This window comes from Microcaecilia unicolor, chromosome 8 (assembly GCF_901765095.1).
Source record: "Microcaecilia unicolor chromosome 8, aMicUni1.1, whole genome shotgun sequence".
Taxonomy (NCBI): domain Eukaryota; kingdom Metazoa; phylum Chordata; class Amphibia; order Gymnophiona; family Siphonopidae; genus Microcaecilia; species Microcaecilia unicolor.
Window position 1 is genome coordinate 8,604,822 of NC_044038.1, and position 72,089 is coordinate 8,676,910.

General features: G+C 44.1%; 2 protein-coding genes across 2 annotated transcripts in view; both read right to left on the bottom strand.

The window, feature by feature from the left end:
- Positions 1 to 26,174: 26,174 nt before the first annotated feature.
- DRG2 (developmentally regulated GTP binding protein 2) lies at positions 26,175 to 53,517 on the bottom strand. The gene is made up of 13 exons (XM_030212248.1): positions 53,332 to 53,517; positions 51,066 to 51,226; positions 42,793 to 42,882; positions 42,139 to 42,199; positions 40,713 to 40,803; positions 38,644 to 38,716; positions 35,666 to 35,756; positions 34,015 to 34,112; positions 32,844 to 32,920; positions 32,603 to 32,691; positions 29,809 to 29,867; positions 27,990 to 28,043; positions 26,175 to 26,885 (listed from the first exon to the last, which is right to left on the bottom strand). The coding sequence occupies exons 1-13, from the start codon at positions 53,393 to 53,395 to the stop codon at positions 26,799 to 26,801; spliced, it is 1,095 nt and encodes a 364-aa protein (XP_030068108.1). The 5' UTR covers positions 53,396 to 53,517; the 3' UTR covers positions 26,175 to 26,798.
- A 13,883-nt stretch (positions 53,518 to 67,400) lies between these two features.
- The window catches only part of GID4 (GID complex subunit 4 homolog), a 34,476-nt gene continuing 29,787 nt past the window's right edge, over positions 67,401 to 72,089 (bottom strand). The window contains exons 5-6 of the mRNA XM_030212568.1: positions 69,662 to 69,792; positions 67,401 to 69,154 (exon numbers count right to left, since the gene is read on the bottom strand). Of these exons, the coding sequence (XP_030068428.1) occupies positions 69,091 to 69,154; positions 69,662 to 69,792 (195 nt within the window). The 3' untranslated portion in view covers positions 67,401 to 69,090. The remainder of the gene's footprint in view (positions 69,155 to 69,661; positions 69,793 to 72,089) is intronic.

Genomic DNA, 72,089 nt, shown 5'->3' on the forward strand with positions numbered 1-72,089 from the left:
CCAAGTTTGATAGCACCGTTAGTTTAACCTATAGAGACAAAGGAATAGGTTTTGGGGGGTGTGGAAGGTGACGTCAGTGACCATAGAGCAGGATTTCATTCTGAAATTTATGCAGGTGGTCAGCCATGAGCAGCCCTGAATTTTCAAAAGGAAACTACTCCCCTGGGCTTGCAAAATGTCCACAGGGTTTCAAAGCTGCCTCATGTGTGTGTGTGTACATATATACATACACATATATTATATATATACACACACGCACATATCCCTACCTATGTGTATACATAAACAAACAACAGTTCCAAGGTCCAATATAAACAATTTCACGTGCTCTTTTCTACAGTGTTAGAATGATTCTCACTTCTCTTTTCTCAGAATGAAACAGCATCCCAGAAATTCCAGACAAGGTAAAGAGCACAGGATAACTCCGTGAAAGATAAAGGGGTGAAAGGTCTTCTCTTATGAGGGAAAGGCTCTTAAGCCTGGAGAAGAAATGGCAGAGAGGAGATTTATTTATTTATTTATTTATGAACATTTATACCCCACTTTTTTCCACATTAAGCAGACTCAAAGTGGCTTACAATGTACAGGAATCAAATATAATTACATTAGATAGGGTAAAAGGAACAGGGTAGGAAGTAAAAGGGAAAGAGGGTCTAAAATGGACTGTGGAAGACCAGATGCTGAGACGGATCAGAGTGGCTTGAACAGCACTCGGCAAGATAACATAGTAACATAGTAACATAGTAGATGACGGCAGAAAAAGACCTACACGGTCCATCCAGTCTGCCCAAGATAAACTCATATGTGTATACCTTACCTTGATTTGTACCTGCCTTTTTCAGGGCACAGACCTTATAAGTCTGCCCAGCAGTATTTCCCGCCTCCCAACCACCAGTCCCGCCTCCCATCACCGGCTCTGGCACAGACCGTATAAGTCTGCCCTCCACTATCCTCGCCTCCCAACCACCAACTTCTCTTCCCCCACCTGCTCCGCCACCCAATTTTGGCTAAGCTTCCGAGGATCCATTCCTTCTGCACAGGATTCCTTTATGCATATCCCACGCATGTTTGAATTCCGTTACCGTTTTCATCTCCATAGATAATCCATAATTAGGAACTGTAGTAATATCCAGGAAGGAACAAACCATAGGAATCTTGATAGAAGTCTATAAAATTCAGAGTGTAGTGGAACAGGTAAAGAATTGATTGTTTACTTTTTCAATAGAAATTAAAACAAAATAAAACATGGAAAAGAAAATAAGATGATACCTTTTTTATTGGACATAACTTAATATAATAAAAAAGGTATCATCTTATTTTCTTTTCCATGTTTTATTTTGTTTTATTTCTCTTGATTACCTTTAAAAGTGGACTAACACGGCTACCACACCTCTTTGCTTTTTCAAAAAGTAAAAAAGACTAGCGGACATGCCATGAAGTTGCATAGCGCATTTGAAGGAAATCAAAGAAAATATTTTTTCACTCAATGCATTGTTAAGATCTGGAACTCATTGCCGCAGCAAGTGATAAAAGCAGTTAATGTAGCTGCATTAAAAAAAAAAAGGTTTGGACAAGTTCCTGGAGGAAAAATCCATAAACTTTTATTAAGGTAGGCCTGGGGAAAGCCACTGCTTGTCCCTGGGATCGGTAGTATGGAATCTTGCCACTCTTTGGGATTCCGGAATGTTGATACTCTTTCAGATTCTAGAATCCCAGCTACTCTTTGGATTCCGGAATGTTGCTACTCTTTGGAATTCTGTCACCTACTTGTGACCTGGACTGGCAACTGTTGGAAGCAAGATACTGGGCTAAATGGACCATTGGTCTGACCCAGTACAGCAATTCTTATGTTCTTATATCTTGTGAAATGGAGGGTGAATTCTAGTGAAAATATCTTGTGAAATCAATGAGTTATTATAAACCTCTTTATAGAATTATTATTCCAATCTGACAAAGAAGGGCAACCTTCGAAAGCTAATCAAGAAATGTACTAAGTTATGTCCAATAAAAAAGGCATCATCTTATTTTCTTTTTCATGTTTTATTTTGTTTTATTTCTATTGATTACCTTTAAAAGTGGACTAACATGGCTACTACACCTCTCTACTCTAGAATTATTATAAACCTCTTTCTAGAAACTGAAAAAAGACAAACCAGTTCTGTTCAAATCAGTTTTGAAATCCAAGGAATGATGTCAAATTCCTTTAGATTAGCTCCTTTTCCTGGGGAAGCAGCGGCAGAAACAAAGCACCCACCTTGCCCTGAGTGTCACGACTTCCACCGTGACTCGTCGTGATCCTGCTTACTCTTGGTCCCACAGCGGTCTCGCTGTGGCAGCAACAAGGGGGTTCTCTAGATGCATGTGTGCATGCCAGTGGCGTAGCCACAGGTGGGCCTGGGTGGGCCGGGGCCCACCCACTTAGAGCTCAGGCCCACCCAACAGTAGCACACGTTTAGCAGTAGCTGGTGGGGATTCCAAGCTCCACCAGCTGAAGACTTCCCCCTGATGGTAACAAAAGTGCTACTTTCCATGATACCAGCACCTGTGCATGCTCAGTTTTCAGCGCATGCCTGCTGCGGACCGCCAAGGTGGAAAGAAGCATTTTCCTGCCAGCTGAGATATATTTTTGGCGGTGGGGGGGGGGGGGGGGGGGAGAGAACACTTGGTGCCCACTCACTTCTTGCCTAGGCCCACCCAAAATCTGTTTTCTGGCTACGCCCCTGAGTGCTAAAGAATTGCCCTGAAAGAGGCAGGCATGCTGAAGTTCCAGCAATACCTGAAGAGTTCTGGTTCCAGCCTGCCAGGTATTTAAGGAAGGCCCCTATGCTTCCTTGGGGCCTTCGCAACAGGGTCTCCAGTCTTGTTCCTGCTCTAGCCTTGTTCTGGTTCCTGTTCCCGGTCCAGCTTTGTTCCTACTCTAGCCTTGTTTGGGCTCCTGCCAAGCTCCAGCCCTGCCTTGTCTCCGAGTTCCTGCCAAGCTCTAGCCCTGCCTTTTCTCCGAATTCTTGCCTAGTTCTTGCTTCCTTCCGGCCTTGTATTCTTAGTGCCTTGTCTCAGTCTAGTCTGTCTAGTTTGTGCCTTGTTCTGTCCTGCCTGGATCCAGTTCTTGCCTTGCCCTTGTCGTGCCTGTCTTGACCCAGATTTAGCCTAGTTCCTTGTCTTGCATCATATATGGGTTCCTGTTCTAGCCCTGTTGCCTTGCTTTCCTTGCCCTGTCTGGATCCAGTCTTTGTCCTGTTTAGCCTTGTCCAGCCTTGTCTTGCACCTTGTTGTGTCCGGATCCTGTTCTTGGCCTTCCTTGTTTTGCCTTGTCTGAACCCTTGTTTCCTTGTCTTGCCTTGTTTCTGTCTGGGTTCAGTTCTAGCCCCATTGCCCTGTTTACCTTGCCTTGTTTGGATCCACTTCCTGTCTTGCCTTGCCTTGCCTAGTCCTGCCTTATTCACTCTAGCCTTGTCCTGTTTAGGCTTACCTTGCCTAGTCCTCTTTTGCCCTGATTCCTGCTTTGTGCCAGCCCAAGGCTCCAGCTGCGGTCCAAGGACTCACCGTACTGTGGTCGTGACACTGAGGCCCCAATGCTCAGAAGCAAACGCGGGCGCTAGAGGTCAGCAGCAGCAGACTAGCGCCCTGCATTTCCTGGTGCACCATGCTTAAAGGCCCCCACCGCGGGGAATAGCAAGCAAGCTGAGGGAAAGCACATCAAGCATGCAGATGCATGCTGATCAGCTAATTCCCTGTTCCTCTCCAATGCTCAGAGGGTGCACGATAAACCAGGGTGCGCCTCCAGCAGCAAACCCAATGCCAGCTTAGAGCCATGGGGAGAATAGTCTGACCTTTACGGTGCTGTCTCAAAATGGAAGGAGTTTTTTTTCTACTTACAGTTATGTAGAGGGTGCTGCAAGCTCATCCCAGGGCGAAGATATAGCTGTACCGCTTCATCCTTCTTCCCTCCCTCTTCCTCTGGAGTTCTGGGCATGTGCTCAACAGCTGTGCTTAACACCAACTGTAGACTGCATGTGTCAGACACCATCCTCCCCCCAAGCGCCCTCATGCTCAGTGTTTAAAAAGGGGTTAGACGGTTTCCTAAAGGACAAGTCCATAAACCACTACCGAATGGACTTGGGAAAAATCCACAATTCCAGGAATAACATGTATAGAATGTTTGGGAAGCTCGCCAGGTGCCCTTGGCCTGGATTGGCCGCTGTCGTGGACAGGATGCTGGGCTCGATGGACCCTTGGTCTTTTCCCAGTGTGGCATTACTTATGTACTTAAATTTGAATGTCATTAGCATTGAGCATGAGGGAGCTGCTCAGATGCACTGATCGGGCCAGCATTTCAAACAGTGCCGGAGTTTGGAGCTTCAGGGCATGGGTGCCCTGTATAGTCACATAGGTTTGCTCCTGCTCTTTCAATGGAGAAATGCTGACACCCAGTGGTGGTTAAGTTCACTAACTTTCTTTGCGATTCTCTCCCGCTATGGCAACACCATGAATTAAGTTACAGCCCTACTTTATATGAGACCTTGTAAAGCTCACTTCAATCTGATCTCGGATTGTGATCCAAAACAAATCTCTTATGTAATTAGAAATAATGATTGTGGCAGGTTTATTATTCCAATGGCCAGCAAGTGGTTCTTTCACATCTTACTCTCCATATTTATGACACCTCAAATGACTAAGCTTCTGTTAATGAACACTAATCTATTCTCCACTTGACAGTGGTATCTTGGGCAAATAATTCTGAAGGAATAACGGTAGCAGAATTAAAGCCATGATATAGACAATCTAAACATAAACAGCAGGGCAGACTTTGTTATGGTCTGAGCCCTGAAAATGGCACAGATGGATCAGCATATTTATATCACATTCATATTTATTGATTTTTTATTGGGATTTATTAACCACCTTTATGAAGAGATTCACCCAAGGCGGTGTACAGTAGGTTCAGTTTAACATAAGAATAAAAGGTCCAAAAATTTCCACAAAAGTTCAACACAAGAGAGAAGCAAGTGGAAACACAGTTTCAAGAGATCAAGCCAGGATCAGGGGTGAGATGCTCCAAAAAACTTTATTGAGGACCCAGTATATCCCCTGTGCTACTACTGATTGACCCCTGATGAAGGTTTTTTAAAAAACCGAAACACGGACCGTGTTGGGTCCTCAATAAAGTTTTTTGGAGCATCTCACCCCTGATCCTGGCTTGATCTCTTGAAACTGTGTTTCCACTTGCTTCTCTCTTCAGTTTAACATAAAACTTACAATTTTGTTAACAGCATAACAATAGGAAAATAACCAAGAATAATATTGTATGTTGCGAGTATGGGGCCTATATATCTCAGTGGGGGAGGGGAAGATATCATAATGTGGAACTTAGTGAATAAACCCCCCTGTTTACTGTGTCGACACAGCCCGTTCTCTTTGAATGGACTGTGTCGGTATTGCCACACGGCTTAGTAAACAGCGGGGAAAACGTTGTGAAAATTAGAGCAGCACCAAATTTTACTATTTAGCCAAACACGAATAACGTATTCAGGGCACTATTTGGGGCTGAACTGAATCAAATATAAATGTTTGGTACAGCCCTAGTAAAAAATACCATTGGATTATTGGTTCAATAACAATTCAATAATGAAAGCTGGGCAGAGTGGATGGATCATCCAGGTCTTTATCTGCCATCATCCTATATAATGATTCTCACTCCAACGTTCGAACGTGCCTGGGACCGTGCCTCCCTCGGAGGTGGTCTGCTAGGCAGGCACGCACTGACGTCAGTGATGTCAGTGACAGCTGATACCAAAGCAAGGGGAGGAGGAGGGAAACACCCTCCGCGTGTTTCCCTACTCCTCCCCCTGTGTTACGGCCCACTGGACCCCCTTTCTGCAACACTGTCGACCCCCTTCTCGATGAAAACCGTCCCCCCGTCCCCCCGCCGTCCAGTACCTGTGCTGACGGGGGACCCCAACCCCCGTCAGCCGAAGTCCTGTGCTGGCCTTTGCGGCGTTGCTTCTTCAATGATCTTCGGTTCAAGTTCCTCTGCGTGCGTCTGATGTCAGACGCACGCAGAGGAACTTGAACACAAAATCATTGAAGAAGCAACGCTGCAAAGGCCAGCACAGGACTTCGGCTGACGGGGGTTGGGGTTCCCCGTCAGCACAGGTAATGGATGGCGGCGGGGGACGGTTTTCGCCGAGAAGGGGGGGTCGACTGGGTCGCAGAAGGGGGGGGCTGAAAACGGAGGGACGGCAGAGTCTGGAACAGCGAGGGAGGGTTGGGGGTGGCCTTGCTAGCGCCCGTTTCCTTCCCTTTTGAAACGGGCATTTTTTACTAGTTTATTATATTACCATGTTAGACCTTTGAAGCTAAGATGTTTAGATATATTGATACCAACAAAACAGATCTTAACAAGGATCTGAGCTTCCTAATCACGTTATAAACCTTAAAATTATGCTTCGTTGTCACCTTCTGCTCATTCATTCATCTCTCCCTGTTCCTCACCATCCTCTAACCCAGTGGTTCCCAAACCTGGTTCTGAAGGCACCTCAGCCAGTCAGGTTTTCAGGATACCCACTGTCTCCACTGCATGCAAATCTCTCTCATGAATATTCATCGTGGATATCCTGAAAACCTGATTGGCTGGGGTGCATCCAGGACCAGGTTTGGGAACCACTGACCAACCATTCTGATATTTGTCGATTTTTGCTCGTTCCTCAACTAAGGAAGAAAGTTCTGACTTCAAAGCTAGTCAGAAAGTGTATTAAGGTAGTCCAATAAAATAGAAGTATCATCATATTTTCTATTCTTGTTTGGTTTGTTTTCTTTGCAGTTATTAGCTTTAAATCTAAATGCTAAATGAAGTCCAACCTTCAGTAAATCTAAACCCATTTGTCTGAATTCTGAGTTGGGCCTCCTGAATCACTGTGATATTTCTGTGAACAATTGAACGCCTCTCTATCTCTGACAGAGACCCAATCATAGTCGTACCTTTAGTAATTATTAGTATTCCTTATCAGAGCCGATACGAATAAAACTCTGTAACTCAGTATAAATGAGGCGCTTAGAGCGAGTCTATAAACTACACCTAAAGTTAAGCGGTTTATAGAATATTCTCACATGCCGTTCGTGAGACTAAAATTTAGACACACCCATTTAGACCATCTAAAACCAAGCCTAAATACCTGCACCTAAGTTAAGCGCAGATCAGATGTATTCCATAATACTACGCATAGCTTTTTGAAATACCCACAACCCCCCCCCCCCCATTCCACACCCATGGCCATGCCCCCTTTTTGGCTGCGCGTATTAGAATTTACACGCACCTTGTTATAGAATACGCCTAGAAAGTTGTGCATCTAATTTCTACTTAAAGACAATTAGTGCCACTAATTGGTTAAGGTGCTTACTGGCTTGTTAATCAATTAAGTTGTGCATGCAGTTTGGTCGTGACCAAATTCGCACGCACAACTTAAGGCACCATTAATAGAAGTTGGGGGTATGGGAAGTAGGCATCCTGTGTTATAGAATGGCGTGCAACCAGATGCGTACGCAGATTTTAATGGGTGTCAATTAACATCAATAATTAGTTAACACCCAATAGCTCATGTTTTTGAGCTCGTCATTCAATTAGTTTGCGTCGTCTGTTCATCCTGGACGGTAGTACACTCCCATCACTATCCTTTTCCCCTTTACACGTGGAATTTCAATCCATAGGGATTCCAAGATGTGTTTTGTGCTCTGCAGAATTTTCAGTTTATTTGATTCAAGGCCCCCCTTAACATACAATGCTATGGTGCTACCCCTCCACCAATTCGACCCACTCTATCACTACAATATAATTTGTACCCTGGTATGACAGTGTCCCAAAGTCGCACACTATGGAAATTGCAAGCCAAGTTTCTAGAACACCAACTTAGCCAATAATTGGCAATTACTGGTTGTTGAAGCCAATTAGTGTGGAGTGTGAAGCCAATGAGTGGAGGAGTGGCCTAGTGGTTAGGGTGGTGGACTCTGGTCCTGGGGAACTGAGTTCAATTCCCACTTCAGGCACAGGCAGCTCCTTGTGACCCTGGGCAAGTCACTTAACCCTCCATTGCCCCATGTAAGCCGCATTGAGCCTGCCATGAGTGGGAAAGCGCAGGGTACAAATGTAACAAAAATTAAATAGATACTATTGGAGATTCTACATGGAATGTTGCTACTACTGGAGATTCTACATGGAATGTTGCTATTCCACTAGCAACATTCCATGTAGAAGGCTGCGCAGGCTTCTGTTTCTGTGAGTCTGACGTCCTGCACGTACGTGCAGGACGTCAGACTCACAGAAGCAGAAGCCTGCGCGGCCACATTGGTGATCTGCAAGGGCTGACTTCTACATGGAATGTTGCTAGTGGAATAGCAACATTCCATGTAGAATCTCAAATAGTAGCAACAGTGGAGGAGTGGCCTAGTGGTTAGGGTGGTGGACTCTGGTCCTGGGGAACTGAGTTCAATTCCCACTTCAGGCACAGGCAGCTCCTTGTGACCCTGGGCAAGTCACTTAACCCTCCATTGCCCCATGTAAGCTGCATTGAGTGGGAAAGCACGGGGTACAAATGTAACAAAAATAAAAAAATTACCATCTAATTAAACAGTTAAGTTAGGCATATAAAACTGACCTTCTATGAATTCCATGCACAACTTTGTGTTTTGTGTGTAAATTTGGTCACCCAATTTTTATAGAATTTGGGAGTAAATGGGCAATGTCAGAAATGTTCTCAAGGAATAATTATGATTGATTTTCTGCACTCGCCAGTTAACTGTATCCTAGTTCCTGGTCTTCAGACTTACAAGCTTACTGCAAAAACTTGTGCCTGCGGTCTCTGAAGTGACTCGGGCCAGGACAAAAACCGGAGAGGAAGCCCCAAAGCTTCCTTGCAGGCTAGTCCTTCTCCAGTTTGAGCTAGGACCCTGTTTGCCACCCCCTAATCCCAGCCCTAGAAGCAGCTTTCATTGGCATCAGTGTAGGTGTGATAGGAGTAATGCAAAATACATCTACCCCCATCTCCCAGCGGAGATAAAGGCCTGCCGCTCACTCCCTGTCCAAAACCACTAACTTTTCTGCAGTAGGAGCCAAGAGCTGAGGAACCCAGTTTAATAAAGTGGAAGAGGAAAAAAAGATATTGCACCTAGATTCCTGGTATAAAGCCAAGCTAGGTGGGTCCTGCTCAAAACTGAAACCTACCGAGTTAAACAACATTCTTAAAGATGAACTTTATATCATGGCTCCCAGGTAATAAACGAATCTCTGCATGGTAGACACATACGGCTATGGTTCTAGCTGTGAGATTTAGACCCACAGACAGAGCTGGTACAATGCAATTAACCAATTACCTCTCAGCGCGCTCTAGGCTATGCCATCCTCGCTGCAGGTTTGCCCACCTCAATGAATGAACTCCGGATGCTGCTGGATACCCCGACACACAGACAATCGTAGCAGCTGTTAGACTGACCTCAGAACATGATGAGATGCTGCTCCAGGAAACATGAGTCCGGTGAAAATGCCATAAAAACCTAGGCCAGGAAAAAGCCAACATTTTAGAAAGTGTGCTGGAAATCTTGCATGGTAGTGAGTTGCAGACTAGTGGAGTCAGGGGTGTTTCTGAGCTCTCCAAAGCTGTCAGGTCCCCTTTCAGACCTGCTGCTTTAATCCCCTCTGGTCAGGCGCAGGCGCAGCTACTGAGGAAGCTCGGGCGTCATGGCCACAGGAGAGTAAATAAGGCAGACAATGTTCTGCTGACAGCTGCCCTCTGTTCCCAAGAAAAAGTGCACCAGGATGCGATGCTCACCCCCCTCCCCTTGGAGTCACAGATAACACAGCTCTTATTCAGGCCCAGGTACATGAAGGCTTTTCCCAGGATCCCACCAGGAACAACAATCTGTCTGACTTGACAAGAACAAAATAATCAGTCTGGTCTGATTGATGAGGGCTGTGCACTGCCCTGCAGAGGACTGACTTTCAGATCTTTCACTCCCCAAGGTGGGCAGAGCTGGCATTCACAGACTGGGATGGGGAGTCTAGGTATATGCAAGGCACAGTGCCCCGCAGGGTGCACGGAGCCAAAAATAACATGGCGCCGTGCCCCTGACGGGCATGCGCACCAAGCCCAGCGGGGGCAAGCGAGGCGAGGGAAGGGTCAAGCCCCATCGCCAGAGGCTCCCCGCTGGGCAACAGGAGGAGCCACGGAGGGGCTTAAAAGCCCGCGCAGAAAGCCGAGTCGTCCTCTTCCGGTCGCCATGGCAAGCGGATTGCACCCATCCACCCCTCCCTAAGAAAACATATTGTACACACGTATAAATTGTCGCAGCTTGGGCGGGGTACCCAAGCCGGATGGCATTTGCTAGGCAGCTGCGTTTACTGTACGGCCCCCTTGCTGTGCGGCGGGGAGCCCTGTTCAAGATTAGCCAGTCTTGCTAGTGTGGCGGACTTGGCTTGGGGGTTATTGAGCCAGAGGCTGAAGCGGCTTGGGTATGCCCAGGGTTAAGATATGTTGTTGTATTTAAATAAAGCTGCGGCCAAGTTGTGCCAAGTCAACAAATAACATGTGTGAAGTCTTTATTCAGTAAAGGTGATAAAACAGTAAACGGGGTGCCCGAGGGGTCAGGGTGACCTCTGTAGGCTTTATTTAGGGCTCATTAATCCAGGATTCTGGAAAGAGACCTAAGGTGTGACCCCCTGGTAGAGGATGGTCTCATTGCAACCCCTGAAGTAAGCTGGCAACCAAGGACAAAATCCTGCTGTGCTCATGAATAAAAACTTGTCACTTCTAAAATTCCAGCTCTGATTCAGACTGAGCTTTATATGCGTCACTAACTTTATTTCTAAAATTAAGTGAAATATTCTTTCCTAGAAGAGTCAAAAGACTCTGGAATAAGTAGCATTTTTTACATGCAAATCCCCCATCTAATAACCGACTTGAAACTTGTATTGTGCAATAACAACATTCTCACTTATGTTCTAGTTTTATTCATTGCTCAGACGGTTGCTTCTAATTCTCAGCCTCTCTCTGTTTTCATCGTCTTAGGGATAAAGGTAGAAAGATGAGAAGAGGGTTCAAATAATGTTATTTGGTGTGACTAAGGTACATGGAGTGCAAATACGGAAAGAGTTAGGAAGGACAGCAGGCTGGAAATAGTGCAGTGCTGGGCTGGAAGGAGAACCAGGCTGCAGAACCTGTGCTCCAGTCCCTAAAATGCTACCTAGCTGGGGTAAAATTTTAAACGGCTCAGGCAGGCAAGTTAGGAGGGATTACATACAGTGACAGACTGACAGCAGAGGGAAAACACAGGGAAAGTGCACTGGAAAAGATAGCTAGGGTCTTCCTTGATTGATCCGGATAAAGTAGGTGCAACCAAGGCAGCCACAGAAGCAGAGAGAAATACTCACCGGAGAGGGACCCGGACCAACTTCAGCTCCTGCCACAAGCTAGCCCCTGCAAGAGAGATTTTCAAGAAAAATGGGAGAAGCTAAGTGACTGTTGCAAAAGAAATAGGGAAAGCACTAAGAGTGTGCACACTTTAGAATAGCACTATTCATCTCCAGATCAGGGAAACCCAGTGCAAAGAACTCACTTACCCTAATATGCACTGCAGTGAATCTGTTTAATGCATTCTCCCAAGATTTGAGCCTGTAGAATATGCGGAAGAAAGAGAAAAATCCTCTAAAAATATGTCTCCTAACAGAATGAACACAAAGGGCTTTGTGTTGTGTGTGAAGTCTTAGACTTATCTGACAAGTGAATTGTAGCTATATTAGATGCTTAGTAAGGCCTTCTGTAGAGAAACGTTAAGAACGTTGCTTTTGTCAGTTTTTGTAGAGAAAAATAATTCACAGATCCTACTGAGTTTCAGGAACAAATCTTTTCAAGCCTATGATTTGTGTTGCTAAAATCTTGCATGAGATTAATCAATTTGCTGGAAAATTGTTTTGTAGCTGGACACTTCTTGCTTGAGCTGGCTCACTCTTGAGGTACGAGTTGCACTTGGCAGTGGTGTTCCTAGGGGGGGGGGGGCGGTGGGTGCAGTCCACCCCGGGTGCATGCCGCTGTGGGGTGCCGCGTGCGCCTATCCGTCGTTCGTTCCGTGCTCCCTCTGCCCCGGAACAGGTTACTTCCTGTTCTGGGGCAGAGCGGGAGCATGGAACAAACGAAGGACAGGCACGCACAGCACCCCCCCCCCAGCGGCGTGCACCCGGGGGGGGGGGGTTCTTTCGCGGGGGGTGTCCTTTCGCCGGGGGGGAGTCTCGCTGCATCCGGGGGGGGGCCGCGCTGCATCTGGGGGCGGGGCGCATCTGCGATCCGCCCCGGGTGTCAGCCCCCCTAGGAACACCACTGGCACTTGGCCAAGACGTGTTACATTAGTCCAGATTAAACCTCAAGGACTTTCTGCCTCCCAGACCACGTCTCTGGGAATCACTAAAATGAGCATGCATGCACAGGGCATGAGGGGAAGGGCAGGGAAGGCAATGTGGTAGAGACCAGCGCTGGAAAAATGCTTCAGCTGGTGGGGGTTGGGGACCTCCCTCAGCCATGGTATGTGAGTCAGCGGCAGCAGGGGTGGGGCAGGGGATCAGCAGGGAGGTGGGCCAAAATGTGCCCCCCACACACACTTTGGGCTCTTGACCTCCCCCCCACATTGAGGTTTGGCAATGCCACTGCTTGAAAGACCTTCAGTCTGTCCCAGTAGGGCAATGCTTATGTACTTCAGGAATCTGGAACACTTGAATGCGATGGATAATTTTTAGGGCTACAACTACTTGCCAGGGGCGTAGCCAGACACCCAATTTTGGGTGGGCCTGGGCCCAAGATGGGTGGGCAGAACAGCCCTGCCCCATCCTACTGGTGATTTGGTATCTCCTCTTGCCAGCATGCCATATGATCTCTCAAACATCCCCTCTCTCCCGCATACCTTTTAAATAGCAGATTTTCACCGGCAGCAAGCAGCAACTAATACACGCTGCTATTGTTGGCCTCACATCCTTCCCACTGATGCAACTTCCTGTTTCCGCATAGGCGGAAATACGTCAGAGGGAAGGCTGTGGGGCCAGTGCGAGCAGTATGTATCGCTCGCTGCAAATGAAGATCTGCTATTTACAAGGTACGCAGGAGGGACAGTTGTTGGGAGTTTTCGGCTGGTGGGGCTTGGGGATCTCTGCCAGCCACAGCATAGGTGTGCTGCTACTGGGTGGGCCTGGGCCCACCCTTGGCTATGCCATTGCTACTCACAATCTAAGTTTTTGGTACCTAGGGCAATGGAGGGTTGAGTGACTTGCCCAAGGTCACAAGCATCAAAGCCTGCTGCATTAACCATTAGGCCACTCCTCCACTGCCTCTGCCCTACTTCTACTTTGGTCCTGGGCAACTGGGCTCAATTCCCACTTCAGGCACAGGCAGCTCCTTGTGACTCTGGGCAAGTCACTTAACCCTCCATTGCCCCAGGTACAAATATGTACCTGTATCTAATATGTAAACTGCTTTGATTGTAACCACAGAAAGGCAAAATATCAAGTCCCATTCCCTTCGCCAATGGCCTCCTGACCCTTAGCATATATTAACATTATCCTCTTTTCAGTGACCTTACCAAAGAATGTTTTCTATAATGTCCATTCTAGAGCAGTACAGTATGTTGTGTGAATGAAAGGTTTTAGGTCAACTCCAAATTTATTTCTAAGCCCACCCATTCTCAATAGCCTGTTGCAAGACGTTTGGTCTCTCTCCATGGACAGATCAGACCCCCTTTTCGGCTCATACAGAGAGAGGCAGTCATGTGAATGATGTTTGCTGAGCTGGCACTGGTTCGGGTTTTCTCAATGTTGCCATGGGGACCTCCAAAGGAACCATTGTGCCTGCCAGTGATAACAGCATCCACAACCCACTGAAGGGCTGGAGAGATAGAGAGCTGGAGACCGTATTCTCCTGCCCGTCTCCGAGTTAACCCGCTGGACTCCTTCAGCTGCCCTGTATTAGGAAGACTTGTTTTGTGCTTTTCTGGCACAATTCATTTTCCCTTATCTTCAGGCACGTTGAGAATTCAATTACGAGCTTCATATTTATCAAATGGCCCCATCTTCTTCCTTCACATAGAGACGTCATCAGCTTCTCACCTATCTCCCCTCATCTCATGTTTATTTCATCTCTCTGGTCCCCTCGTTTTTACGTTCTTCTACTGCATTCAACGTTTTCTGTCTGCTATTTTATTTATTTATTTATTTATGCATTTGTACCCCACATTTTCCAATATAGATGTTGGTTCAATGTGCCTTAAAGTTGACTTCAGATAGGAAAGTTACAATATTATTGGTGCTTGGGTTAGACGAGAGTTTAACACAAATTCAAATCACTCCTAAAAACTTGCCTCATCCATGTCTCTTTATTTGATGCTTGAACAATTCACTGTAAATTTAGGTGCCTATGGAATAATTTATTTATTGCACTTGTATCCCACATTTTCCCACCTATTTGCAGGCTCAATGTGGCTTACAAAGACCTGTTATGGTATCGCCATACCAGGGTACAGAATACAATTGGTGTTAGAAAGAGTCAAGGAAAACCAGGAGGATTTGGTCAAGCAGTAAAAGAAGAGTACATTCTGAATAAAGGTGGATAGGTGTTGTATTATAGTTGGTTATGGGTTCAATGATGCCTCCAGTCCATTACTCCTGCTCTCAATCCACTGTCACAGGTAGTGAAACTGGAAAACAGACTTGGGCTGAGTTTTCTAAGTGTCTGATCCTAGGCAGTGTGGCATTATTATGGCACATGAACAATAATACCCCATCTGTTCTTGAAAAATTCACTTTTCACTTCAAAATGTCTAATGACAATCCCCAAACAACCTCGCTAGGCAGAGGATATCCAAAACTGAACACCAAACTGTCTGATAACTCTTGAAAGTGTGATTTCCCCTAGGGGTGGTTGTCAGACTTACTATTTCCTCATACAAATGCTGTCAGTTTATTTGCAGTAACCCACCAGTGTCAAGGCAGTATGCTGTTATTACTTATGCTGAGACCCGTCTATATAGACCTCTTTCTACTACTACTACTACTACTATTTAGCATTTCTATAGCGCTACAAGGCATACGCAGCGCTGCACAAACATAGAAGAAAGACAGTCCCTGCTCAATCTAATAGACAAAAAATAAATAAAGTAAGCAAATCAAATCAATTAATGTGAACGGGAAGGAAGAGAGGAGGGTAGGTGGAGGCGAGTGGTTACAAGTGGTTACGAGTCAAAAGCAATGTTAAAGAGGTGGGCTTTCAGTCTAGATTTAAAGGTGGCCAAGGATGGGGCAAGACGTAGGGGCTCAGGAAGTTTATTCCAGGCGTAGGGTGCAGCGAGACAGAAGGCGCAAAGTCTACTACTATTGGAGATTCTAGATGGAATGTTGCTACTACTACTACTATTTAGCATTTCTATAGCGCTGCAAGGCGTACGCAGCGCTGCACAAACATAGAAGAAAGACAGTCCCTGCTCAAAGAGCTTACAATCTAATAGACAAAAAATAAAGTAAGCAAATCAAATCAATTAATGTGTACAGGAAGGAGGAGAGGAGGGTAGGTGGAGGCGAGTGGTTACAAGTGGTTACGAGTCAAAAGCAATGTTAAAGAGGTGGGCTTTAGATTTAAAGGTGGCCAAGGATGGGGCAAGACGTACAGTGGTGGAAATAAGTATTTGATCCCTTGCTGATTTTGTAAGTTTGCCCACTGACAAAGACATGAGCAGCCCATAATTGAAGGGTAGGTTATTGGTAACAGTGAGAGATAGCACATCACAAATTAAATCCGGAAAATCACATTGTGGAAAGTATATGAATTTATTTGCATTCTGCAGAGGGAAATAAGTATTTGATCCCCCACCAACCAGTAAGAGATCTGGCCCCTACAGACCAGGTAGATGCTCCAAATCAACTCGTTACCTGCATGACAGACAGCTGTCGGCAATGGTCACCTGTATGAAAGACACCTGTCCACAGACTCAGTGAATCAGTCAGACTCTAACCTCTACAAAATGGCCAAGAGCAAGGAGCTGTCTAAGGATGTCAGGGACAAGATCATACACCTGCACAAGGCTGGAATGGGCTACAAAACCATCAGTAAGACGCTGGGCGAGAAGGAGACAACTGTTGGTGCCATAGTAAGAAAATGGAAGAAGTACAAAATGACTGTCAATCGACAAAGATCTGGGGCTCCACGCAAAATCTCACCTCGTGGGGTATCCTTGATCATGAGGAAGGTTAGAAATCAGCCTACAACTACAAGGGGGGAACTTGTCAATGATCTCAAGGCAGCTGGGACCACTGTCACCACGAAAACCATTGGTAACACATTACGACATAACGGATTGCAATCCTGCAGTGCCCGCAAGGTCCCCCTGCTCCGGAAGGCACATGTGACGGCCCGTCTGAAGTTTGCCAGTGAACACCTGGATGATGCCGAGAGTGATTGGGAGAAGGTGCTGTGGTCAGATGAGACAAAAATTGAGCTCTTTGGCATGAACTCAACTCGCCGTGTTTGGAGGAAGAGAAATGCTGCCTATGACCCAAAGAACACCGTCCCCACTGTCAAGCATGGAGGTGGAAATGTTATGTTTTGGGGGTGTTTCTCTGCTAAGGGCACAGGACTACTTCACCGCATCAATGGGAGAATGGATGGGGCCATGTACCGTACAATTCTGAGTGACAACCTCCTTCCCTCCGCCAGGGCCTTAAAAATGGGTCGTGGCTGGGTCTTCCAGCACGACAATGACCCAAAACATACAGCCAAGGCAACAAAGGAGTGGCTCAGGAAGAAGCACATTAGGGTCATGGAGTGGCCTAGAAAGTCACCAGACCTTAATCCCATTGAAAACTTATGGAGGGAGCTGAAGCTGCGAGTTGCCAAGCGACAGCCCAGAACTCTTAATGATTTAGAGATGATCTGCAAAGAGGAGTGGACCAAAATTCCTCCTGACATGTGTGCAAACCTCATCATCAACTACAGAAGACGTCTGACCGCTGTGCTTGCCAACAAGGGTTTTGCCACCAAGTATTAGGTCTTGTTTGCCAGAGGGATTAAATACTTATTTCCCTCTGCAGAATGCAAATAAATTCATATACTTTCCACAATGTGATTTTCCGGATTTAATTTGTGATGTGCTATCTCTCACTGTTACCAATAACCTACCCTTCAATTATGGGCTGCTCATGTCTTTGTCAGTGGGCAAACTTACAAAATCAGCAAGGGATCAAATACTTATTTCCACCACTGTAGGGGCTCAGGAAGTTTATTCCAGGCGTAGGGTGCAGCGAGACAGAAGTCTCAGAACCGTTCTTCTTCATTAAACAATATTTCTCCCCTAGCTATATTTCCCATATATTATCGCAAATGTTCTTATTCCATTTTCCAATCTTGCCTCAGTGGTGCATAATTGTCCAATCACATATTTTGGACAATTATGCACCACACTGAGGCAAGATTGGAAAATGGAATAAGTTTATTTACAGTGTCAGAACAGGTTGACATCTGGAGTACACTCTTAGCCACGACTTTAGAGAAAATGGCATCATTAAAAAAAGGGCTTATGCCCCACTCACAAATGCTCCAGAATTTCAAATCCTTAAATGTGAAGGATGGAAACTGGAAAGGAGATGGCGGAAATCTTGCCTGGATGAAGACAGGCTAAACTGTAGGAAGCACATGACAAAGTATCGCCAAGCCTCAACAGCAACCAAAAAACAGTATTTCTCGCAATGCATTGAACAGGCTGCCAATATAACCAAGCAGCTGTTCAGTATAGTAAACAGCCTACTGTAACCCCCACAACCGAACCAGCCTGCCCAGTCAAAACTGACCCACAATGATTTTGCTGCACACTTTGCCAACAAAATTAAAATTCTCTGCCAGGATTTACACGCAGTCCCACCCAGCCTCCTATCAGTTGTCCAAGAGTGCACAAACTCGCCCCCTCCTGACAGAGACATATGGGGCACTTTTAACCCAATAAGAGGAGAGCCTTGACAAAATCCTAAGAGACCTTCGACCAACTACCTACTCCCTCGTCCTCTGCCCATCAAAGGATAGCGCAGCAGGCAAGTATGAGCCTCATAGAAGGTGCCACTTAAAATTGTGAATTCCCCTCTTTCTAATGGGCAACTACCAACAGCATTAAAAAGGGCAGTGGTTCACCCTTTGATAAAGAAAAACAACCTTGACCAGGACAAACTTGAACGTTACCGGCCAGTATCCAACATCCCATTTCTAGGGGAAATTATAGAACAAACAGTCTGAGTTCAACTCAGTGATTGGCTAGAAGAGAGAAACTGGCTAGATCCATGTCAATCTGAATTCAAACCTGTTATGGAACAGAAACGGTCCTCGTATCCCTAGATGATCGTCACAAAAACTGAGACAGGGGATTTGCCTCAGTGTTAGTACTGCTAGATTTCTCAGCAGCTTTTGACACTGTGGATCATGCTATCATGACTGGCAGAAACAGATATCAGTGGAACAGAATTTGCTTGGTTCAGAGTCTATCCTATCAATCGAACCTGTCACCTCTTCTGATCAATATCTACCTCAAAACACTAGCCGAGCTGATTCGGTTGATGGACACTCAGTTCTACTTCTACGTGGATGATGTGCAGCTACTTAGACCCAATTAACTTGACTTACCTACAGCCCTGAATAAACTGATTACCTGTCTACCATCAATTCAAGAACGGGCTAAACACAACAAACCTTACTGAACTCAAGTAAAAACAAGCTTCTCTGGGTCACAAACACAAGTAGACGCATACCAGACATCAAAATCTCTTTTGGGAAGTACGAACTCCCCCCCAAATCTCAAGTCAGGAACCTTGAAATACAGTTAGATTCAACAACTTCTCTGATTCCCCAAATCCAAGCAACCTTCAAGAGCTGCTTCTACTATTTGCAACAACTACACTGCCTCTCTCCTTACATGGAGAAGGTAAATTTTATCCCAGTTGCCATGGTAACATCAAGACTGGATTACTGCAATGCACTCTACAATGGTCTGACTACAAAGGGTCAGCACCAGCTCCAACTGATTGGTCCCAAGTACTTGAAGAATAGGGTGATCCTCTACACAACTCCAAGGACACTACCTAGTAGATGACGGCAGAAAAAGACCTGCACGGTCCATCCAGTCTGCCCAACAAGATAACTCATATGTGCTACTTTTTGTGTATACCCTACTTTGATTTGTACCTGTGTTCTTCAGGGCACAGACCGTATAAGTCTGCCCAGCACTATCCCCGCCTCCCAACCACCAGCCCGGCCTCCCAACTACCAGCTCTGGCACAGACCGTATAAGTCTGCCCAGCACTATCCCCTCCTCCCAACCACCAGCCCCGCCTCCCACCACCGGCTGTGGCACAGACTGTATAAGTCTGCCCAGCACTATCCCCGCCTCCCAACCACCAGCCCCGCCTCCCAACCACCGGCTCTGGCACAGACCGTATAAGTCTGCCCAGCACTATCCAAAGGACACTAAGGTCCTCCCAAGGACTATCACTAACCACATCCTCTCCAAAAGATATTACACGATGTGATATCTGCAAGCGAGCCTTCTCCGGAGTAGCCTCCACACTCTGGAATGCACTCCCTGAAAGGCTCCGCTTAATACAAGACTATCTCTACTTCAGGAAGCAGATGAAAGCTTGGCTCTTCAACCAGGCCTTTAGTGGAAGAAGTAACTAACTTCTTAGTCTCACACACACACATGAGTGACACAGGCTGCACCATACACTACAGTTCGTAATGATCACCAAACAACTCCACCTGCTTTTGATTTCCTTCATGTGGTTCCTCCATGTGAACCTTTTCCTACCACAACTTAACCTTGTAACTGTAATTGTTTACTCCGGAGTCAACCAGCAGCTCTCCGGCACCATGTAAGCCACATTGAGCCTGCATATAGGTGGGAAAATGTGGGGTACAAATGTAACAAATAAATAAAAATACCGCAGCAGGACATGTTTATCCACTCCTACCCTAGCTGAGATAACATTTAATCATTTCTCTGACCTCATGTGCGACTTTCTTTAAATTAGTCACCTTATTTTCTAACTCTTCCTACTCTCTTATCTATATGTTCCATCTGTGCTTACACCCTATACCAGTGATGGGCAACCTTTTGAGCTTGGTGTGTCAAAATTCGCCAAAAAACCGAGCATAACTCGGGTGGTGTGTCACTTCGAGAAAAAAACCATAATTTCGCGATATTTATAGTTTAAATAACAAAAATGTATAATTGTAATATATAACTGTATTTAATAAACCAAAACCTAATTATTTAACTTACCTGCTTAGTGACTTCTTTGTTCATCTGTCAGTCGGTTTCTTTTGTTGGTCTTGATATTATTTAACTTGTGTGGGGTGCCGTGAACTAAGATAAGTGAGGGGGAGGGGGAATTCTTTAACTAATCTGCCTATTAGTGACTTTTTTGTTGCTGAATTTCATTGGCTAAATCTTCAATTGAAGGTTGGTATTTTGTACACTTCAAGCCCAAGCAAGCGCTACTAACTTCATCTTTCAATCTGTTTCTTTTGTTGGTTTTGATATTATTTAACGCTGAGAATAAGGTTTCACAAAAGTACGTAGAGGGAAAAATTGTGAGTAAAGCCATTGCTATATTTTTCAGGGTGCTAAAAGTGTCTGGTAATCGGATCCAGGCACTCCAAATTTCCTGGTAACTCAGATATTCTCTTAATAATTGCATCTTTATTCTGCATATCGTGAAATAGAACTGGTGCACATCTTAGGAGAGTTTCTTTAATAAATCCTCCCTCACTGAGTGCTTTTCCATGCTGAGCTATGGAGTGAGCAATGCTCAATCTTGCAGATGTTAAATTTGTAGAACCTTTTACAAATTTAAGGATGGAATTAGATTGGCTCTTATAAAAGTGTAGCTGCCTGGAAATGTATTCCTTCCTTTCATCCTCACTTTTTTCAAGAGCTGGGAATGATTAGTTTCAAAATGTCTATTTATATTCCACGTTCTGCTTACTACCGTTTCAGTACATAGAACGCAAAATGATCTGCCATTTTTTTCTATAATGCCATACATCTCGGTCCATGTCTCTTGAAAGGGTCGGCTACTGCTACTACCACTTCCTTTACTTAACCTTGGTTTTTTATTTTTTGGGTTCTCCATCAGGGGGGCAGTGACAGAAGATAGAATTATAGATAGCCTGTTAGCCCTGCAGGCAATTAGGGGTTAACTAGCCTAACTGACCACCTTATGTAAATTAAGATGGCTGCCGCTATTTCTAATGGCGGGAAACGGCACCCATAGCACATGCCCTCGCCTCTCCCAGCCTCCCCCTCACCTATCTCAGTAATGATGGTCAATTAGAAATCCACGACACCCCAGAACAGTAGATTGGATGATGGTTGCTGTGGTTATGTGGTTGCTGGTAATGGCGATCACAGGGCCCTCAGAAATGCGTCCCCCACGGCATTCCGCTGCTCTCTGCTCCGCCGGCCGGAAGTGAGGTCAAACGGCCGTGCAGGAGCCGGGGCAGAGGGAGCAGCAGGGAGGGAATGAGCGGAGGACTCGGAGGGAGCCAATAGGAGCGCACACGGGTAAACATGCACCGGGGGGGGGGGGGAGATCGCGCTGCGGGGCACATCAGCGATCCGCCCCAGGTGTCAGCAAGGAACGCCGCTGCTTCTCTGTATGCGGCCACATGTGGCTGCGTGTCACCGAAAATGGCTACATGTGTCACTACTGACACGCGTGTCATAGATTCGCCATCAGGGCCCTATACTGTCCATTAAAATGTTTTAGTACATATTATGTTGACATTGTAAGTAGCTATGCAATACTTTGAATTATGTGGATATTTTTACTGCTGTAATTGTCTATTGCTTATGTTTATTTTTACTGTACAGCACCTTGAGTGAATTCCTTCAAAAAGGTGGTAAATAAATCCTAATAAATAATTGGATGAGGGATCCCCAGCACATCAGGTCATCCCCACTGGGTGAACTGATCAGGAGAACAGTGAAATATTAATAGAACAAGCCTGTACCTCTCCTAGCTCCAGCATTCTGGACTCTCCTGTACAGCGTCTTCCAGTATGAGCCTGACTGATGCTGTGATTCGAAATTCAAACCTTCGCAAAATACAAAACCTGGAACTAATTACCTTCTATACCAAGCCCCCCCCCCCCCCCCCCCCCCCCCGCCCACCTCCTAGATTACCAGACCTACGGTGACAAACATTAATGACACTAAAGATTTCCCACTTGGGGTATTTTGGGAATAATGCACAGTGTATTTTCTTGTAGACAAAATGATATAAAACCCCCTTAATTCTTTTTGCCACAGGTCATTAAGAACAAAAAAGTTAGAAATATTCTTCAGAAGCCAATTAAAAACTATTTCACATCTCAAAACACTGAAAAGGAGTTCAAAAACCGGGATCGGCTTGCCTGCTCCTTACACTCTGGAGAAAAGCAGAGGGTCAAATAATACCAGCAAAGATTACTACAACTTACTGAAAGTCTGTGACAATTGACTTGGAGAATAAAACTTGTGGATTTGAACTTATTATGAGGAAACCTACACAGATATTTCATAGATCTGCAGATCCAGCAAGATCTGTTGCCATCCTTCTCCCTTTGTCTCCACACAACATTGAATGTCAAGATAACTTAAGATATCTCTCTCAACCACACCACCATAAAACTGCCATTTCAGACACATCAAACTGTTCTTTCTTTAGCCAGCTGTCATATGCAGGGCTGTCAGGGGGGGGATTTCCCGGGCTCAGCCTCCAAGGGGAACCCAGCGCCAGGGTCTCTATCTCCTGCTTCTCGGGACTGGGGTGATTGCATTAATGCAGTAACCTGGTCCTGGCACACAGTAGCCCCCCTTGGAGGCTGGGGAGGAGCAGATGCACTGACGCAGGAAGGTAGGGGTAGGGGATGGGGTGGGGGGGGGGGGGCGGTGTCAGTGTGCCGGCAGCCCTGGTCATATGGCTGCAAGATCACATCATGCTCTATCCTAGCAGGAGAAGCTGTTAGTCTGTTCCATGCTTACCTCCTTTACATCTCTGGGCTTTTACACATCGTAGGTATCCTGGAACAAGCAGCTACAACCTGCAATGCTTTCCATCTCGCTGGGTTTAACCCTTGCTAAATGCACCTGGGGGTTTGTACAAAGGCAAGGAAACCTCCGCTGTACAGCAACCTCCTTCTGCTGCCTAATGCATATTTGATGACCCCTATTATTCTCATTTTCACTCATGAGTGCAGAGAGGGTAGCTAATATTTCCATATGAAGGCACTGGGAATGCTATTACTTGGAAGGAAGTGTATCAACAACCAGTCCAGGGGCTAAAAACTACTGTATATCAGAGCAGGAAACTACTGATATTAGAGACATGGCGGCCAGACATGAGGAAGGCAGAGGCTTGTGTTGAAGATCAGAAGGGCTTATTCAGCTCTTGGCACCTGAGTCCCTTTATCAATAGTGTCTCAAAGAGTCACAGTGATATAAATCCTTAAAAGTCTTAAAACGGAATTTTTCTGTGATGCTTTAAACATTCTAGGGTTGATGTAATAAATTGGCCTGTACTTTAGTGCAATGGTCTGCACTAATCTTACTCCTGTTGCAGGAAAAATCCACAATACCATTCCACTAAAGGACAGCGTGGTTGGCCTGCAAACCCGCTGAACTGGGAATCGCTCCTGACATTAGGCACAGTGCTGAATTTTGGGGTGTGTGTGTTTTTGTTTTTTTTTACTTCCCCTTCAATCTAGAATCTGTAGTGTAGCTCAGGCTAAAGCAAAGATACTACACGGGGGCAAAAGGGTCATTTGAGGAGGTGGTGCAGGACTCCAATAGACTACGCCCAAGGCTACCTAGTCCAGGGCAACCCTGACTCAGGAATAAGCAGTGGGTTTTCCCAAGTCCACCTTAACAGCAGCTTATGGACTTTTCCTTTTAGGAAATTACCCAAACCTTTTTAAAACCCTGCTAAGCTAACTGCTTTTATCACATTCTTTGGCAACCAGTTCCAGAGTTGAATTACACGTTGAGTGAAGAAATATTTTTTTCCAATTTGTTTTAAATTTACTACTTAGTAGTGTCATTGTGTGCCCTCCCCCCCCCCCCCCCACCAGTCCTTTGTATTTTTGGAAAGGGTAAAACGGGTGATTCACATCTACCTGTTCCACTCTACACCAATCCAAAAACAAAAACACAATGTTAAAGTGGAGGAGTGGCCTAATGGTTAGTGCTGCGGACTAAGATCCTGGAAACTGGGCTTAATTCCCTCTGCAGCTCTGTATGACCCTGGACAAGTCACTTAACCCTCCATTGCCCCAGGTACAAAAACTTAGGGACCTGCATATAATGAGTACAGTGCTGTGTACATCTAGCAGCGCTATAGAAATTATTAGTAGTAGTAAAAGGAGAAAAAAAAAGATCTCAGTACCTCAGCGCAATTTGCACAGTACTAAAGCTCATCTTAAATAAAAGATGTAAAAAAAAAATCGAATTGTTTCCCCTCTCCTCGTTGATATGCAACAGGCAGCCTCTGACTATCAAGTTTAAATTTTGTGTCCTTATCTTGGTGTTCAAGTGGGTCCACGGTGTCACTTTTCAAACACCTTAGCTCCTTGTAGACAATTCCAGGCTGGCAATTGCTTATTTATCCAGTCCCCAGGATTGGCCTAGTGGTTAGGGTGGTGGACTTTGGTCCTGAGGAACTGAGTTGGATTCCCACTTCAGGCACAGGCAGCTCCTTGTGACTCTGGACAAGTCACTTAACCCTCCATTGCCCCATGTAAGCCGCATTCAGCCTGCCATGAGTGGGAAAGCGCGGGGTACAAATGTAACACACAAAAAAAAAAAAGCCTTTTATATCCTAGCCTAGCTCCTTCCTACGGAGCTCACTAGAATGGAATCTCTAATTATAAAACTCAGTAACAACATTTCAAGGTGGCCTGAAGACATATTTCTTCTCTCAGGCCTTTGACCTTGACCAACACTGTTTTCAGGACTTTCTGCTTCATTCCTATCCTGTGCTACTCCACGGGCTCACAATCTAAGTTTTTGTACCTGGGGCAATGGAGGGTTAAGTGACTTGCCCAAGGAGCTGCAGTGGGAATTGAACCAAGGTCACCAGGATCAAAGCCCACTGCACAATACAACAAAACAGTGGGTAAAAAAACCAGGAGTTCCAGAGTAAAGATGAACCAAACTTTATCAATCAGTATATTGACTTGACACAACTGCACAGCCCAGACGCTCATGCGAGAGATCTGGCTCACGCTTCAGAACAAAGGTCTTTTTAAAGACCACTACAATACAGACTGTATTTTACAACATTGCTAATTCTGGATCATCATTATTGTTCTCAAGTATTTAGACTCCTGATGTAGGCCCTTTGGCCGAAACACAAAGTTGTGTCGAGTCAATATACTGATTAATAAAGTTTGGTTCATCTTTACTCTGGAACTCCTGGTTTTTTTACCCACTGTTTTGTTGTATTGTGACTATCCGTGGGATTTCGTTGAGTTCTCCACGTTTGTGGATTCTCTACTCAAAGCCCACTGCACCATTAGGCTACTCCTCCACTCCATGGCTTCAAGCCATGGCCTCTGTCTCCAAAGTAGGAGAACGTGGAAGCTCATTTCCCCCTTCCTACACCAGCTGGACACTGCATTAGGGATCGTTACACATTGTCTCAAAGCACATTAAGGCCTGTGGTTATGGCAAGACACCTTTTTAGTTCTGCTGCCAGAATTCCCAATGTAATAAACTTAAAAAAACAAAACGCATGCTGGAACCACTTCCTGCCACCCACAGGCTCAAGCCATTTGCACCTATGAATTTCAGTTCCATAAGTAATACCTGTATGGGTTAAATAATATAATAATATGATCCAATGTAGCATTTTTTTTTTGGTTAGCATAAATGACTATTTATTACGAATCGCTAGGGATTTAGGAAAACACGTCCATTCTGGAACTCTTCTGAACACAAGCTACTCCTGGGAATAAGAGCCTGAAGAAATTTGGAAATGCATCTTCAAAAGCAATATAGCGATGTCTAGTTGTGGATATGTGTTTTTCAAGTGCTGTGCACTGCAGCGGGGGTGGGGGGCAGCTAAATGTCTTTTTTTTTTTAACACGTGCTGTATTTGTTCCGAATATAAACTTTGCAAATAGATGTCATCTAAAGGATATGGACCCTGCCTCTTAGTAGTTTTTTTTTATCAGAATGAATCCATAATTTTCTCAAAAGTATATTTGGCCAAAATAATAACTCTAGATTCAGCAGAAGCCAAATGATTGCTTTAGTGAAAAGGAGCCTCGCTCGTGCGTTAACTTAGCCCAGAGCCTCGACACTACAAAGTGAACAATTCTGATCTTTCAGAAAATATTTTAACTCAATGGCTACTAAAATGAGAAAAATAAATAATCTCCTGTCATTGGCACAGACCAAAAGAATTTGCTTAATCTGCTGCCAGGTCCAATGGTTACTGTCAAAGGACATGCATGAATGGGTCTGGGTCTTTGCAGAAATTCAGAGCACACAGGCACCCGACGAGTGTCTCTAGGAGTCATTATTGAATTGGACCCCCTGCAAAAGAAATAGTTCCAGCTTTCAGACAATGTATTAAATTCTTGTATGTGCCGTCTCCAGAGCAGCCTTTGGGCGACAGGCCTCATGGAAACTCCTTTCACATGAGGTGTTCTAGGCTCAAACAGAACTGTAAAAGTTCAGAAGGCAGCGTTGGCTCCTACGGATTATTTCTTCACAATCTGGATCACATCTTCGTGTTCTATGACGTGGGTCAGGCCGACTCTTTGAGGGCTGTATTTCGTGCTTGTACCCTTGAGAAAAAGAAGGAAAAACATCAGTGCTTCTTGCAACAGTATTCTGTCAATACTGGCACTGAATTTTCTATACAAATTAATACTTCTGGGAGTTTCTGTGCAAAGAAATTTAAATTCTATGCACAAGATTTCAGAATTCTGCAAACATTATTTGCCCACATAACACAATATAATCAGCACCTTTCAGTAATAATTCACTGAAGAGACAACACAGAAAAACATTCAGAATTTCACCATCATGTCCTAACCTTCCCCTGGCTCCACCACTGTCTCTATCCTTCCCTTGATCTCCCTCACACACATTCTCTCTCACCTTGTCCAGACTCAAAATCCCCCTCCCCATCCCAGCAAGACCATCAGCTCTCTGTACTACTCCTATCTACTCCCCCCCCCCCCCCAGCCTTAGCAAGATCCAAGCTTGCTTTGCACTGGCTTAGCTGCATCTCTCCCCCCACTTCCAGCTAGCAACCAGGTTTTTTGTTTTCTTTTTACAAAGTTAAGACTGTTCCACACCCTCAATAAGTGAATAGGAGTCAACAGGAGCCTGAATCGGCTTTTGGTGGGCTTGACTGGAGCAGGTGGATTCAAGCTGCAGCCAGCCCTTTAACACTGATCACGGAACCTGGAACGGGGAAGAGTTTTAAAGAGAAACAAAAGGGTTGTGGGCTCCCTGATTTTCCTCACTCACTCTCTCCTTCAGCTGCCTGGACTGAGACCTACTACTGCAGCCTCCTTGTTTTTTGGCCTGTGCAGTAGCTGCTTTTTCAGTTTCAGACCCACTGATTAGATACCGATGCTGCTACTGCGTCCTTGCATCTGCACAGCACCAACGCTGTCGTTTCCTGGCTCTCATGCAGAACTGTGCATGGGAGAGCAGTGAAATGAATGATGAGAAAGAAAGGAGAAGGAAGGGTTAAATAAAAAATGCAGATAGAAGAGAAAGGATAGCCTATTTTTAAAACAGGATCGAAGCCTTGATGACCCACTCTGTATATCATTTGATTAAAAAAGCAGGACAAACATTTTAAATGTAATTAATTTAATTCAACCCACTTTTGTGTCAGAATAAAACACGAAACCAAAGTATGCTGCTTTCCTTACCCACACCAAGGCGTATTTGAATTGGCTGGCTAAAGTCCGATGAATCCGATGGCACTGCAGTAAAACACATACATAAACCTGAAATGGCAGAACAACAGTACTGTCCATCTCAACCAGTTCTGGCTATCAGGGAACATCGTGTTTGTTAGTTGTGTAAGACTGGCTGCTTTGCCATGTGTTCGTATGTCTGCAGTGATGTCCCACTGACACTCCCAGTGATAGGCCTAATTTAATCTAATGTCTTATAACCCATCACTTTCAACAAAGTATTAAACATTACATTTTTGTACCAGCACAAAGTCACGAAGGATAGGCTATACCATTAATGGAAGTAAAACCAGGACTGGCTCAGCCTGTTCTCTGTGACCTGGAGTCATCTGGTAATCCTAGGTCAGTGATGGCAAACCTTTCAGAGACCGAATGCCCAAACGGCACCCCAAAATCTAATTATTTACCGCAAAGTGCCAACAGAGCAATTTAACCGCCCTCCCAGTTCCAGGGTCCCCCCTCCCTCCCTTCGAGTTCCAGGCCCCCTCCCTCCAAATTTTAAAAGTCATCTATCTTACCTCGTCAGGGTTAGGGCGGCAGCAGCAGTAAAAAGCATGCAGGCTCGGCTCGGTGCTTAGTTCAGTTTTCCTTTCTCTCTCTCAGCTCTGGTCCCGTCCTCATTTCCTGTTTCCGCAAGGGCGGGACCAGAGCTGAGAGAGAGAAGGGAAAACTAAACTAAGCACCGAGCCGAGCCTGCATGCTGCCGCCCTAACCCTGATGAGGTAAAATAGATGACTTTTAAAATTCGGAGGGAGGGAGCCTGGAACTCGAAGGGAGGAGGGAACAAACTTCCGGTGGGTGAATGAACTTCCAGTGGGTCTCTCCTCCGCTCCGACACAACTTTGAACTGCTAGTGCGATTGCGCCAGCAGTTCACAGTGGCAGTACGACTCTGGCTGAGGCGACGGCGCGCGTGCCCTCTCTGGCACGCGTGCCATAGGTTCGCCATCACTGTCCTAGGTGATCTCAAAGTACCATTTTCTGCTCGTCTCAACTTCTGGCTCATCACAAGAAACTCAGACTTTAAAATTCTGCTGAAACGGATGAAAATGGAAAACAGTACCAGAGATTCATAAGAGGAGAATAAACAGGGCCCAAAACCGTCACTCAAAGAAATAAAATAAAAAGACCATATCCAGGTTGTGGGACCCCCTTATCTGTAAAGGCTCTGGGAATCTGTTAGCTGTGTATAAAAAGCCCCTTATAAAATTAGATCACATTTAAAGTACTCACAGCGCACGCAGGCTCATACATGTAGAACAGGAATGCTGAGGAGAGGAGTTTGGCTGGAGGGTGGTGGAGTCACAATTTACAAACTAACATACTCGTCTGTCAGCACCCACAATCTAGGTGTGACTTCTGCCAGTATTTTATAAAGATACATAGGTGCCAATGTGCCCTTCTGCCCTTATAACCAAGGTACTGGTATAAAATTACCCTGCGTTCACAGCTGCCTAGAGAAGTGGTTCCCAGCTCTGTCCTGGGGGCTTTCTAGCCCGTCGGGAGTTCAGGATATCCACAATGAATATGCCCGAAGCACACTGGCACGCCAGTGTACCTCGTGCATATCCTGTGCAGATTACCCTGAAAGCCTGACTGGCTGGGGTCCTTCAGGACAGGTCTTAGAACGTACAGAGCCAGCATATCATTCCCACAAACTGCACAGCAATCAGCGATCCAGTACTACATTCCCTGCAGGTTCCACTGTTCGCTAGGCTAGAAATGGTCTGAAACCAGGACGGACAACAGATCCTGGTACAGTTCAGTCTCACCACGTGCTCTACAGACGCTCCTCTTCGTAGGATGATAGCCTCTGTGAAGTCAGGTCTTTCTGCACAGAAGGAAGACGAGAGCCTGTGTTAACCTTCACTTTCCAAAGAGAACATCCTACGCTTCTCATTTCTCAGCGCCTGTGACAATTCTTGTGTATTTTCCTGGTGACATCTGCCAGACTCCCTTCTCTTCCATCTTTCCCAGATCGTGAGTTCTGCCTTCTTGGATACATCTTAAATCTCAAATGCTGGCTTTCCATACACCCTTGTCTACATAACCCCCCGTCATTGGTAGAGAACCTTCTATAAGGCACAGTCTAATATAATAATTGGATGCGTTTCTACAGAACTGATAAACTGACTTTCTACCTCCACTGCGCAGAGCAGCCACCGTGCGAGGGGTCTGCCTACAAATAACTAGAAGAAAGACTTGAAACTCGTCTCTGGGCTGCTTCTGTATAAAAGGTCAGACCATCTTCGCCTATTATGGTTTGCTTCTAAAGGGGGAAAACACGCTCTTAGGAAAGAAATATCTGCACTTGTTTTAAAAAACAAACTGCAGGTTGTAATTTATGTCTCAAGTTTACCAATTTTACCTTCTAGTGTTGAAATTTAGGGTGGTGTAAAAAGCAAGAGATCAGCTCTGGTACTGGTAGACAATTTGCATTGTAATGTGGAAAACCAATCTCATTTTTATACAATATCTGTACAACGTCTTTCACAGAACTAACAATCCTGTGCGCTGACAAATATTTGGGAAAGTGTGCTTTCCACAGTGGGCTAATGTAGTGCTTAGGAATATGCAGAGATCTCTTTCCATGCAGTCCTTGCACTGCACGTAACATAGTAGATGATGGCAGATAAAGACCTGTACACAGTCCATCCAGTCTGCCCAACAAGATAAACTCATTTCATACTGTATGATGCGATACATCATATGCATACCTGACTTCAGTACATAAGTCTGCACTCAGTCTGCTGCCCCTCACTATCTTTCTACCCTCATCTCCCCTTACGTTCCCGCCCGTAACCTCCGTTCACAGGATAAATCCCTCCTCTCAGTACCCTTCTCCACCACCGCCAACTCCAGGCTCCGCTCATTCTGCCTCGCCTCACCCTATGCTTGGAACAACCTTCCTGAGCCCTTACGCCAAGCCCCCTCCCTGCCCGTCTTCAAGTCTTTGCTTAAAGCCCACCTCTTCAATGCTGCGTTCGGCACCTAACCCTTACCGTTCAGTGAATCCAGACTGCTCCAATTTGACTGCCCCTATCGGACCGACCGTTCACTTGTCTATTAGATTGTAAGCTCTTTGAGCAGGGACTGTCTCTCTTTGTTAAATTGTACAGCGCTGCGTAACCCTAGTAGCGCTCTAGAAATGTTAAGTAGTAGTAGTAGTATTACATAGTACATAAGTATTGCCATACTGGGAAAAACCAAAGGTCCATCAAGCCCAAATCACTTCTATAGCGCTACCAGTCGTACTCAGCGCTTTACAATAGTGGCCAATCCAGGTCACAAGTACCTGGCAAGATCCCAAAAAAACGACAAAACATTTTATACTGCTTATCCCAGAAATAGTGGATTTTCCCCAAGTCCATTTAATAACGGTCTATGGACTTTTCCTTTAGGAAGCCGTCCAAACCTCTTTTATGGTTCAACAATTTTTTTATTAATGGTTCAGCACGTTACACTTGGACATACTGTGCGATATATAATTGTTTGAACAACATAACATATACTTATAAACATAGATCGTGCTTTCTGCTATCCAAATATTTTTCCCTCCCCCCCCCCCCCCCCCCCCATCCCACCTTTGTTACTATGGACAAAATGTTTATATCTATACTGTTAAATGAACTTCCAAATAAAATACTAACTTCAAACAATAATTCTGTAGTCATTGCTTACTATTACACTGCTCTGATTTACGTTCATCCCCCCCCCCCCCCCCTTATGATTCTGCATTTTATTGATGGCAGATCAATAGAAGCACATCCGATATTACTAAGTTACACATTCTCTATCCCATCCCATTACTCCACCCCCCCCCATGCACCTCTTAACTGTCCAAACCTTTTTTAAACTCTGCTAAGCTAACCGCCTTTACCACATCCTCTGGCAACGAATTCCAGGGTTTAATTACACGTTGAGTGAAGAAAAATTTTCTCCAATTCGTTTTAAATTTACTACCTTGTAGCTTCATCGCATGCCCCCTAGTCCTAGTATTTTTGGAAAGCGTGAACAGACGCTTCACATCTACCCATTCAACTCCACTCATTATTTTATAGACCTCTGTCATATCTCCCCTCTGCCACCTTTTCTCCAAGCTGAAGAGCCCTAGCCGCTTTAGCCTTTCCTCATAGGGAAGTCGTCCCATCCCCTTTATCATTTTCGTCACCCTTCTTGATTTATCCTTTCTATTTTTAGGGCATAGACCGTAGAAGTCTGCCCGGCACTGGCCTTGTTCTAAAATTTCTGAAGTTGTTGTCAAAGCCCCTGAAAAACTCCACTCCAGCCCATCCAAATCTACTTAGCCTTGATCAGGGAAAACAGACCGTAGAAGTCTGCCCAGAACTGGCTTTCCTACCTAATCTCTGCTAAGCTTCTTTGGATCCACTTCTTCTAAACATGTTTGTCCCGTGCATTTTTGAATTCTGTTACTGTTTGCATCTCTACCACCTCCCTATGTAAATAGATCTCATGCATATTCACAAGGAAAATTCTGAAACCCCGACTGTGTTGCAGCCCACCAGGACCGAGCTGCGGACTCCTGGTCTAAAGAGTCTTCCTTACGTCCTCTCTTCTTGGTGTAGATACAGGTCAGTGCCAAATACTCCCAAAGCATCTCAAGTAAGAAGTCCAAGTTCAGCTTCATCCCACAGCTGGAAGAAAGCACCAAGCACAAAACAAAATTAAAAGCTGCCCAAGTTACCAAGTTTCCCTCCCACCCAGGTTCTTCCAACTTCACCGAGGATTCCAGAGACTGGAGGCCTACAAGGAAATCCCAAAGCAGGGCTGTTCACTCAGCTCTCACCTGACCACCACGCTGTTTGATCTCCTAGCCAGGCGATCTACCTCCTCCATAGAGATCTGATCAATTTTATTATAAACCTGAAGCAAAGGTGCAGAAAATCAGTTAGTCAAATGCACTGCTGTATACCGCAAGCCTATCGACAGACAAGCAATGCTAGAAATTCTGATCAGCTTTTTAGATCAACGATCAAATGTCTGGCATTTGACCTGCTGTGTTTCTCTTGCCTGGTATATGTATTTTTTCGTGATGCAGCCTCTCTCTGGTATGACAGCTATGACAATGGTTGCTGATGGAGAGGATTTAATGGTCACCACCTCTCCTGTTCATTAGATCTAACATCAAGTGTTTGGGCATGACTTACTTGGGTGAACAGAGCAAGCGGATAATGAAAGAAAATGGCATGAAAATCAATTCAGAGCAGATGGAAGATATAGGGCAAGTAACGAAAAATCTTACAGTATCTGCCTCTGCTCTTTGCAATTACAAAAATCCAGTTTTACATTGCTGATCTGCAAGGGCAGGCTTCTACATGGAATGTTGCTAGTGGAGGAGTAGCCTAGTGGTTAGTGCAACGGATTCTGATCCTGGGGAACTGGGTTCGATTCCCACTGCAGCTCCTTGTGACTCTCTGTGCAAGTCACTTAACCCTCCATTACCCCTGGTACAAAATAAGTACTTGAATATATGTAAACCGCTTTGAATGTAGTTGCAAAAACCTCAGAAAGGCAGTATATCAAGTCCCATTTCCCTTTCCCCCTTTCCCTTATGACATCACAATATCAGAAGTGAGCCAAGTAGCGGGCAATCAAGCCATTGTGACATCACTGATGAGGTTGGCTCTTATTGGTGGAATGAGTGGAGGAGTAGCCTAGTGGTTAGTGAAGTGGACTTTGATCCTGGGGAACTGAGTTCGATTCCCACTGCAGCTCCTTGTGACTCTGGGCAAGTCACTTAACCCTCCATTGCCCCTGGTACAAAATAAACAAAACTTAAAAGATTGTGAGCCCACTAGGGACAGAGAAAGTACTTGTATATAATTTGTACAGTGCTGCATATGTCTAGCAGAGCTACAGAAATGATTAGTAGTAGTAAAAAAAAAAAAAAAAAATCCTGCCTTTTCAGAGGAACTATTTAAAATGGCCATGGAGGGGGGCAAAGCTCTGGTACTTACATAGAGACATGGCATGTAGACTCTGTTCCCAACAATCACATCAATAAAGTCATCAGGACTGCAATCTTCTCGAAACAGAACTTCAGCATTGAAAATTTCTGAGGTGGGCAGGGTAAGGGCAACAGAACAAGAAAAAAAAAACCTGTACAGACATTCTGTTACCCAGGGCAGAGGATATCCTTTCACTTCAAATAAATTAAGCCTGAAAGAGTATGACATGTCCCGTTTCTTAAATCTATGTCTTCCAAGTAGCCAGGAAGATGGGATGCTGAGCTAGGTGGACCTTAAAAACTGTCAAAGTGAACCAGACTAATATCATAGAAATACAGATAAAGTCCCGGGGAACTGAGTTCGATTCCCACTTCAGGCACAGGCAGCTCCTTGTGACTCTGGGCAAGTCACTTAACCCTCCATTGCCCCATGTAAGCCGCATTGAGCCTGCCATGAGTGGGAAAGCGCAGGGTACAAATGTAACAAAAATAAAATAGATACTATTGGACATTCTACATGGAATGTTGCTACTATTGGAGATTCCACATGGAATGTTGCTACTATTGGAGATTCCACATGGAATGTTGCTATTCCACTAGCAACATTCCATGTAGAAGGCTGCGCAGGCTTCTGTTTCTGTGAGTCTGACGTCCTGCACGTACGTGCAGGACGTCAGACTCACAGAAGCAGAAGCCTGGACGGCCACATTGATGATCTGCAAGGGCTGACATCTACATGGAATGTTGCTAGTGGAATAGCAACATTCCATGTAGAATCTCAAATAGTAGCAACAGTGGAGGAGTGGCCTAGTGGTTAGGGTGGTGGACTTTGGTCCTGGGGAACTGAGGAACTGAGTTCGATTCCCACTTCAAGCACAGGCAGCAACTTGTGACTCTGGGCAAGTCACTTAACCCTTCATTGCCCCATGTAAGCCGCATTGAGCCTGCCATGAGTGGGAAAGCGCAGGGTACAAATGTAACAAAAATAAAATAAAATAACTAAAAGACCATATGGGCTATTCAGTCTGCCCATCCATGCCATCTACTATCCTTCCCTCTGATCTCATGTACTTATCCCAAGCTCTCTTGAATTCAGATACTGTTATCATCTCCACCACTTCCACGGGGAGGCCATTCCATATATTCGCCACCGTTTCTGTGAAGAAGTATTTCCTTAGGTTACTCCTGACTCTCTCCCCTTTCACCTTCATCCTAGGCCCCCTCATTCCAGAGCTTCTTTTCAATTGAGGCTCGCCTCCTGTGTACGTATGCCGCAGAGGGATTTAAATGCCTCTATTATATCTCCTCTCGCCCGCTTTTCTTCCAAAGTATACATACTGCTATCTTTAATTCTGTCCCTTTATGCTTTAATGATCATTTTAGTAGCCACTGTAAACCTTTTTGATGAGACCTGGGTTAGAAAGATCAAAGGGAAGTGAATATTACAGAACAGACAATGCAACAAAATCCACTTCCAATTACGTTCACTTCGGAAGGTCATCTTAAACTTGCTCAGACAGGTACTCGCCTACTCTTAAGTACCTAAATGCAAGCAAAACCATGCCCTTTTGTTCTAACAGAGGCCCACTTCACATAGGCTGCCCAAGTATTAGTGCTTCCAGGGTCCAGCCCACTCGCAAGGTGCCTTTGTGGTAGGATACTGTATTCATGAAGGATAAGCTGCACGAGTTTCTCCGAGCACTGAGTAAGTGGAACAGTGGAGTTGAAGGACATTCCACCACCTTTCTTTGGCTACAAGAGACAGAAACAATACAAACTGGATTGAATGACCAGAAGGCCACAGGAAAAATCCTTTTTTTTAATTACTTCTTAACAACCATATTTATGTTTCAATATTTTTTATTGACAGCAAATACAAATTTACAATCAGGTCCATATGAGAAACTTACATATCGTTTCCATTGCCATCAAACATTATACAATTATGAGTCCCCTTCCCTTCTTCCCACCCCCCCATCCCACTCCCCCAACAACCATATTTATATCCCAATTTCCTTTTACCAATCAAGATAAAACTATAAAACAACAACTACAAGTAGCAAAATATCAGAAAAGCAAGAAAATAAAAACATTTTTCCTCTCAATCATTCAAGCATAAAACATCCTACCCCCATATATTAATACAATCCACACCCCGAGGGGTAATTCTACCAAGTACGTGTGTAAATGTCTGTCGATAATCTGTAACTACAACATGTAGAAATTAAATCTCATTTCTACACGCTGTTGTTTCAACATTTCGACGGTTACAGCTTTATGTTATCATGTGACTTATTGGCTGACTAGCCATTGAGCCCGTTAAATCGGGCTACTATTGGAATGGGGGGTTTTCAAGGTCCCCCCCCCCCCCCCCGAGGTCACCGCTACCGGTACCCCCCCCCCCCCACCCCAGAGTCGCCGCCACCCCTCCACCCGGCCCGGGCCCTCTGTTCGCTATTAATTCAACTTACATCGACGCAGCACACAGATCAGCTGAGCTCCCGTCGGCCTGGCCTTCCTTCTCTGCCTGTGTCCTGCCCTTGTGTGACGTACCGTCGGCGAGGGCGGGACACAGGCAGGGAAGGAAGGCCGACCGGAGCTCAGCTGATCTGCGTGCTGCGGCGATGTAAGTTGAATTAATTGCGATCAGAGGGCCCGGGCCGGGTGGAGGGGTGGCGGCGGCGACTTGGGGGGGGGGGGCGCAGTTTCCCTCTCTGTCCCGCCCCCGTCATTACGTATTGACGCGGGGGCGGGACAGAGAGGGAAGTCTCTACTGCGCATTTGCGAGTGAGTTCGGTCACTCGCCGTTTATATGTTTGATATCCCAGTACTGCCATTCACTGCCTAAAGTTTCCATTAACAACTAGACTAGAATATCTCCGACTCTTGAGGCAGGCATCTGCCGTGCCGTCCATTCAGCGTTTCTGATATTTTGGACTTATCAGCCTTTGCATCATACATATTTCTAGTATTATCAATAAATTGCTTCCCTTGGTTGGAATTATATTGGTCTCCCCCAATTGTTTTTCTTTGTTCTTGTGCTTTGAGGGAAGTCGTCATCTTCTTTTTTCGTTGGTATAAGTGCCCACACTTAACCACATATACCCGGTTACACTATACACCTTCACAAACACCGAAGGAGACGTATGTGTGGTTAGCAGTCTTTATTGCAAAACATCAGAACGACTCGACGCAGCGGCTGTGTTTCGGCACCTAAACGCCTGCATCAGGAGTCTTATAATTTGCTGCTGCTTATAATGCTGATTTCAAGAGAGGGTATAGAAATGTAACGTAACCCAGCATCAAAGGAAAAAACTTCATGGGCTGCCAAAACAGACCGCTTCTGGCAGCCCATGAAGTTATAAGACTACTGATGCAGGCGTTTAGGAGTAACTAGTGAGGTAATTAAATTCGCAGATGACACAAAGTTATTCAGGGTCGTCAAGTCGCAGGAGGTGTGTGAAAGATTACAGGAGGACCTTGTGAGACTGGGCAATTGGGCGTCCAAGTGGCAGATGAAGTTCAATGTTGACAAGTGCAAAGTGATGCATGTGGGTATGAGGAACCCGAATTACAGCTATGTCATGCAAGGTTCCGCGTTAGGAGTTACGGACCTAGAAAGGGATCTGGGAGTCATCGTTGATAAGACGTTGAAAACTTCTGCCCAGTGTGCAGCGGCGGCCAAAAAAGAGCACAGAATGTGGAGTATAATTAGGAAAGGGATGGAAAACAAACACGAGGATGTTATAATGCCGTTGTATCGCTTCATGGTGCGACCGCACTTCGAATATTGTGTCTAAGTCTGGTCACCGCATCTCAAAAAAGATATAAAGGAATTAGAGAAGGTGCAGAGAAGGGTGACGAAAATGATAAAGGGAATGGAACAACTTCCCTATGAGGAAAGGCTGAGAAGGTTAGGGCTCTTCAGCTTGGAGAAAAGGCAGCTGAGGGGTGATATGATAGAAGTCTACAAGATAATGAGCGGAGTAGAGCGAACAGATGTGAAGCGTTTGTTTACACTTTCAAACAACAACAAAACCAGGAGACACAAGATGAAGCTAGAATATGGTAGATTTAAAACAAATAGGAGAAAGCTTTTCTTTACTCAGCGTGTAGTTGGACTCTGGAACTCGTTGCCGAAGAATGTGGTGGCAGCGGCTGGCCTTTTACGGAGTTTAAGGGGGGTTTGGACAGATTCCTGAAGGAAAAGTCCATTGAACATTATTAATTTTTTTTTTTTGGGGGGGGGGGGGGGGGGGGTTGCCAGGTTCTTGAAGCCTGGATTGGCCGCTGTCGGAGACAGGATGCTGGGCTTGATGGACCCTTGGTCTTTTCCCAGTATGGCGGTGCTTATGTGCTTATGAAACACAGCCGGTTTGTCGAGTCATTCTGATGTTTTGCAATAAAGACTCCTAACCACACATACGCCTCCTTCGGTGTTTGCGAACAGCCAATCCCCCTACTCCTTCTCTGCTACGATTGTTTTTCTTAGGGATCAGAGCACCTCCACCCTGTGTGGTTTTTTTCTCTCTCTCTACACTAGACACACAACAGCCTGCACACAGCTGCCCCTTTCTAGAAGTGCCCTCACCAGGCCCCTCTGCAATCTAACCAGTCAAATTCAAATTCTTTGTTTTACCTTGAAATAGATGTTTGGCTTTGATTTATTCAGTCGAATTCCTACAGACTCCAATTCCTTTTCCAACAAGGCCCTGCCCAGGTACACAAAATGAATTCCAGTTAAGCAAGCGACTCGTTAAGTTTTAATGGTTTTGATTCAGGATCAAAATAACAGCACAGCAAACTGCTGAATAATATCACAATGCAAAGTCTACAGTAAAGGATATGATAACAATTAAACAATGATGTAAGAACGAAAAAAAGCACTAGAATGCTAGAAAAACAAAATTTCATTCAATTGGAGTGGAGGAATGGCCTAGTGCTTAGGGTGGTGGACTTTGGTCCTGGGGAACTGAGGAACTGAGTTCGATTCCCACTTCAGGCACAGGCAGCTCCTTGTGACTCTGGGCAAGTCACTTAACCCTCCATTGCCCCATGTAAGCCGCATTGAGCCTGCCATGAGTGGGAAAGCGCAGGGTACAAATGTAACAAAAATAAAATTTATACTATTGGAGATTCTACATGGAATGTTGCTACTATTGGAGATCCTACATGGAATGTTGCTATTCCACTAGCAACATTCCATGTAGAAGGCTGCGCAGGCTTCTGTTTCTGTGAGTCTGACGTCCTGCACGTACGTGCAGGACGTCAGACTCACAGAAGCAGAAGCCTGCGCGGCCACATTGGTGATCTGCAAGGGCCGACTTCTACATGGAATGTTGTTGCTAGTGGAATAGCAACATTCCATGTAGAATCTCAAATAGTAGCAACAGTGGAGGAGTGGCCTACTGGATAGGGTGGTGGACTTTGGTCCTGAGGAACTGAGTTTGATTCCCACTTCAGGCACAGGCAGCTCCTTGTGACTCTGGGCAAGTCACTTAACCCTCCATTGCCCCATGTAAGCCGCATTGAGCCTGCCATGAGTGGGAAAGCGCAGGGTACAAATGTAACAAAAAAAAAAATAGATACTATTGGAGATTCTAGATGGAATGTTGCTACTATTGGAGATTCTAAATGGAATGTTGCTACTATTGGAGATTCTACATGGAATGTTGCTATTCAACTAGCAACATTCCATGTAGAAGGCTGTGTAGGCTTCTGTTTCTGTGAGTCTGACGTCCTGCACATACGTGCAGGACATCAGACTCACAGAAGCAGAAGCCTGCGCGGCCACATTGGTGATCTGCAAAGGCCAACTTCGCTAGTGGAATAGCAACATTCCATGTAGAATCTCAAATAGTAGCAACAGTGGAGGAGTGGCCTAGTGGTTAGGGTGGTGGACTTTGGTCCTGGGGAACTGAGGAACTGAGTTCAATTCCCACTTCAGGCACAGGCAGCTCCTTGTGACTCTGGGCAAATCACTTAACCCTCCATTGCCCCATGTAAGCCGCATTGAGCCTGCCATGAGTGGGAAAGCGCGGGGTACAAATGTAACAAAAAAAAAAAAATTTTGGCATTTATAATCCGCTTTACCGACAAAGTTCTAAGCGGTTAGGAACTTATGATCCCAATTTTATAAACAACCTGCTGCCACCTCATTTCTGGTAACCCTCCATAATACAACAATGATGGCTGATTGTCTGGACTCTTATGACTCCAGGCCACCTTTATATGGCATGAATGTACCCAGAACTTCCCTACCCTCCCAACACAAGTGACTCATTAAAAGAAGAGAAAGTGACTTCATGACTGCTGGGCAAACCAAACCTAGCTGCTAACGCTTGATTTGGGGTACTTATTTCTTAAAGATTGCGTTTATAATGCTAGAATTCAAATGGTGGCTTGCAGGCCTGGCCTCTGGTACAAGAAATTCAAATTTAAGTCTCCTGTCTTGACAGGAGTTGGCAGAGGTAGGGCATGGTGCAGAATGACATGTTCAGTCCCAGGTGGGGAGAGAACATGTGTGATGCCTGGGCACAAAGGCTGAGGAAGGAGGAGAAAAGAGTGGATAAGAAAATAAAGCTGCCAGTAAAAAAAACCTCAAAATTTCAGTCCCGATTTAGTCCAGAATGTGTTAATTCTACCTGTACTGATGTGTCCAATTAAGGCGACATTATCTCCCCACATTCCAAACCTTTCCTAACTCACCTTTGCACATCACCCTTTGTGGCGTCTAACATCATAATAACCACATCCGCAGTCCTGGCCACAGCGATCACCTGACGACCTCTGCCTTTACCTAAAGGAGAGAGAACAGGCACAGTGCGAGGAGGGGTCAGTCATCACGTAAGCCAGGCAAACTTACAATGCACTATCATGTTCCTCAATATCTTTCTGTAATACTAAATGTCTATTTTCTTATGTATTTCCATCACTCATGATGTATTGTAAGCCACATTGAGCCTGCAAAGAGGTGGGAAAATGTGGGATACAAATGCAATAAATAAATAAAACACTGGCAGAAAAAGGCAAAAATAACCAAATCAAGCTTCCACTTTTTATTAGGGCTGCACATTAATCGCAGTCAATGCATTAATTATTAGCCATGATCGCATGCTGCCCGGCATCACTCGCTCTTTCCCCTCTCGGATCTTCCCGTGGTTCTCCCTCCTGCTCCCCCCCCCCCCCCCCCCACCTTTTAAAATTGCAAAGTCTTCGGCCCTGCAGGCCAGCGGCAGCCATACTGAAAGATTGCCTGTGGCCTGCACTGGGCCTTCCCTCTAACCCACTGCCCCTTCTCCAAACAGGAGGTTGTGTCAGAAGAGGCGGGCTGGGTCAGAGGGAAAAGCCCGGTGCAAGCCACAGGCAGCATTTCAGTACAGCTGCCGCTGGCCTGCAGTGCTGAAGGCTTACAGTTTCAAAAGGTATTGGGGTGGGGAAGGGAGGCAGACCCGCAGTCAGGTATTTGGTGGGGGGAAGGGGGAGGAGGGAGACTCACGGTCAGGTCCAGGTGACAGGCCAAACACTTTACTGTGGGTGCAGGTGCACAGGAGGAACAGCAAGCTACAGGTGGGTACAAGGGAGTGTCACAGGGGGAGAGATGCCAGACTTTGAGGGGGGAGGAGGGAAGGGGGGAGAAAACTGAGAGAGAACCGTGAACAGGGCTAAAGAGGAGGAATGGATGGTGGATTGTGCAGAGGGGAAGGGGGAAATAGGGAGAGAAGCCGAACTGAGGGAGAGAAGGATGAAGGGAGGGCAGAGGAGGGAAGAGAGAGAAAGATATGGACCTGGGGTGGAGGGAAAGAAGAAAACGAGAGAAAAGTATTGCAGACGGGCGTGGGAGAAGGGGAAGAGAGTGATAATGGATCTGACTGAGGGCAGTGGAAGGGAGAGATGTTGGGCTCAGAGAAAGAAAGAGAGAGAGAGAAAGAGAGAGAGAGAGGTTTGAAAAATATAAAATGTATTTTTACTATTCTTTAGAAAATAAAAAAAACACTACGCACAGTTAAGCTCTGGATCTTGCTGTCAGATGATGTGGTAAAAGCAGTAGCATAATTTAAAAAAGGTTTGGACAAGCTCTTGGAGGCAGATTTATTAAGGTAGACCTGTGGAAAACCACATGTATAATACAGACCTTGAGCGGCTCCTTCAATGATCCCAGGGAGATCCAACAGCTGAATATTTGCCCCTTTGTACTAGCAGAGAATAGAAAATAAGAAACGGCAAAGATGAACAGCAGAGTCCAGCTCATTAGGCTCTAATCTTCAAAACAACCCACAAAACCTTTTGTTAGTGCAACCATAACAATTCTGTTTTAAACCGACGACGGGAGTGTAGTTCTGCCCCCCTCCTTGTTTCTCTTTTTCGAGTATGTTTGAGAGTTCTTTCCTATTATGAAGTGGCGTTCTTTTCCATTGTTTTTATTAATTTTATAATGTTTTTAACCTTTTGATCAGACTCTGGTTTAGCAGTATATCAAATTCGTAAATAAACAAACATAAACCTTGCAGTTTCTGAATAATGGGATGCTGGAATTAGATCTGGTTTTCAGGATACCCACAATGAACATACATGAGATAAATTCCCATACAGTGGTGACAGTGCGTGCAAATAGATCTCATACATATTCATTGTGGGTATCCTCAAAACCTGACTGGCTTGGTGTATCCAGAGGACTGGGTTGAGAACCCCCAAGTTAGATGTGCTGGGTCAGACTATAATGTTCTTGTTTCTACTTGGTGAACAACCTATGTTAAAACTCAAACGCTATCCTAACGGCTGTACTTACTTCAATGACACCTGGAATACAGGTCAATGTTGTGAATTCATACGAGGCAGCTTCACTGGCAGTGGATGTCATTAAACTCAGAAAAGTAGACTAAAATACAAGATCCCAACATAGATTATAATTTTCAAACATCATTATTATCCTTTATGAATCAGCGAGTATTAAGGCAATTATTAAGCACTAAACAGAGTGGAAGCATCAATAAAAAAATGCCACATACATGTAAGTCACCACTTTCTTTGCAATCCCCTAGAAAACAAACCATTGTCAAGAACGTTCAGGATAAAACAATTCATCCTACCTGAAGGAAATCTCGAAATCAATATGCACACAAGCAAGTATCAATGAGTCTCAATTTTATCAAAAGCACTCATACTTTGTCACCATCGGGGGACCTCTTTTAAAGTTATGTCTGGGGTTTGAGAACCCCCGACATGCAACCACAGAAATACTATGGAGAAATTAGATCTTACCTGCTAATTTGCTTTCCTTTAGTCCCTCCGGACCGGACCAGGATTGGACTGATGGGTTGTGCTCGCCTACCAGCAGGTGGAGACTGAGAAACACTCTGACTCTTGAGAGCCAATAGGAGCCCTGGCCATGTGACCTTAGCCTCAGTATTTGAATAACAAAGCAGGAAAGAAAGACCTTCTGTGCCGTATGGAATCCTAGCAGCCACAAAGCACTCGGCAATGCCAAGTATCAGAGCTCACCAGCAACTCTCACCAGAGAAGTGGTATGGCCCGATATGTATTACAGCTCACCAGCAACTCTCACCAGAGAAGTGGTATGGCTCACTTGTACTATAGCTCACCAGCAACTCTCACCAGAGAAGTGGTATGGCTCACTTGTACTATAGCTCCCCAGCAACTCTCACCAGAGAAGTGGTATGGCTCACTTGTACTATAGCTCCCCAGCAACTCTCACCAGAGAAGTGGTATGGCTCACTTGCCTTATAGCTCCCCAGCAACTCTCACCAGAGAAGTGGTATGGCCCACTTACGATCTTATATATATTTAAGGTTTTATAGATATTCCAGCAACTGAGCTCAGCCACAACTCTCACCAGAGAAGTGGTATGGCGAATTTAAGGTTGTATAGATAGATTCCAGCAATTGAGCTCACCAGCAATATAGACCCGGTAAAGTTCTGTATATATATAGTATTGTTCCACGAATCGTAAAGGAATGAATACACTTCCTAATGAATACACTTCCTACTGAATAAAAGAAGCTAAAGTGGTAAATCATATTTAAGGTTTTATAGATATTCCAGCAACTGAGCTCAGCCACAACTCTCACCAGAGAAGTGGTATGGCGTATTTAAGGTTTTAGTGGTATGGCGTATTTAAGGTTTTATAGATAGATTCCAGCAATTGAGCTCACCAGCAATATAGACCAGGTAAAGTCCTGTATATATATAGTATTGTTCCACGAATCGTAAAGGAATGAATACACTTCCTAATGAATACACTTCCTACTTAATAAAAGAAGCTAAAGAGTAGAGAGAACATGGGAGGGGCCTGGTCCGGTCCGGAGGGACTAAAGGAAAGCAAATTAGCAGGTAAGATCTAATTTCTCCTTCCTTAGCGTCCCTCCGGACCGGACCAGGATTGGACTGATGGGAAGTACCAAAGCAGTAATCTGAAGGGAGGGACCCTATGAAAACTGCAGAGAAATGCTCATGCTGCATAGGCCGTCTGGCGACAACTAACATGTAGTGTGTCCCAATGAGAAAAATAAACTGAAACTAGGACTAAGCTACCAACTTATCAATGTGCACCGAGAGCACCAAAAATCGCCATAGTAAGAATAGAGCCCGCTTCTGAAGTTGTGGAATATGTTGTAATACGCTGTGGAACTGCCCTCTCAGCGAGAAGAGAAATAGACATTCTCATTTCCTTGATCCTTCGCGATATAGCGGGGTAGAACCAATGACAATCTTTTACGCCTACTGGCTAGAAGGACAAAACCAATAAGAAAAAACCGATTGGGAAAGGTGAAAACTTTAAACTACTGCAGACCAAAAAGAAGTTACCAACCGTAGAAGTATTGCACACATAGATCTACTTGCTGCAATGGTTACTAGGAAACAGTGCTTGAAGAGGAAAACTTTATAGAAAAAATTATGGCTACTAGAAAAAACAGAACTTTAAGAGTCTGTTCACCTAGTTCACCTAGCTGGTGGACGAAGCGGGGGGTACAGGTGCAGGACTCCTTTAAGAAACCGCCTTGACAGTGGATGCTGCATAAGCGTGTGGTTGTCAACAGTATCATGCATCACTGATAGAGCTGCCAAATGAACTCTAATGGATGAGTAAGACAGACAAGATTTCGCAAGATGCAGAAGACATTCCAAAACATGCAAAATAGTACTGTCTGTGGAATGAAGTGGCGAGAGGAGCACCACAGAGTGAACTGTCGCCACTTTGATTCATAGGACTTTAATGTAGATTTCTGTCTGGAAGCAATTAAAACTTGAAGTACTTCCTGCGAAAATATCAAAGATGTTGCGGACCCAGTAACCACGCCATAAGTTTGAGTGACTGCTGAATGGAAGAAGCAAGAAATGTTCGTGAGCCTGAAGGCAAAAAGAGATAGCCCTGAAGTGTCGCAGTGAGGAAGTAAGGCTGAAAAAATGAGAGTCCATTCACCTAAATGCAGGGTGACACAACTAAGAAAAAATAAGTACCAACTCAAGAGTATACTCTTAACTCCTCCTTGGCGGATGACCTAACCCATTGCCATGGCAAGGACCAACATAGCTCTGTCCGCCTTGTTTGTCAGTAGGGAAAACAAAATTCACCCGAAGGTAAAACGAATTGCTGAGGCCAAGCTTCTGCCAAAAAGTGTACTGCACGAAGCATCCCAATGACAGAACTAAGGTTCTTGAGATAACTAGATGACACTTAAATAGCGCAATAGGATGAAGGAAAATTCCGTCTTGTGCATTAGAAAGTAAAATTGCATTCTGCAGAATAGAGCGAGGAAATGGCCGAAGGCCCAAGGTCACCAAGAAAAATATAAACTGGGATGTTTGCAGAGGAGACAAAAGACTGTGCGCCAACCTGACTAAACAAAGAGAAAATCAGAGATATCTGATGAGAGATCAAATGAGAGATCAAATGAGAGGCCTGGCTACAATCACCACACCACCTAGAGACTGTAAGCAATGCAACACCCGGTGCGTGACCTGAGAACTCTGCTGATAAGACTTTCTCCAAGTAGGCAGTCGTCTAGGTAAGAATGAAATGACCCTAAGAGCGCAATGAACATCCTCTTAGATCTATAAAAGAACGGAAGAGAGAGAGTACTGCAAAAAACTAGCCATTCTCTGGATCCTGAGAAGAAGAGGAAGGGTGACCAAGGACACCAGTTAAATAGGGCTACAAACTCCAACCCTATCTCTATGGCGTTCCATAGTTGGGTAAGTTCTGAATATAGAAAGTTCTGAATATAGGAGTCCACCAGCTATGGTAGTATACTCCGGACAGAAAAAAATTGTCCCAGTATGAACGTCTGATTCACCGGCCTGTAATTTCTTGGATCTCCCTAATCCACATACCACTAATCCACGTACCACGGTCATGCGTCCTCCCTCACTGAGATGTAGATTGTAAGCTCCTTTGAGCAGGGAACGTCCCTCTCTGTTAATCTGTACAGCGCTGCGTAACCCTAGTAGCGCTCTAGAAATGTTAAGTAGTAGTAGTAGTACCAGACTCACACCCAATAGATATGAATGTTGAGCTTGTTTCAGGTTAAAACACCGAACCTAGGCCCAGGGTCCCCGGTGTTCCTAGTGGTGAACAGCCATGGCAAATATTGTATGCGTTAATTTGCAGAATTACTGCCAAGCCTTGCTTTTGGAGCAGAGATTTCTGTTCAATACTCTCGTGAGAGGTTTTTTTTTTTTTTTTTGTTTTTTTTTTTAATGCTGTTCTGGCTGTAGAAAGGTGGACATTTGAGCTTCCCCAGAATGGCAAAACTTACGTACCTATGCCCATTAGATATGAATGCTGGACTTTAGGCCTTACCCAGCATAACCATACTTATGTACCTCTGGTATAAATACACAGGAAGTGATTGAATCCCCTTCCAATTGAAAGAACACTCTGGAGTGAAGGCGCATAGAAACCTGGAAATTACCTGTAACGAAAAAAGTGAAGTTGTGCCACAGCCACTTGGTGAAGGCAGTGTAGACAAGACTGTATCTGAATTCAAGAAAGCTTGATATAACATCAGGTCTCTAAGGAAGAGGAAGAGATAGCAGATGGTATATATAGGCATACTGGACCAAAACAGGATGTTTATAATCTGCCAATGCTGAACTGATAGAGTAGAGACAAACACGAGTAGATGGTTTGAGGACCGTCCACTATCTTTAAGTGAAAGGATGACTTTATTCTCTAAGTGACCATATGTCCTGTAATAACCAGAAGAAAGCTAAAATGAAATATGAGAGGCTTCAAGGCAGTTGGAAAAGAAGGGAAGACATGAATAAAGCATGCCTGCTAAGGCAGCTGAATGATTGGGAGCTTGGTAGACAGGACTGTAGCAAGTGCAGCTACCTGAATTGCCACAAAAATCAGATACCTGACATGAGAAAAGGCAAAAATACTGTGAAAGAGGTCCTCACTGTACGCTATCTACTCACACACAAATATCAAACAGTCTGACCAAATACAAAAGCAAAAGATATCGACCCCAAAACATACAGGTATCTCCTAAAGGGTGACCTGACATTAAGAACATAAGGGACAAGCAAAATATTATTATAAGTATTATTAACATTTGTATAGCGGTACCAGATGCCCGCAGCGCAGAACACCCCACACAGAAAGACAATCCCTGCTCCAAAAAACCCACATAAGTCTTTATGTAACATATAGTATAGAGAAGCAGTCATTGACCCATGGCCAGACCCTGGGCCAAAGAAGAAAAGGCCCGAGGGAAATACCCGTCTGCTGCAAATCCCCAGACTACCCCAGAAACAACATCTCCGTTTCCTTCTACACTCCCGAGAAAAAACAAAACCGAACCGGAGAAACGCTGCCTCGTAAAGGGAACTGCAGCTGGAGGCAAACATGGCTACCTAGCGCGCCCAAAGTAAAAGAACGAGGATCAAAGAAGAAAAAACACGGAGGACATGAAAGGAGATGCGATCGCAAACGAAGAAGCCGGAAATCGCTGCCGCTAGTAGAGGAAGAAAAAAGTTACCCCCCAGTGCCGAGCAAAAACATGCTTTAGCTTCTCCTCCGACGCTAATAGACAGCGCAGCACATCCTGAGCTTTTCAGACCGATCGGAGAAGAGCGGGCGCGCGCCGAAGCGGTTCGCGCCATCGCGGTTCGCGCCATTTTTTTTTTTTTTTTTCCAATTTCCATTTACAGCTACTAAAACGCCAGAAAACGGAGGAACATAATTGCGAAAAAATCGCCCTTTAAAGTCTAAAACACTGAATTGTTCCAATCTTTTATTTATTTATTTATTTTTGCACAGCTGAACTAGAAAAGAAAAAGCTCCGCAAGCATAATAAATCACAACCGGGCTGACTGCAGGAAAAATCTGGGGAAAGAAAAAAGGGCTTGTTCTCGTAATTTCCTTCTATTTGTTTTAACTCTTTTAAAGTACAATCCCCAAAGAGAAATCTTCTCTTAAGTTTCTTTTTTTTTTTTTTTTTTTTTTCGAGTTAGAAAAGACAGTGCTGAAGAGAAGTAGACTAGCACAGAGCTGCCTGCTCGTTAACAGCCTGGGTATATACCTTTTTTTTTTTTTTTTTTTTTTTAACCGTTGAGCTTGCTCATAAAAATTGTGACTTTCTAGAGTGGCTGCCTCTCCCAAAGACATACACCTTTCTAACAAAGGGTAGCCCTTCCCAGCTACATATGGGAGATGGGGAGGAAGGGGGGAGGGACCCGGGGACACCCGAGTTTAACACCCCCAGAGGCTGTAAAAGAAAGGAAAAGAAATTCCTACCTGCCCAGCGTCTAATAGAGAATTCCTAGGCACAGAAGAAGAGGTAGTATTATTGTTGTTGTAATTATGAACCTCTAAAAGAGAAAGAGATAGAGAGAGACTAAAGGGCTCACTTCCTACCTGCTGGGAGACTGAGAAAATACTGAGGCTAAGGTCACATGGCCAGGGCTCCTATTGGCTCTCAAGAGTCAGAGTGTTTCTCAGTCTCCACCTGCTGGTAGGCGAGCACAACCCATCAGTCCAATCCTGGTCCGGTCCGGAGGGACGCTAAGGAAAGGTGGAATTAGTCATGGACTTGATATACCATCTTTCTGTGGTACAGCCAAAGTGATTTACATATTCTATGCAGGTACTTTCTCTGTCCTTACTAGGCCCACAATTGTACCTGGAGCAATGGAGCGTTCGGTGACTTGCCCAGGATCACAACGAGCTGCGGTGGGAATTGAATCCAATTGCCCCGGCTCTCAGCCCACTGCACTAACCATTAGCTACTACTTACTGTCTACAATTATAAAGCAGGCACTGAGGTGCTGAAACATGTGGACATATAGACATTTTAATTACATTTGTCTCCCCCCCTTGTTCCTTCTCACCCAGTACTTCCCTCCCCTTATTGTCTTGTCTGTATTATTTTAGATTATAAAACTCCAGACAGCCCAGAACACAGCAGCCAGACTCATATTTGGAAAACCAAAATACGAAAGCGCAAAGCCCCTATGAGAGAAGCTACACTGGTTACCACTCAAAGAACGCATCACGTTCAAAGTATGTACCCTAGTACATAAAATCATCCAAGGCGAGGCCCCAGCCTACATGTCTGACCTGATAGATCTACCACCCAGGAATGCTAAAAGATCATCTCGCACATTCCTTAATCTTCATTTCCCCAACTGCAAAGGCCTAAAATATAAACTAATGCACGCATCAACCTTTTCCTATATGAGCACGCGATTCTGGAACGCATTGCCACGTAACCTAAAAGTGACCTATGAACTGACCAACTTCCGCAAACTGCTGAAGACCCATCTCTTCGACAAGATATACCACAAAGACCAAAACATGTGAAATCCCCACACATATCTAGTAATGTTAAGAATGCCTTATATCACTATCATGATTTCCATTACCATGCAACCCAAAATACTTCTGTAACACTAAATGTCAATTCTCCTCTCATTTCCACTATCCATGATATATTGTAAGCCACACTGAGTGAGCCTGCAAAAAGGTGGGATAATGTGGGATACAAATGCAATAAATAAAATAAATATTGAGCAGGGACTGTCTCTCTATGTCAGGTGTTCAGTGCTGCGTGCGTCTGGTAGCGCTATGCAAATGCTAATAATAATAATTACATTTACAGTTTCCACTTTTACTTATGGTTGCTTTTAATACAATTGAGACTCAAGTTAATTGATACCTGCTTTTGTATGCTGCTCTGTATTTTATTGATATCTGGTGTGCACAGCTTCTAAACCTCTTTTTCTGACATCTTAAAATCAAGACAACTGCAAAGACCTTACATGCTGGATGCTGAGTATTTTTTTTTCTTTTAATTCTTAATTGCAGGGCACACTCACCTTGTGCCCAATAATAAGCAAAGTTACATTAATCTTAACAAAGAACCAATAGAAATAAAATAAAACACAGAAAAGAAAATAAGATGATACCATTTTTTATTGGACTAACAGTACATTTTTCAATTAGCTTTCGAAGGTAACCCTTCTTCATCAGATCTGAAATAAGCAAATGTTGATAACTGATTATTTCAGATCTGATGAAGAAGGGTTACCTTCAAAAGCTAATGAAAAAATGTACTAAGTCAGTCCAATTAAAAATGGTATCATCTTAGTTTCTTTTCTATGTTTGATTTTATTTCTATTGATTACCTTTAAGAGCAGACTAACACGGCTACCACATCTCTCTAACAAAGAACCAAGAAAACAAACAAATGATCCATGTCTTCCCTACACTTTTTGCCTTACTTCAGACCATCAAGTGGAGGCTTTGCAAGAGACTCCCAATCAGTGGTCACTGTAGGAATAATGCAAAGAAGAGCAGGCGGGTGACCACCAACCTGGAAGCAACATTCTCAGGCCACTGGACTACAGAATCCTCTAGAACAGAAGCATTTAGAAAAACAGCAGTTCGCCATCCTTATTACAGTAAAAGCTGATGTCCAAACTGCAGAAGAGCTTGAAGGTTTCAAGTTCCGCCTTGCAGATACCTGAAAGTCAAGCTGAATAAAAAAAAATTGCCAGGTTACAACTATGTAGACAAAGAACAGAATGATCACTGACCTTACCCACAGAAGGAAATCCAATCAGTGCTACTCTGGCATCTCCAGATTTCATGACATCAAAACCTTCTCCTTTGCCAGCAGAAGACTTGGAGGGCTCAAGCAGCTGTGCTCTGTACTTTGCAAGTTTTGCCTTTAGCAGACCAAGATGGTATTCGGTCGCTTGAACATAATGCAGGGATTTAAAGATTAATGGTCACAGACACACAGGAATTGGTTTGACTATATCTATCTGCAGTCACTATGGAACGTACGTATCTATATCAGGTCTGCACATGAATGGCGATTCATTTCTATACCGCACAATCCAAAAGTTCTCAGTGGTTTACAACATTTACATACATAACATTCAGATTACATACATAAAACCATACTAAAAACTTTAAAACACTCTAATACTTTAGAGGTAGGTCTTCAACTCTTGCTTGAATTGTTTTACTCCTTGCAATATTTTAAGCCTTAATGCTAAATTATTCCACAAAGTAGGACCTGCTACATAAAATAAAGTTGCTCGATACTCACAACTCAATGCAAGGGTACATCCAAATACAATTTTGTGCAGATCTTAAAGATTGATAAATACTCTGTTTTGCTGCCAACAAGGCGGTTAGCTTGGCAGAGTTTAAAAAGGGGTTAGACGGTTTCCTAAAGGGCAAGTCCATAAACCGCTACTAAATGGACTTGGGAAAAATCCACAATTCCAGAAATAACATGTATAGAATGTTTGTACGTTTGGGAAGCTTGCCAGGTGCCCTTGGCCTGGATTAGCCGCTGTCGTGGGTCTTTTCCCAGTGTGGTATTTCTTATGTACTTAAAAACTAAAAGAAGAATTTTGAATTTAATAAGATATTCAAGGTAACCAATGTAAGGATTTCAAAAACCAGCGTAATATATTTATATTTACCAACACTCATAAATACAATATCAGACCAAATGTTATTCTAGTCATCCCAATCCCACCTCGTGGTTGTACCATCTTTCTGCCATATCAGACATGATGCTATGAGTTTATTTTTTCAATTGCAGGTCCCACTTTATGAAATGCTATGCCCCTTTACCTCACATCACAGACCTCTCTAGTAAAATTTAAAACGGATCTTAAAACATTTCTTTTGGAGGATGCCTTCATACTCACGTAGGCTGCCAGCCATCTTTGATGTATTTCTCTTCTTTCCTATCAGTTATTGTAGTTTGGTTTATCCCACCCTTTGCCTTTCTTTCCCGTTTTCTATCTTCTCTTTCTTACCTTGTCAATGCATTTTTTAGAAATGTAAGCTGTGTACATATACTACTTGATTTGGGGGATATCAAGGTTGTAACAAACTTGGTAACTTAGAGAAGTCTGCCATGGATAAGAATTGGCCTAGAGGAAGGCAAACATTACTACTACTACTACTTAACATTTCTAAAGCGCTACTAGGGTTACGCAGCGCTGTACAATTTAACATAGAGGGACAGTCCCTGCTTAAGGAGCTTACAATCTAAAAGACAAGTGAACAGTCAGTCCGAAAGGGGCAGTCTGGATTACTGAACGGTAAGAGTTAGGTGCCGAACGCAGCACTGAAGAGGTGGGCTTTAAGCAAAGACTTGAAGATGGGCAGGGAGGGGGCTTGTTGCAAAAACATTACTGTATTTGCAACAAGAGCTGGTCATTGCTGCTTGATACTGTGGTATTAAACACACACTAGTGAGAAATATAAATCTTACTGTGCTGATAATATTTGGGATTACAGGTTGGAGAACCAGGCCACACAGAAGTATGCATCATAACATCAGGCACCTATAGTCCTTAACGGGTAGCAGTGTAATTCCCAAATGTGGGGGAACCCAGCCAGTGAAGCTTTCAGGATATCCACAATGAATAGTCATGAGATAGATTTGCATAACAAGGAGGCGGGGTACAGAACCTCATGACTATTCATTGTGGATATCCTGAAAACCTCTGTGGCTGGGATGCTCCCTGGACACGTTTGGGAATCACTGGAGTAAGGCAATAGATATTTTAGGCATGCAAAAGGTAAATGCTCTTAAGGCAACAGGAGAAGCTGAACTCAGGGGAACTTGCTGTTAGTACTTAAGTGTCCACTTAAGAGCAGAATCCAGCAAAGGAGCGTCTTTCTACAGAATTATCAATTGAAGAAGCATTAGAAGAGCTGTCACTAACAAGCTGGCAATCAAATGAGTGTTTTAATTCAGAAGTATTACAATCACTGGACTCCCCCCCTGGTCTCTGTGGGGGGGGGAGGGGGGAGCTGAATCCTCCTCACCTTTATTTTTCTGGGTGCGAGCGATTTCCTTCTCGATCTCGTTGATTTTGTCCAGGATGCCCATGTTTGAGCAGAGCAGGGAACACTGTCCAGGGAAAAACAGGGCAGGAAATATCCCTTCAGTTCCCGCAACTTAGGAACGAGGCCGCAGCGCCCCCCTCCCCCACCACCGGAAGTGGAGCCGGATGTGTCCGCCGCTGGTGCATCGCTCTTTCTCCTCCGGGCTGCGCGGCGGGAACACGAGCCGCGCACGACGGTTCCGGCCTAGTCCTTTCTCTCTGCTCCTGCGCCTCCTACGTTCGCCCTTCCTTTGCAGCAATCTAGTTCCGCCAGCATTGGGTTTTTTCGTCTTTCCTAGTCCCGGATCAAACGAGTTAGATTCCGGGCCCCAATCCCGTTAGATTTCTGGCCGCTAAAACTGGGTTTGGGGGCAGGGCGTAGCCAGACAGTAGATTTTGGGTGGGCCTGGGGGGGGAGGAAGTGGGTGGGCACCAAGTGTTCTTCCCACCACCACCACCACCACCACAAAAATATGTCAGCTGGCAGGAAAATGCTTCTTTCCACTTTGGGAGTCTGAAGCAGGCATGTACTGAAAATTGAGCATGCACAGGTGCCAGTATCGTGGAGACTAGCATTTTCATTGCCATCAGGGGGAATTCTTCAGGTGGCGGAGCCCCACCATCTACCACTAAACGTGTGCTACCATTGGGTGGGCCTGAGCCCTAAGTGGATGGGCCCTGGCCCACCTGTGGCTACGCCACTGACTTTGGGCAAAATGATGCCCCAGTGGCACATCAGGCTCTGCAGGAGATGTATTGAAACCTCCCGGGGGTACTGAGTACCAGCACCTTTTCCAGTGTCTGCTAAAATTGACCCATGGATGGACCACACGTTTTAATGAAAGAGCTCAGGCTCTACACACCAATTCTGCCTTGTCATAGATTCTGTGACTGGTTGCAGGGGGCCTGGCTATTGTGGGGTGGGTGGGTCCCTCAGTGATCACCCCACCCCTGAAGGGTAGCCTGGCATTTGAGTACCGGCACCTTTTTTTGCTAGAAAAATTGCACTGTGCCTACCCTGTACAATAAAACAGTGTAATTACTGTGTTAGCCCACCGTCTCCAAATCTGCCAGTTAACCAGTTTTCCATCAATTAGATAACGGGTGGTTTTCAAGGGTGATGATGTGGAGGAAAAATTGCAGGAACATCTTAAGAAATTGGAAGACTGGGCATCCAAATAGCCGATGAAATTTAATATGGACAAATGCAAAGTGATGCGCATTGGGAAGAATAATCCAACTCCAACAACAATCCAACAAAAGGTAAATTCAATGTACAGCACAGACCTGTATATGAAATCACTGACCCAATTTTACCAGTGATTTCATATACAGGTCTGTGCTATACATTGAATTTACCTTTTGTTCAATATTTGATTTTTATTACATTTCATCCTATCATCTCTCATCCCTCTAATGTTATGTTTAATTTTACTTCATTCTGGTGAATATGCATTTAAGTCCTTAATATTATGGCACTGTACATATTTGAGATCAAGCCTTTTTTATTAATTTTCACTATTTTAATGTATTTGCATATAATTTGTATGATATTTCGAATTCATCTGTTTATTTCATTTAATTTCAACAACATTGTTTTACTGAATTGTATATGTTTTGTACATTATTTTACTACCGTATTTAAATTTTTACATGTATTCAGTTCTTGCTGATGTATCCTAATTTTTTTAATATGATTTAATCATTGCAGATATATCCGCATTTTTAATTATTTAATCGTTGCATGTTTTATATGTATATAGATATATATATTTTATACATATACTAGTAAAAAAGCCCCGTTTCTGATGCAAATGAAACGGGGGCTAGCAATGTTTTCTTCTGTGTGTCCCTGCCCTCTGGCCTCTCTCCCCTCCCCCCTCTGAGTCCTTCACTGTTACAGAGCCAGCGATTTGATTTCGTGCTCTGCTGTTTTCCTTCACTGACTGTGTTACAGAGAGGGCGGGGCAGACACTCATAGGGAAACCGGATATCTCGCCCCCTTCACACTTCCGGCTGGAGGCTTCATAGAACGTTGGTGTTGCCTTTTATATAGAGAGATAGTAAAAAAAGCCCCGTTTCTGATGCAAATGAAACGGGGGCTAGCAATGTTTTCTTCTGTGTGCATGTGGGAGTGTGTGTGTCCCTGCCCTCTGGCCTCTCTCCCCTCCCCCCACTGAGTCCTTCACTGTTACAGAGCCAGCAATTTGATTTCGTGCTCTGCTGTTTTCATTCACTGACTGTGTTACAGAGAGGGCGGGGCAGACACTCATAGGGAAACCGGATATCTCGCCCCCTTCACACTTCCGGCTGGAGGCTTCATAGAACGTTGGTGTTGCCTTTTATATAGAGAGATAGTAAAAAAGCCCCGTTTCTGATGCAAATGAAACGGGGGCTAGCAATGTTTTCTTCTGTGTGCATGTGGGAGTGTGTGTGTCCCTGCCCTCTGGCCTCTCTCCCCTCCCCCCGCTGAGTCCTTCACTGTTACAGAGCCAGCAATTTGATTTCGTGCTCTGCTGTTTTCATTCACTGACTGTGTTACAGAGAGGGCGGGGCAGACACTCATAGGGAAACCGGATATCTCGCCCCCTTCACACTTCCGGCTGGAGGCTTCATAGAACGTTGGTGTTGCCTTTTATATAGAGAGATAGTAAAAAAGCCCCGTTTCTGATGCAAATGAAACGGGGGCTAGCAATGTTTTCTTGTGTGTGCATGTGGGAGTGTGTGTGTCCCTGCCCTCTGGCCTCTCTCCCCTCCCCCCGCTGAGTCCTTCACTGTTACAGAGCCAGCAATTTGATTTCGTGCTCTGCTGTTTCATTCACTGACTGTGTTACAGAGAGGGCGGGGCAGACACTCATAGGGAAACCGGATATCTCGCCCCCTTCACACTTCCGGCTGGAGGCTTCATAGAACGTTGGTGTTGCCTTTTATATAGAGAGATAGTAAAAAAGCCCCGTTTCTGATGCAAATGAAACGGGGGCTAGCAATGTTTTCTTCTGTGTGCATGTGGGAGTGTGTGTGTCCCTGCCCTCTGGCCTCTCTCCCCTCCCCCCGCTGAGTCCTTCACTGTTACAGAGCCAGCAATTTGATTTCGTGCTCTGCTGTTTTCATTCACTGACTGTGTTACAGAGAGGGCGGGGCAGACACTCATAGGGAAACCGGATATCTCGCCCCCTTCACACTTCCGGAAGAATAAAGACTTTGATAATTAGAACTCTCGTCTCCTCATCTTCCGTGGAAGAGCCCTGCAACCTTCACTATTCCTTCCGCCTGTTGGAAAAAAAATCATTCAACATGAGGGATCCTGTTCATTCTCTTCCTCAAATGTGGTATAAATCATTCAATGCAGATACTTTAAAGGATGTTCTATTGGGAAGATAGCCAGATGCTAAAGATAAGATTCATCTCACAGACACCACAAAACAAATGACGGTGATGCCTCCATGGGAGACAACTTTGCAAGACCAGAGCACTGCATCAATGACTTTGTGGTCAGAATACTAAGAACAAACTAAAACAATTCAAGAACATAAGACCTTTGAAGTTAAGGTGATGAAATATTTTGACAGCAACAAAAGAGAAATTAACAGAGATCAGTTTTTCCTATCACAATATAAGCCATAAGATAATACTGATTTGTTTACCTTCTCATCACCCGTCCTTCTCTCCTGTTTCTTACCACCTCTCCCACCTTTATCTATGAGATTGTCATTGGCACACTTTGATGTTTCACTTATATACTGATATTGTCATCTTTTGCTCATTTCAGACTTGAAGGTTAGTCCACTGAAAAAAGCATCATCTTATTTTCTTTTTTGTTGTTTTATTTCTGTTTAATTTTCATTTGCAATAACAAACCAGTATCAAAATTAGGGGCCCCTTTGACTAAAGCTTAGTGCGTGCTAACAGAATTAGTGTACACTAAATGCTAAGAAGTCCATAGGTATAAAATGGGCGTCTCAGAATTTGGCACTCGCTAATGGAATTAGCATTCACTAAGCTTTAGTAAACAGATCCCTTAATGAGGTGTTATGATACAGAAATATACAAAACCGCTCATCAAATTTGAATTGCTATGCTAACAAGGTCTTATATCCCACAACATCCCTGCAACTACAGCACGCCTTCTTTTTTTTTTTTTTGGCAAAAAGATTAACAGAAGAAAAGCCAAAGTACGAGAAAACCAAAACTTCCACAGAAAAAAGTCCAACGGGGAAAACACAAGAGTGAAAGAACACTAAGTACCAGGTTGATATCAAACAAAGGTGATTTATTCTTCTCATCTGGGACTTGTACTTTTATTGGAGGAAAAATTAATTTTCTTTGACATCAACCTGGTACTTAGTGTTCTTCATAACATTAACAAAAAAAACATACTGAGTCAGACCAACGGTCCATCCAGCCCAGTATCCAACAGTGGCCAATCCAGGTCATAAGTACCTGGAAGAACCCAATTAGTAGCAACATTCCATGCTATCAAACCCAGGGCTAGCAAGCATCCTGTTTGCTTTTTTGGCCACCACTGCATACTGGGCAGAAGATTTCAGTGTATTGTCTACAGCACCACCTAGATCTTTTTTTCTTGAGTGCTGACCCCCCAAGGTGGACCCTAGCATCAGGTAACTATGATTCTGATTATTCTTCCCAATGTGCATCTCTTTGTCCACATTAAATTTCATCTGCCTTTAGAATGCCTAGTCTTCCAATTTCCTATGGTCTTCTTGCAATGTTTCACAGTCCACATGTATTTTAACGACCTTGAATAGTTGTTAAAACACATGCCAGTCTGCTTCAAGTAGTTGAAGCCACCTGCTTGTGTGACTTACAGTTTTAATGTGACAGTGATTTTCTTCTTTTCCGGAGACGGGATGGCGGTAGAACTAGAGGGCTTGAAATGAGGTTGAAGGGGGGGGGGGGGGGGCAGACTCAAGAAAAATGTCAGGAAGTATTTTTTTTCACGGAGAGAGTGGTGGATACTTGGAATGCCCTCCTGAGGGAGGTGGTGGAGATGAAAACAGTAACGGAATTCAAAAATGCATGGGATAAACATAAAGGAATCCTGTTCAGAAGGAATGGATCCTCAGAAGCTTAGGAGAGATTGGGTGGCAGCACTGGTGGTTAGGAGGCGGGGCTTGTGCTGGGCAGACTTCTATGGTCTATGCCCTGAAAATGGCAGTTCCTTAGCGTCCCTCCAGACCGGCCCAGTGATTGACTGATGGGTTGTGCACACCTAGCAGGTGGCCGGTCCGGAGGGACTAAAGGAAAGCAAATTAGCAGGTAAGGCCTAATTTCTCCATACAAATCAAGGTCAGGTATACATATAAAGTAGCACATATGAGTTTATCTTGTTGGGCAGACTGGATGGACCGTACAGGTCTTTTTCTGCCGTCACTTACTATGTTGTCTAATCTTGGACTGGTGTACTGTATTTCTAGTTAATATATTGCTCAGTGAAGTGTATTCACGGAGTTCAGCGCATTCCAGGGATGTGGCATCCAAAGGAGTAAATCAAATAGCAATCTTTTTGAAAATCAGTCAACTTATTCTATATTTTTCCCTAATCCATGTTGTGGGCCATGACTTCTCCTTTATCATGCTTTAAGATTTGTCAGTATGCTGGCTTAGATTTAAAATCTTTTAACCAGCAAAAGGAAGCTAGCAGAGATACTTTATACTGTCTAGGGTGCTCCCTTTCTAACTATGCTGTGATACACATACATAGCAGTTAAAAAGGCTACATCTTCAATAAATCTCTGAATGGAGTATTATTTTTTTTCCTTTTTAATAAAAGATTAGCGCATGTTATCTGCATCAGGGCCCATAGGAATAAAAGGAGTCCTGTGGCAGATAACACATGCTAATCTTGAAATACCCCTTTATTTGCTTTTATAAACCATTCCCAGCCAGCCCCCCCTCTTTCCTATGTTTGAGTGGCTTTAGCACTGAAGGGGTGTCCATCCCAGAGCTTCCCAAGCCAGTCAGGTTTTTAGGATGTCTGTAGCAAATATGCATGAGGTAGATTAGGAAGCAGTGTCTGCAGATAGAAACATGACGGCAGGTAAAGGCCGTACGGACCATCCAGTCGGCCCAGCCTCAGTAACCACTAACTTCCCCTTTTCCTAACGGGTCCCACGCCTTCTTAAACTCTGACACAGTATTCGTCTTCCACCGGGAGGCTAGTCTACGCCTCCACCACCCTTTCTGTGAAAGAGTATTTTCTCAGATTCGTTCGAAGCCTATTTCCTCTTAACCTCTCATTCCAGAGGTTTCCTTCATTCACCTCAATCTACTGCAAGGTATGTCCTTTGCACCGTGTCTTCAGATCTACTGCAAGGTGCATCCTTTGCATCTTTTGTTGAACAGTAGTGGGCTGCTTCCTGACTTGACTGGGCCACAATCCTACTGGGCAAGCCTCTAAATAGGGTATAGGAGCCTCAGAGCCATTTTTCCTGAAAGCTTAAGTTGCTTTTATGTGAAGGGTGGTTTTAGCTTCTAGTATAACGAATACATTTGCATGATGGAAGGAAATTATGAAAATCTATGAAAGAAAAATAGAAGTAAATGATTGTATTAAATTGTTTGAAAAATAAGCAATCGCCATAGATACATAAATTGGACTTCAAAAGTTCATACTTAAGCTACATATAATAACAAAAAATTCAGGGGTCCTTTTACTAAACTGCGGGGAAAAGGGCCCTGTGATAGCGGCAGGAGCTGTTTTTCCCACACGCCAGGGCCCTTTTTCCTGCAGTGGGTAAAAAGCCCCCAGACGCACATGGCCATGCGTCGGGAGCACTTACGCCACCCGAGGTTATCTGCGTTGGGCTTACTGCCGCTCTGTAAAAGAGCTAAGTTTTCAGCAGCACACTCCAGAAATACAGCAAATAAAGCTTGATTATAATATAACATTAAAACAGGGCCCTCAAAAACGTTACAAAACCTCCATGCAACAAATTACTGAAATTGCCTTTAGGAATTACTTTTAATCATCGATGCCATCCCAACATACGTGAAAAAAAAATGAAAGCATAATGTGCTCTTTGTAACAGGCTCTTATAAAGTCTATCAGTGAAAGTTTACCATCACGTACTACAATGCAGTATAAAGAAAAATTGCTAATCTCGGAAGTTCCAATCGTTCATAAACTTTTAAATCGCAGATCCAAATCCCCATCTACAGGGGCTAGAACTAAATGACGGCAAAGTCACAGACATGATGGTATTAATGAAGTCATTTCTATACTTTTGGCTGCCATTTGATTTAGTCCCTAAAGTGCGACTCGGGTGCAGGGATTTGGATCGGTTATTTAGAAACAGAGAAACGTGACAGCAGATAAGGGCCAAATGGCCCATCCTCAGCATCCACTATCTCCTCCTGTCCTTAAGAGATCCCATCCCACGTACCTGTCCCACGCTTTCTTAAATTCACACACAGTCCTTGTCGTCACCACCGGGAGGCTATTCCATGCATCCACCACCCTAAGAACTGTTGGGACTTTTGAGATAAGTAATTTTTCTGTTATATTGCCCTGTAGTATTCATGGTGTGCTTTCATTGGCTTTATTAGAAGTGCTTGTTAAAAACAGCATATTGTACTTTCATATTGTAACACTAAATGTCTATTTTTCTTATATTTCCACTACTCATGATGTATTGTAAGCCACATTGAGCCTGCAAAGAGGTGGGAAAATGTGGGATACAAATGCAATAAATTAAAAAAAAATTGTTCACTTATGTTTGGGAGGGCATCGATGACTGATGTTATTAATCTCTATAATTAACTCTAGTAATTTGTTGCATGTGGCATTTGTCAAATTTACTACTACTAATCATTTCTATAGCGCTACTAGATGAACGCAGCTGAGGCCCCACCCCCTTTTTATGTTATGTTGTGTTTTATTTGCTGTATTTCTAAATGGTAGTGCTGAAAATTTAATATTCGTCATATGTGCTTGTGATTTGTTGTTTTTTTTTTTTTTTTGGCAACATGGTTCATATCTCATTGCCTCCTACTGACAAATTTTTTTTTTATTTAACTGAACAGATGAGCCGATGTGAAGGAAGAATGTGTGCGTGTGTTAAAAGTTTTCAAGTAGCCTTGAACTAACCCCAGAATGACAGTTGCTGTGGCTACCTGCCCAACCTTTTTTTTAAATTTTTAAAAAAATCTTGGTTAATGCTTTACCGGAGCCCTTTTCCTTAAGATCAGGGGGCATGAAAACATTTACCCATTTGCATGGAACCTTGTTTGTATTGCAATTTCCAATCTCTCCATTTCAGGCTTTGAGCATCAGAGAGATAGAAAGGGTTCTTTACTGACTTTTGGCTTCTACTTTGCATGTTTCGCATGAAATACAACGGCAAGTGAGAGGAATGTCCTGCATCACATAAGCTATGTAACTACTTTGAGAAACTGTAAATGCAATTACTAGTGATGATATACCTCTAAATTATACAGGAGAAAATAAACTAAAAAATACAATATCAACCTATCAAAAGGAGTTTACTTATAAAGTAATATATAGTCCTGCACCATCTTTGAGGTTCCATACAGCTGACGATTTAGTTTTCAGTGTTAATTTGGTTTATCTAGATGGTTTTGTAGCGCTCTTCCTGAGGCAGCCACGAGGTTGGCGAAACAAGGCGCTTTTGTCGAGGGGCTGGCGTTTTCTCGCCGCTGCAGCAACTTTATAGGACTCCGGAGTCCCTTAGTGTGGGATATTTGGTCACAGTCTTTTTTTCTGAGGGTGTTTCACCTGGTTTAAGCTAAGTATTTCACACTTGTTATATCTGGGGTTAAGCCTGAGTGGGTTTCTGATTGTTGCAAAATGTATAAACAAAGTTTCATGAAGGTTTAAAACGTTAAAGAGTGTGCAACAGATAGTACCTCAGTATATTCCAGGGTGTATCCTTGTTTTGAGGGTTCTCCTTAGATAGTCCTTTTACTGGCTATTGTCAGTCTTTTAGGGTGGTTTGATGATGGGTGTCCATTTGTAAGATTGATATAGAATTTTTTGAGAGAGGAATTGAGTTTTTTATCCCATCGGTTTTCTCATGTTTTGTGAGTTTTTACGTTGGGATTTTTTCTCTCTTGACTCTCTTAAATAGAACCCATGATAGTACTCTACTCCTATTGAAGCAGAGGTTTAGCAATAACTTTGTATAATTCCCTGCTAGGAGGTTTGAGGTTCATTTTGTTAACACTATTTATCAATCCAAAGGACACCTTCACACCATCTCTATATATTACTTTATAAGTAAACTCCTTTTGATAGGTTGATTACTAGTGATGAACAATGGCTTTAAGTGTTGTTTCCTTTTTTCCTGGATAAAATCAGGGACCTAAAATGTTCAAAATAAAATCCTCAATTCAACAGTCCTTTCTTTAGGTACTGTGTCAATAGTGGCAGAGTCACATTTAAAGTACAAGCCGCAAAGTCCAGCATAATTATGCAGGGTGCCACAGAAAAGCTCATGCTTCTTGCAAAGTGTCCAAATCTTCTGAGGTACATGATCAGCAGGGGTGACATATGGCTTAAGAAGTCATACGGTCACAAATGTTCTCCAGAGTATCGCTGTGGTATTACCTTTCGATAATTCTTACAGTGGTCTAAATAAGAAACATCACCAATGCCAAAGATTTGTGATTTTTTTTTTTAAATGAATTGTGAGGAGACACTATACTGACAGCATTGAGTCATATGAAAGCTCTAGTTTTTTTTTTTGAGACCTATTGCATGCAAATTTGGGCGTTTCCTCGTTTCTTATGAATGAGATGTGGATAAGGGTGTGAGGTAGGAGAAGCATTTTACAGCATTACCTACATCCAAGTTTAAAAAAAAATGTATTCAAGAGGTCTGTGCTGTGCTTTCATTTTCAGCCAGTGTTTTTCTTTACTGAGATATTAGGCATATGCTGACTTCCCCTCATTATGGCTTGTTGCATATAACATACTGCCCATGAGGGAATGGGTGGTATAAGACACGGTTTCCTTAAGGACACTCCCTCGCTGAAGCTGGAATTGAGCTACATTAAAGTAGTTAACCTGGCCAGGTGAGTGCCACTCAAGCAGAGAGCAGGGAGTTAAAAGCTATCTAGCAGAACAGATTTGGGAGACCCCAAGTGAAGGAGGCAAGACTTCAAGGGAGCAGCCTTGAGTAAGGACCTCCCAGCATATGCAGAGAGAAGGCCACAGTACCTGAGAGAAGGTGCCAGGGAAGGAGTAGCAGCCTGTGCCTAAGTGGGTCCCTGGGGTGGGAAACTATGTTCAACTCAGCCTCTAGGAGTTAATTACACATGTAAGGAAGACTGCCAAGGTAGGAGATACTTTGAAATATAGCCAGAGAGTACCTGATTTTGGTGTATACCCAGATGGGGCCTGAGTCATTGTGTTCGGGCCTGGCTAGGCGTCAGCCCTATTAAGAGTGACTAATGAAAAGGACTAAGCCTCTGAAGTAACGGAGCTGATTACTATCCCTTCCTGCATGTGAATAACATGTTTTGACTTTTACCTGCGTGTGTGCCGCATCTTTATGAGGTCCTGCAGCCAGCTGTTAGCCACACTGCCCTTCCTGAAATTCCCCCACAGTGGCAGCAATGTCTAATGTAATGTCCTATCTGAATCAACACTCATCTTTTAATATGGTCTGGCTCCCTACTGTAGCATCTTCCTTCAAGTGGGATATCCTCACAGCCACTGATTAGTTTACAGTTAGGTTCATGATTACAGTTATCAGAATGTGTACATCATAATTTTGATATTAAAATTGGGTTTGACTTCAAAGGCATGAAGGCATAGCCTAGCTCCTACAGAAGAAGTATTAAGAACTAGGCTTCAACTCCTCAGCATTTCTTGTAACTTTGCCAGAACACTTCACAACCTGTTGTGCTTCAGGTATAAACTTGGATTTCCAAAGAAAGCACTTTTTTTTTTCTCGTTTTGCTTAAACCCAACAATCAGCTCACTGCTATGCAATTTTGTGTTTCCTGTTTTACATGAATGTCCCCCTTCCCCCCCCCCCCCCCCTCCAACAAAATGGTGCTTCCTGCAGTATTCTGACAAGGAATCCACCTGAAAAATGTCTCAGAATTTAATTTCATGATGTGAAAACATGAATATAGACTTTTAGTACCTTATCAAAGCACCTAATTGGCTTAACAGTAAAAAAAAAAAAAAAAACCTTTAAATTTACAATTTGATGCTTATAAAAGTGTTGCCATTCTGGGACAGACTGAAGGTCCATCAGGCCCAGCATTCTGTTTCTAACAGTGGCCAATCCAGGTCACAAATACCTGGCAAGATCCCCAAAAAGTACAAAACATTTTATGCTGCTTATCCTAGAAATAAGCAGTGGGTTTTCCCCCAAGTGCATCTTAATAATGGCTTAGGGACTTTTCTTTTAGGAAGTTATCAAAACCATTTATAAGCCCTGCTAAGCTAACTGCTTTTACCACGTTCTCTGGCAATGAATTCCAGAGCTTAATTACTCAGAGTGAAGAAATATTTTCTCTGTTTTGTTTTAAATTTACTACTTTGTAGCTTGCTAGAATCAGAAGCCAACTTGGAGGCCACTGACCTGCAGGATTTCTTGGAGCTTACTGACCTCATTTATATGAAACATCGGTACCTGTGCAACTGAGGTGTAGCAAAAATTCTGCTATTGGGACTGTTAAAAAAAAAAGTGAGGTAACAGTGTTGTATGCACAGAGAAAGAGTGATCGTAACATGATCAAATTTGAGCTGATATCTGGAGTGAAGTCACTAAGGAAATCTTTTAATTTTCAAAAGAGCAACAATGACAAAATGAGGAAAATGTACATAAGTGTTGCCATACTGGGAAAGACCAAAGGTCCATCAAGCCCAGCATCCTGTTTCCAACAGTGGCCAATCAAGGTCACAAGGACCTGGCAGAAACCCAAAGAGTAGCAAGATTCTAGAATTCTAAAGAATAACAAGATTCCATGCAGAATTTCAAAGCGTAGCAACATTCCATTTAGAATCCTAAGTACCTAAGCACATAAATGATGCCATACTGGGACAGATCAAAGGTCCATCAAGCCCAGCATCCTGTTTCCAACAGTGGCCAATCCAGGTCACAAATACCCGACAAGATCCCAAAAAGTACAAAACATTTTATACTGCTTATCCCAGAAATAGAGGCTTTTCCCCAAGTCCATTTAATAACTGTCTATGGACTTTTCCTTTAGGAAGCCATCCAAACCTTTTTAAAACTCCGCTATGCTAACCACCTTTACCACATTCTCTGGCAACGAATTCCAGAGTTAAATTACATGTTTGAGTGAAGAAAATTTTTCTCAGATTTGTTTTAAATTTACTACATTGTAGCTTCATCACATGCCCCCTAGTTCTAGTATTTTTGGAAAGCGTGAACAGACGCTTCACATCTACCCATTCAACTGTACTCATTATTTTATAGACCTCTATCATATCTCCCCCTCAGCTGCCTTTTCTCCAAGCTGAAGAGCCCTAGCCGCTTTAGCCTTTTCTCATAGGGAAGTCGTCCCATCCCCTTTATCATTTTCGTCGCCCTTCTCTGCACCTTTTCTAATTCCACCTTCTGCTTAGTGTGCTGCTGCGGCTAAGAAAGCAAATAGAATGTTAGGTATTATTAGGAAAGGAATGGAAAACAAAAATGAGGATGTTATAATGCCTCTGTATCGCTCCATGGTGTGACCGCACCTCGAATGTTGTGTTCAATTCTGGTCGCCGTATCTCAAAAAAGATATAGTGGAATTAGAAAAGGTGCAGAGAAGGGCGACAAAAATGATAAAGGGGATGGGATGACAAGTCACTGCTTGTCCCTGGGGTCAGTAGCTAGACTCTTGCTACCATCTGGGATTCTGTCAGGTACTTGTAACCTGGACTTGCTATTGTTGGAAACAGGATACTGGGCTAGATGGACCACTGGTCTGACCCTGTATGGCTATTCTTATGGTCTTAGGCATATAGGTGCCCGTCTCTAGGAAAACGTGACTGAAGCAGTGAATCCAAAATGCAGAGAATGGCCAATTTGCCATGTCATGAGTCTATAAGAAGTCTGCAAAAGTTACATGTTTGAACTTCTGTAACAAAACAAAACACCCTCCCCTTCCCCCCAAACAAAACAAAAACACAACACACCCACCCAAACACATTACATGAAACGTTTGCATCAAGAGGGTCATTTTATTAACAGGTTACCTAGGTCAGAAGGCCAAATAAATGAATGCTTTCAGGCTATTTTATAAAGACACATAGATGCCCATGTGTCTTTATAAAAGACACAAAAAACCTGCCGAAACGGAGGTTAAAATGCAGCCGCAAACATTTATAGAAGCTCAAAAACTGGTGTAAATGTACAGGGCTGGAATACATGCATAGGTATCTTATAACCTATGAGCATACTTCATGACTACACCTGCAGTCCATTCGAAATGCTCTTCTAAACACACCTTCCCTTGGGTTTCGTAAAATAACCAGCTTGCAAAAAAAATCCTTTAGAAATTAACAAAACATGGAGATTGGTTGCACTGTGTGAAAACAGGAAATAGAGTTCATGTGGTTTTTTTTTTTTTTCTTACAGAAATACTTTATTTTTCAAACATGCACAGTACCAAGTTAGCATCATACTCACACTTAGTAACAACCTCATGCTTGCTGAGGACCAGTCCAGCAGACGGCTGCTTTCTGACTCAAAATACCACATAGCTCTTCTGTACCCAAATTCCACACATTGCATTTTGCAGGCAAATTGCTGAAATGAATGGCTTTTTCTGTACTGGTTAAGCTGCTTATGTTTCTGCAGTAGGATCATCTGATATCCCAATTTAGAGAAATCAAGCTTAAGAAACTTCAGTGGCAGTGCTGATAAGTTTTCAAAATGTATAAAGCATGTCTGAGATCGGAGTGCTTTTTAGGTGTGGTTTATTCATACAGTATATGTTTGTATAATGAAAGTTTAAAATAAAATCAAGCAAACCTCTGTGCATTTTGTGTCTCTCTTTATTTTTATTTTGCACCTACATCTTCATCTCTCCCTCCCAGATGGCTCCGAGAACCCTGGAGGAGGGAATCCTCCACAGCACATCCTCGGTGCAGGGAGCCTGCCTCTCTTGAAGCGGCCATCTTCCTCTGTCCCCAAGTACACCATCTCCATAGCATGCCCAACTAGCCCTGACAAACAGGGGATCTAAATCAAGACCCCTCGCAGGCTGTGCATTTTCTTTCACTGCTGCATTGCTAGTGCTCAGGAATCTCATTCCCCTACACATTGCCTTTTTAGTGTATCTGAAAAATAAGCTCCGCAGAGTTATAAATTGATTTCTTTAGCACTCAGAAAATGCAACTGGAACTCCCCCTTGGAAAAACCCTGCACCTGGTTAGCACGGCATTCCTTACAGAACGGATGCTTAAAATGTTAACGTAAAAGTTCTCTCTTCATTCTCCCCTCCAAACATACACAACACACACACACACATATATATATATACACATTTTGGCACCCAAGGCGTGACTCAGTTCAACCTGGTTAATGTCTTTTTGCTTTGAATACTCCAAAGTCCAATATGATTTGAAAGGACAGTTGCTGCTTTACCTGAGAAAGGTAAGATGAAGCACTGATGTTTGTACAGCCAGAAAGTAGTACAAACCCTAAATGTATATATAGATATAAGCTGGATTATTCTGCGGGACAGGTTAACAAGACAGCTTTTTTTTTTCTCAAAAGTGTTTGCTGATTATACATACAAAAGGAAACCATAATATATCTGACATTTCATCGTTTTCAATGTGAAAACAGAAGATGCATTGTAACTCTGAGCAGTTGTGCATTTGATGCCGGTCCTATCTTACAGGAACCAGAAAAATAAAAATTTTGTAATAAAACTCTTTTTTTTTTTTTTTTTTTTTTAAGTTTAGTTTTAGCTCTGAAAGCTGATGATCGCAAGTTAGAAGCAATCTTACACCTACAAGTAAGGGGAGGTTCAGATTCACAGCCACATCTGGCAGCCTGGATGGAAGTCTTGTGATACATTCCCTTGACATATTGCTGGTGAAAACTAATTACGGTTTGGATCAGATTAGTGGTCTGTAGCATTCCAGAGGGGTTTGTATTATGCCCCTCCCCCATTCCCAACCATTTGGAACTGAAGGACCTACTGACCCCCCTCATTCTGTTCCCTCTTGGGTAAGAGGATTCACTGAGTGATGCTGTTATTCTCCAGCCAGTAACACACATGAGCTGGCCTGCTGTGTCTCCTAGCAAGAACAGGCTTAACCTCGCCTAACTCACTTTCCTCCTGCCTTCTCCCAGACACACCAAGGTGCGATAGGACACAGCGTCTCACTGAAAACTGACTTATCATATCCATTACCAGTCCATTCTTGGTGAATTAGCGAGATGGAGAAAAGGAGGATTTGGTGATACAGAAACTATAGCAACAAGGGAAAAAAAAAAAGTGCAATTAAAGGTTGCTTAAAAACCAGGTTAAAAGTGAATAGTGCCACTTGGAGGGAGGAGGAATCAAAAGCTCTGTCAGCCCTGCTCCGGGGCCTGATGGCTTTTAACATTCATGCGTTCGTTGTCTAGTCCATTGGACAGAAGAGGAAGGCATCGGCGTCTGCCCAGCTTTGGAAGTGTCCTCGCTGACCAAGCGCTCTTCTGCCGTGTTCTTGGTCGTTTACCATCTCTCCTGTGTCTCTGTCACCGGAATTCATAGATTGGTGCACTGTGCTCTGGGACATGAGTTAGATTTAATGACTGATACCTTTAGTGAAGAAGAAAAGACCAGGAAATTGAGAAGGATCAAACAATATTCAGCCACACAGCTCTACTCTACATGAAAATGACATGCTTCTCTCTCTTTGGGGTAGGATATTTAAGTAATATTTGCAGTTTTGCCACATTTTTCCTGCTCTGTGCAGCATGAGCTGGTTAAGAGACACAAAAATACACCATAATTAAACAACATTTTTTCTAGATTATCAGTTCTATAGATGATGCCTTTCTGCCAGACTATCGCTATTGTGTTCATTTTCTAGCTCTGCACAATCTATCATCAATCCGCTACACATTTGTCAGCTCGAGTACACCTGCTGCCTTTAAGTGGGGGCATTAGATCAAAGGGCACATCTGCAGCGATTTTCTAAAACAAGTACCCCGACATCCGGAGGGGCCAGAAGACGAGGCGAGTGAAATGTTACGGAGCCCAACGGCAGAGAGGACACCGGGATCAGGCCTGGGAATGCTGTTAACACAAACATCAGTCTCTTACCATTCCGAGCTGCGGTGGTAGTAATAACCCTCTATAGAAGCTGCAGATTTCTGGAAGCAGATGTAGTAAAAACCAGCAAAGGAAGCACCGCTAATGTCTTTGATTGTGTGATCTGGTACTAAAAACTGCTCCTGCATGCAAGTGACAAACACATGGTTATTATTACAATGAGGAGGCAAATCATCTGCCTTGAACTTGGCATCTTCCAGGAAGTGTTTCTACTTAGGGCAGCCACTGCCAGGGTGGATATTTATGCACACTGAATTACAGCTAAAACAACAGACTATGAAATAATGGCAGATAAAGACCAATTGAGCAAGTGAATCTACTCAGTTGTCTTCCTCACTACTGTGTTAAGCAGATGAGCACATTGATTCCCAGTAGTCAAACAACAACAAAAATAAACAACTTCCCCAAATGCCCTGCACTCGATCTCTCAGCTCCACAACTGTCCTAATTGTTGTACTACTACTACTACTACTATTTGACATTTCTAAAGCGCTACTAGGGTTACGCAGCGCTGTACAATATAACATAGAAGGACAGTCCCTGCTCGAAGAGCTTACAATCTAATGGACGAATGTACAGACAATCAAGTAGTGGCAGTCTAAGGTTAGGTGCCGAAGGCAACATTGAAGAGGTGGGCTTTGAGCAAGGATTTGAAGATGGGTAGGGAGGGGGCTTGGCGTAAGGGCTCAGGAAGTTGATTCCAAGCATAGGGTGAGGCGAGGCAGAATGGGCGGAGCCTGGAGTTGGTGGTGGTGGAGAAGGGTGCTGAGAGGAGGGATTTGTCCTGTGAGCGGAGGTTTTGGGTGGGAACGTAAGGGGAGATGAGGGTGGAGAGGTAATGAGGGGCTGCAGACTGAGTGCATTTGTAGGTGAGAAGGAGAAGCTTGAACTGAATGCGGTATCTGATCGGAAGCCAGTGAAGTGACCTGAGGAGGGGGGTAATATGAGTGTATGTGCCCTTGTTGTTAATGTTATAACCAGGTTACTCCATGAAGAATGCTGGAAGCCTATTGCTCACGTACTTCTGATGTGAAGGTAGTAACTACAATGGCTTCATCCAGTTACCAGAGTCTGTTGCAGTCAGTCATTCCTCTTTACCCACTCGCTTGCATTTTCCTCCTTTTGACTCTCTAAAACTGGGATGGCCAATCATGGTCAGAGGGCCACAACCCAGTTGGGTTTTCCAGATTTCCACTATGAATATGCATGAGATTCATTTGCATACGATGGAAGCAGTACATGCAAATCAATCTCATGCATGTTCATTGCGGAAATCTGGAAAACCCAACTGCGTTGTGGCCTTGAGGGCCGCTGTCGTCCGCCCCTCCTCTAAAAGGGCTGCTTCTCAACCCTCTCCTAGAGGCACACCTAGCCAGTGGGGTGTTCAGGATTACCACGATTAATTTGCACGAGATTAATATATGTAAATCTAATCTTGTGTATATTCACTAGGTGAGCATCCAGGAGAGGCTTGACAAACACTGCACTAAGCTTTAATAGAAAATGAAGCCAGATGAGGCTTTTCTAATCAGCTATAGTAACAGTAGATGATGGCAGAAAAAGACCTGCACGGTCCATCCAGTCTGCCCAACAAGATAAACTCATATGTGCTACTTTTTGTGTATACCCTACACTTTGATTTGTATCTGTCATTTTCAGGGCACAGACCGTATAAGTCTGCCCAGCACTATCCCCGCCTCCCAACCACCAGCCCCGTCTCCCAACCACCGGCTCTAGCACAGACCGTATAAGACTGCCCAGCACTATCCCCGCCTCCCACCACCGGCTCTGGTACAGACCGTATAAGTCTGCCCAGCACTATTCCCGCCTCCCAACCACCAGCCCCGCCTCCCACCACCGGCTCTGGCACAGACCGTATAAGTCTGCCCAGCACTATCCCTGCCTCCCAACCACCAGCCCCGCCTCCCAACCACCGGCTCTGGCACAGACCGTATAAGTCTGCCCAGCACTATCCTCGCCTCCCAACCACCAGCCCCGCCTCCCACCACCGGCTCTGCCACCTAATCTCAGCTAAGCTTCTGAGGATCCATTCCCTCAGAACAGGATTTTCTCTTCAGTTCCGTGTAACTTGGGAGTTTGTGACTTCCCCAGGCTTTTGCAAATTCCATTCCAGGCTTTGTTTCCATGTCCTTCATTGGGAGGCTGTTCCATGCATCCGTCGTTCTTTTAAATAACATTTCCTGATGCTGAACTCGAATCTACTCTTTTGGAGCACCGTACTCAGATCTCTTATTACAGCACTATCTCCTACAGAAAACATTTGTGCCTCGTGCAGTATTCATGTCTGGGAGATGTTTAAATGTCTCCCTCTTCTCTAAGGTATAATACAACATGCCCTGAGCACAACCCAACCCCACCCCTGTTCTTATTCACAGTACATTTATAACCTGATGTAACA

What these genes read in the sequence shown, in the direction of transcription:
- DRG2 (XM_030212248.1), bottom strand. Translation starts at nt 53,395, where the DNA reads ATGGGCATCCTGGACAAAATCAACGAGATCGAGAAGGAAATCGCTCGC. An exon ending in TCGCACCCAGAAAAATAAAG is followed by an intron (nt 51,227 to 53,331) that starts GTGAGGAGGATT and finishes ATTATGTTCAAG; the next exon opens with CGACCGAATACCATCTTGGT. An exon ending in GCTTATCCTTCATGAATACA is followed by an intron (nt 34,113 to 35,665) that starts GTATCCTACCAC and finishes TGCCCACCTCAG; the next exon opens with AAATTTTCAATGCTGAAGTT.